This window comes from Cervus canadensis, chromosome 5, assembly GCF_019320065.1.
Source record: "Cervus canadensis isolate Bull #8, Minnesota chromosome 5, ASM1932006v1, whole genome shotgun sequence".
NCBI lineage: Eukaryota > Metazoa > Chordata > Mammalia > Artiodactyla > Cervidae > Cervus > Cervus canadensis.
The window spans coordinates 21,509,514-21,581,602 of record NC_057390.1 but is presented as its reverse complement, the minus strand read 5'-3'; positions in this window follow the sequence as shown (position 1 = coordinate 21,581,602).

Here is a 72,089-nt window from a genome sequence, read left to right as displayed (position 1 = left end):
CACACATGTCTGGATCTGGGGTTCCACACATTGTGACCATGACTACCTCTATTCCTCTGTTTTCAGCTCTAAATTCTACTTTTTTGTGGGGGGCGGCTTCACTATTGGGCAGCATTCGTGTGCAGAACAGTCAGGACCTTGAGGATCAGGGTGATTATGGTAACTGCAATAAGAGGCGGAGGTTACAGCCAGTGAGCGGGGAGCAGGAGAGGGAGTGCAGAGTCAGGGAGCAACACCCCCATCTCACAGCCAGAAGAATATATGCTCCCTTAGTGAAGATTGTAAGGTAAACAGAGGCAGAAATCAAAGTTAGAGTCCTAGGGGGTCCCCTGGAAGGGAGCTAGGGAGAAAAATGTTGCTTTTGATTGGCACTTTTTTCCTCTGTGGCTCCACGTTTGTCTACTATAAAGCATGAACCACATCAAATGTTAAGCAGATAACATCTAACAGACACAAGACCATATTTCCTCTTCTCTTTACCACAATAACATTCCCCTGCACACCATTTGGATTTATCACTCTTGCCCAGAATTCTAACAGCTGAGTCATGAGAAACCACAAACTGAGAAACAATTTGATTTTTTAAAAAAAATTTTTTAAGTTAACATAAGCATCAAACTGTAAAACCTGAGCATATATGAAATTTAGTTTTGCAATTAAACAAAATTCCCAGCAAAGTCAATTTCATACCTCCTAAGACATACATAGGTAACATTCTTATGATGCCTAAGAGTGGTTTGAAGAAATGACTTGTTGCATTTTTCATAAAGTCAAAGCAAACTTTATGAAAAATGAGTCGGTTGTAGAGACAGGAAAGAAAACAAATGATCCCCTTAATCCTCTCCCATCAAGAAGTAATTCTGGGAGGAGCTAATCAGTGCCCAAAGGACCCCAACCCTTGCCAGGAATGTAAACTTCCCACCCTGCTCCTAGCAACCAGGGCCAAGACGGTGGTCAGCTGGTGGCTTGTAAAATAGCTGGAGCGTCACTTGCCCTGTGATGAATCCAAGAGATTCCAAAGCACCTTCCTGTTTCTTTTAAAGCACACACAGCTTTAGACAAAAGGATTTTGAAGGCAAGAAACTTCACATCCAAGATGTCTACTACAGCAATTTTGCCAAAATCAGGGGTTTCCTGTCTTTAATTTCTTTTGCTTTCTATAAAATTTTAGGCATACAAATGAACTCAAAAAAGAAAGGATGAAGGGTTGAACTGTGATCCTTCCAGAAAAACAAAAACAAATGAAGCAAGATAAATGAAGCTAATGTGTGTATGCGTGCTCCATTGTGTCGGACTCTTTGGGACCCCATGGACCGTAGCCCATCAGACTTCTCTGTCCATGGAACTTTTCAGGTAAGAATACTGGGGTGGGATGCCATTTGCTACTTCAGTGGATCTTCCAACCCAAGGATCAAACTTACATCGCTTGTGTATCCTGCATTGGCAGGTGGGCCCAAATGAACTAATACTAATAGTTATTTGGAAGGAAATATATAATAAAATAACTGATACTTTCCAGGAAAGCAGACAGTAAAAATCTAAAATTCAAATCCAAACATCTGATCCCCTTCCATACCTCTTACCACTCCACTACCATGTCCCTACCTGGAAAGGCGCTCTGATACCTGCTGCTGCCGCCAAGTCGCTTCAGTCATGTCGGACTCTTAGCGACCCCATGGACTGTAGCCTACCAGGCTCCTCCATCCATGGGATTCTCCAGGCAAGAGTACTGGAGTGGGGTGCCATTTCCTTCTCCCCTGATACCTGAGGGCAATAAAATGTTGAGCAGGAGAGGGCCCCTGCCTGTCTATAATCAGGGAAGCAGAGGGTATGAGAGAGTGATGAGAAGAGCCCCTAACCCAGGCTCTGGGGGTTAGAGAAGCTTCCTGCAGAGAATGGCATCTTTGCCAAAAACTAAAAGTCAAGTTTCCACAATGTGGAGAATAGTGTTCCAGGAAGAGGAATAACATACATTAAGCCTGGAGAGGATACTATCACTGAAAGATGTTCAGGTGATGGATGTAGGTAGAGAGCAGAGAATGAGGAAGAGATGAAAATGGGGGGAAAGAGACAGGAACAAAATCATGCAGGGTTTCAAGTCATATTTGGGTGTTTGCAATTTATCTTAAGAAAAACAAGACATTGAGGAGATTTAAATGAGGGAGGGACCTGCATGTAAGTATTCGAGAATCTTTGCAATCCCAGGGTCTAGTATGGTGCCCAATTCTTAACAAGTGTTTAATAAATGCAGGGGGGTGAGGAGGTATGGCAAGTATAGAAGAGAAGACTAGCCAATAAAAAGATGGGTTTTATAGACTGTTATAAAGTATTTATAAACACACTCATAATTTTAAGTGCATGCTATAAAACATTAGATCACAGTCACAAAACCCATCACAATGTTTAAGATGTTAATACTACATCCTAAATATTAAAAACAAAACCATAAGTTATGTCATGAATGTTTCCTCATTGCATAAATTCAACAATTAAATGCTAACACTAAGGGAATCGGTGGCAAGTGTTCTGGAACCTGAGGCAGGGAAAGATGATTGCATAACCGTAACGAGTATGGGCTCTGGTTTATTCTACCTGCATTCAAAGCCTGGGTCCTAACAAGATCCCCAGATATGGAACACTGGCCAAGGTACATTTCTGTACCTCAGTTCCCTTGTTTGAGAAATGAAGTCAATTACCTCCATAGTTTATTGTAGGAATCAGGTTACATAGTACCTATAAAGCAACCACACCATGTCTGACAGGGTGACAACTTAGTCACCATTCACTCCCCTCATAGGTGAGAAAGGAAGGCTTTAAAGCACAACATTATGAAGACTTTAGAGACAGTATGGAATTCTCAAGGGTTGGAGGATGCTGAATAAAGTTTAGAAAGGAGAGTGCCAGAGAATCCTAACCTACTCTGAAATTTTATCTAGAATTAGGCCCACCACCTTTCTTTAGAATTTAGAATTGAGATGGAGTTCTCATTCATTTTAGGTACTTCATTCATTCATTCCACAAGCATTTCTTCAATACCTACATGCCAGGCACTGCACTAAGGAGTTCTAGAGCTGACAATGAAATAAGAGATCAGAAACAAAAGCAAAAAAGAAAAAAGGGAACCAGTATGTGAAGTACTGTCACAAAGAAAATTTATGCCTACAGGGAAGAAATGGAGAGATTTAGGCTGGGGTTCATCAGACATTTTGTGAAAGGTGGCCTTCTTTTGCTTTCCTAAGCCTAGAGATGAAGTGCTAACAATAAAGGCTCTGAGCAGATTAATCACACTGCCAAGCAGAGGAAACGGTGTGGTCTAGATACATAGCAGATACATATAAGTATAACCAGCATGTCCTGATGGACTGATTAAACTCTCAGGGTTAGCAGAGCTTGTGTGGACTTCCTGAAGAATCTTCAAAAATTAAGAATTAAGGAAAGTAGAGATAACACATAGGAAGTTTTACATATTTTTTTATGTTAAGGCCAACAATAAAGGCCAAGGAAAATAGGGGTGGTCACAGTACCTGCTCATGAGACGAAGGTACAGACGAGAAAGGAGCAGCAGCAGCAGCTTCTTCAAAGGTACTAGAGAACTTAAAACCGAGTGTGAAGGATTTAGGAGTAGTGAATGGGAGGAGACTAGACACAAAAAGGAACAACAACAACAACAAATACATCTTTTGGGATGTCACTAAAAAGAAAAGGGAAAGAGAAAAGTCATTAAGAATTGTAATTCACATATGTTGTTCAATAAGGGTTTAGATGAACAAAGCAAAACAGTAAAGCCTATCTTGAATTAAAAAGGAAGGATGAAAACTACAAAGTAATTTATCAGTGTAAACAGCATGGTCCGTCTCTCTCATGTATCCCCATTCCCCAAATGACATTATCTGAGATCCTTATTCCATATGACTGGATAAATCATCCCCAAGTATTCCAGACTCTCTGGGAAATGCTTCACACTCTTCAAATCCACCTCAATTGTCCCCTGGCTCCAGGCTTCTACTGTGGACCATCACTTGTATAATCTCCTGCCACCTCATCGGATGCTCCCAACAGGCCACTCGTCTCCTTTAGACTGCTTTGTCTAAAGCCTGGGTACAGGTGCTTCCTCAAGTCTCAGTTAAAAGAAGTCAAACAAACAAGATTTTGTTGCTGTTTTGAGGATAATAGAGGGGTTGAAAAATAGAAAGCAGTACAATTGAAACCACTTTTATTAGATATGGTGCCCACCAAACCTATAAGGGGCTTCCTGGTGGCTCAGATGGTAAAGAATCTGCCTGCAATGTGGAAGACCAAGAGCTGAACACAGGATAAAGTTTTCTTCCTGGACTTCAAAAGGATTGTGGCTTCTTGGCCCCCTCAGAATAAGATATTTGATTTTATAATTTGTGGTGTGTGTCTTTACAACAGACAGAATTGCATCTTGGGATTCTTTTTCCTAGAATATGCTTTTTCCTATGGTGAATTAGATGGTAAAATGTCTGCCCGCAATGCGGGAGACCCAGCTTCGATCCCTGGGTTGGGAAGATCTCCTGGAGAAGGGAATGGCAATCCACTTCAGTATTCTTGCCTGAAGAATCCCATGGACAGAGGAGCCTGGCAGGCTACAGCCCATGGGATCACAAAGAGTTGGACACGACTGAGGGACTACACTTTTCAAACCTATAAACTAAGACCTCTCCCATCTAGACCATCTTTTAGGAACCTGCTTATGAACCACACATATACCCTAGTGGAATGTCTTTAACATATCCTGGTTTCCAATATAACAGGTTCCTAATCCCAAGGCCCAGAAAGACAAAGGAGTTTATTCCTCACTTCCTAGTGCTTATTCAAGACCTTGGGCCAGCCTCTCCTTTTCAAGGGAAAAACTCCAAGGTAAGGCCTTGCTCTATGGCTTTCCTTTGAGTGAGTTCATAAATATTCAAGGGCTTGTGCAGATTCCCAAGTCTGGATATCCACTTTTTAAAAAAGTTCCCTGTGTTGTACAATATATCCTTGTTGTTCATCTAGTTTGTACGTACTAGCGCGTGTCTCTTAATCCCATCCGCCATCTTGTTCCTCCCCAGTAGTAAGCACGAGTTTGTTTTCAGTGTTTGTGAGTCACTTTCTGTTCTGTTGTATATATTAATTTTATTTCTATATTTCTGGATATTGACTCTTTAACTTAAGATTCAGGACCTTGGTCTGGTTTGTGTTGAACTGCATCAGACTCAGGACACATGAGGTAAAGATCATATCTGCACATGTTTCCAGCCATGACAGGTCTCAGCTTCTTCTCTGCTATCAGCAACTGCTTAAATACACACAAAGGCTAGACTACACTGATATACAGAAATCTGAATGTATGCATAGTGAGTCAAGTTGCTCAGTTGTGTCTGACTCTTTGCGACCCCATGGACTGTAGCCCACCAGGCTTCTCCATCCATGGGATTTTCTAGGCAAGAATACTGAAGTAGGTTGCCATTTCCTTCTCCAGGGGATCTTCCTGACCCAGGGATCGAAGCTGGGTCTCCCGCATTGCGGGCAGACATTTTACCATCTAATTCACCATAGGAAAAAGCATATTCTAGGAAAAAGAATCCCAAGATGCAATTCTGTCTGTTGTAAAGACACACACCACAAATTATAAAATCAAATATCTTATTCTGAGGGGGCCAAGAAGCCACAATCCTTTTGAAGTCCAGGAAGAAAACTTTATCCTGTGTTCAGCTCAAGGCCCACATGATGGGGACTAATGGTGTTCAGAATAAAGAATGATTACAAACCTCTGATTAAGTAGCTGCTCTTCTTTATGTTCTTAAAATGAGCAATTTTTTCAGCCTCTACCCACCGCATTGTTAGGACAGCCACCTAAGACACTAATATATAAACAATTTGATATTTGTGAAGTTTTTTTTTAATACTGGTACATTAACAGTATATCTGTATATTAAATTTTATTTTTCATAATTTTAAAAAACCGTGAAAGCCAAATACATGCAAAGGGCTTAGATCAGTATAATGTATCACTTTAGCAACTATAAAAGAGGTCAGTCTTTGCAAAGCTTGTGACAAAATAATTTAGAGCTAACAATGAAGATCTTGAATACCACAAAGAGAGGGGCATGTCCTCAAATTTTCATATCCTAAATTATATCCTTAGTTCATTTTGAAAACTCATTGCCATATATCCCTGGCCAGAGATCTTAGAAACCACTCATCTCTTGGAACCCTTAACTACTTTTGTTCTTTGGTTGTCTGAGAGTCACTAATTGATCAGTTGCTTCTCAAACTGCATGTCCTTATAGCTAAAGTCCTCCTATAGAAATTGTATATGTAAATCTCCCATAAATGTGAATATCAACCTTAGGCTTCCAATTAAACATAACATAAACATACATTTATTTTCACTTCTCCCAACTCCACTAAGATTGCAGTGAATTCAGTTCAAAAGCAGGGCAAATTTCTTAAGCTTAGGAATTCCTTGGAGGTACCAAGTGCCTCTGAGGTCATGGGAACTCAGTGAAAACCCACATGTTGAATATGAAATCTCTAGTTCTTTTCCCAATATAACTCCTAAAAGGCAAAGTCGTCAGGTATATGCCCCTCAGCCAGAAGGCTGGAGAATTATCCCTAGGAAAAACTAAAACTAGACACCTAAATATACTGACATCTTGCACCCACAATGAAATGTCTTAGTTACACTTTGAGTCACAAAAGTGGGCAAACCCCACAATCATATGAGACTTCCCAAAGAGCATTTAAAAGCCCCACTTCAAAATGTACAGCCAAGGACCACCACATATTTAAGAAATACCTCTAAAATGAAGAAAGAATACAAAACAACAGGAAAAAAAAAAAGAGAGATCTAAGTAAGAGTCAGAGATAATGCAGAGAAGAATATATGAAAAGGACTATTAACTGTCATGCTCCAAGAGAAGATTTTTGGAAACACTACAAGAATGAGGTACTTTAAGGTGATATCAGCACCACAGAGGCACAAAACCGCCTTCATTTTTGTCCCCTTCCAACTCCCACCCCTGATTTCAGCATTTATCCATGGACAAAAGTGTCTGAGTCCAGCACCATACACCAGGGGACCTAGGAAGTCTCACCTCCCCATAAATCAGGTAACAGGTAGACAGACCTCAGTCTCAGCTGTGGACTTTGCAGTAGCCCATGACCTGATTCCAGACCCTCTCAGCCACAGTCCATGAGCCCCTGGCAAACATTGTCTCAAACACTCACCCAGGGACTTCCCTGGAGGTCCAGTGGTTAAGACTCCACACTCCCAATGCAAGGGGCCTGGGTTCAATCCCTGGTGAGGGAACTAGATCCCACTTGCTGCAACTGAGAATCCTGAAGCCCCAACAAGGGCCCGCATGCCGCAACTAAGACCAGGTGCAGTTAAATAAATACATACATAAATAAGTACTTTGTAAAAAATCAAAATCAAAAACAAAAACCACTCACTCATGGATGAGAGGTTCTTTGTGGAAATCCAAGTTTCCAGAGAAGTTACAGCATGCTAGTGAAGAAAAAAAAAAAAATCAATTTGGATGCATTGAAGTGGGTCAGAAGAACAATTTGACTTTACTTTCATCACCTCTCCTCCAAGATGGCACAGGTAAGGGCCAAGAGATCTTCTCTTGCTTGTGATTTCCCCTGCACAAGAAAGAGAATGTGTGAATGAGCAACAGGTTTCTCCAGCTATGCAGGTTGCTGCCAAAGAGGTTAATTTCTCTCATACATCCAGAGTAATGATTGTGAGCTACGTGACTGGGATAGAAGTCAGATAGTGACTTAAGTGGAGGAGATAGAAGAGACTGGGAGAGTGGCAGATATATCTCTAGGGGAGAATTGAAAGGAATTAACTCCAACAGAAACTCTATCCTGTCCATGAGGTGTTGGGAATGTCTCACCCACAGATATCCCCAGGTGGCCCACAGTCACCCTACAGAACTCTGCATGCCTTATCCATACACCCTGTCATCCTGTGACTGGCTACTTGTGCATGCTCCCAACAGTGACAGCAAGAACTATATTTGGCAGGCATCCAGTGAGCATGCACAAAAATCCAGTCCAAATATACTAGACACAGAGAGTCCATAGACTTGAACTTCATCTTTGGGAAAACACAAGAGGTTGTCACCCACTCAAACTAGTGTGTTGCAGAATCTGGAAAAGTCATACAAGTTTAAGAATTCTGCAAGAAGCAGCAGAAAGCATGGACCAGGTTACCCACAGAAGGACTGAGATTCAGAATCTCTAGCAAAACTAATGGAAGTCATCTCCCTCCAGAAAGCAGCTATTAAAAAGATAGAGGAGGTGACTGCTACTTCAAACATAAACAGCAATGCAAAACTTAAAGGAACATGAAAAAATCAAAGTAACATGAAACCAAAGGATCACAGTTTTTCAGTGATCAAACCCAGAGACATGGAGACCAGTGACTTAGCCATTAAGAATTAAAAATAGCTGTTTTTAAGAAACTCAATGAACTATAAGAAAATAGAGGCAATTTAACAAAATCAAGAAAGCAATATATGAACAGAATAAGTAAAATCATTTAAAAGTGCCAAACTGAAATTCTAGAGCTGAAGAATAAATAAATTCAACAGAAGCCATCAAGCAGGAAAAAAGTCTGTGTTATGGAAGATAAGAACTTTAAAATTATCCAGTCAGAAGAGAATAAAGAAAAACATGATAAGGAGTGAAGAAACCTATGTTACCTATGGATTACCATCAAAACTCACAATGTTTTTAATTATTGTAGTTCCCAAAAGAGAAGAGTGAGATGAGAGCAGAAAGTTTATTTAAAGAAATGATGGCAGAGAAAATCTGGAGAAAAATTTGGACTTCCAAGTTAACCTGATAGATCATCAAATAAAAAATCAACATAAAGAAACACTCTCCAAGAAACATTACAATAAAAATGTCAAAGATCAAAAGCAAAAAGAGTCTTAAAGTAGCAAGAGAAATAAAGCATGTAACTTAGGAAACCCCCAATAAGGCTATAAGCAGATTTCTCAGCAGAAACCTTAGAGGTCAAAGGAGAATGGGATGGTATATATATTCAAAGTGCTGAAAGAAAAAAGAAACTGCCAAATAAGAATATTTTACCTAGCAAAGCTTTGTTTCATAAATGAGGAACATTTGCTCTAGGACAAACAAAAGCTAAGAGTGTTCACCACCACTTCCAAGCTAAAAGATCTGAAGGGAGAAATAGACAACAATACAAGAGTAGCAGGGAATTGAATCTTCCACTTGCAACAATGAATAGATCAATCTTACATTAAAAAAAAAAAAAAAATTTTGGACTTGAACCATAGTTTAGACCAAAAGGACATAACCAACATATATGAAATATTCCATTCAACAGCAGCAGAATATACTTTACTTAAGCACACACAGAACATTCTCCAGGATAGTTCATATGATAGGTCACAAAGTAAGTCTTAGTAAAATTAAGAAGATTAAAATCATACCAAGTATCTTTTCCCACCACAATGACATAAAACTGAATATCAACAAACAAGAAAACTGGAAAACTCACAAACAAAGTTATTCGTACTCCTGAACAACTAATGGGTCAAGATATCAACAATATCTTGAAACAATTGAAAATGGAAATACAACATACAAACACCTATAAGACATCACAAAGGCAGTTCTAAGAGATAAGTTTATAGTGATAAGTGCCTATACTAGGGGAAAAGATCTCAAACAACCTAACCTTACATCTCAAAGAAATATAAAACCAAGAACAAACTAAGTCTAATGTTAGCAAAAGGAAGGAAACGAACATTAGAGCAGAGATAAATGAAATAGACACCAGGAAAAATTAGTAGAAGAGATCCATAAAACTAAGAACTCTTTTCTTGAAAAAATACACAAAGATGACAAATCTTTAGCTGGAATAACTAGGAAAGATCAAATAAATAAAATCAGAAGAGACCTTGCCACTGATATCATACAAATAGAAAGGATCATAAAGAAACATTATAAACAATTGTATGTCACCAAATTGGAAAGCCTAGAAGAAATGGATACATTTCTAGAAACGTACAACCTACCAACACTAAATCATAAATACAAAACTTGAACAGACCAATAATGAGCAAGGAGACTAAATCAGTAATTTAAAACTTTCCAGCAAAGAAAGTACAGGATCAGATGGTTTCATTGGTGAATTCTACCAAATATTTAAAGAATTATCACCAATCCTTGAGGCATCAGTTCACACTTATTAAGATGGCTGTCATCTGAAGGACAAGAAATAAACATTGGTGAAGGTGTGGAGAAAAGGTTGTAAGAATATACATCAGTATAGCCATTACAGAAAACAGTGTAAAGTTTCCCCAAGAAATTAAAAATCATCATATGATCCAGCAATCCCACTCCTGGGCATATAGCCAAAGGAAATAAAAGCAGGATCTTGAAGAGATATCTGCACTCCATACTCACTGCACCACTATTCACAAGAGCCAGGGTATGGAAACCTCCTAAGTGTCCATCAACAGATCAACAGAGTATTATCCAGCCTTGAGAAAAAAGGAAATCTTTCCTTTTGCAACAACATGGATTGACCTTGAGTACATACACTAGTAAATCAATCAGAACAAATACTATATGATCTTGTTTATATGTGGAATTCGTAAACGCCAAACTCATAAAAACAGAGTGGTTGTCACCAGGTGCTAGGGATGGCAAGAAAAAAAAAGAGATTGTCAAAGGATACAATGTCCAGTTGTAAGATGATTCATTTCTGGGAGTCTAATGTACAGCATGGTGATTATAGTTTATAATATGGTATTATATACTTGAAATGTTCTTACCACGAAAAAGGAAGGCTAATTATGTGATGTGATGGAGATGTTAGCCAATACTAGTCATTTTGCAATATATAAGTATCAACTCAATATGGTAAATTTCTTAAACTTTTACAATGCTATATATCAAATGTATCTCAAATAAAACTGGTAAAAATCACAATGGCAAAAGTTATTATCAGTAAAAGCTGATATGCATTTAAAAATGTAGTAGATCTAATTGTGAAATATTCCAAGGAAATATTTTAGAAAAGTAAAAATAAAGCATTTTGAGGTTCTTTAAACACTAAAGCAGAACAGTATGGAACAGTTTGTGAGAAGTAAAAATGCTATATATATAGATATAGATATACAAGCACACACACACACACACACATATATATATATATGCAAATATATTGTGATATATATGTCTCAGAAGATAGCAGTTGAACAAATCTCCCAGGGAAGCAAGTAGCAGCAGTAGTGTGGGGTATAAGCCACTTGGAATGCAGCTGCACTAGCTGCTCCTCCTGGAGCTATGCCACATCTGGCCCTACTCTGGAACTGAGCTTCCAGGGCACCATATAAATCTGCTGCTGCAGCTAAGTCGCTTCAGTCGTGTCTGACTCTGTGCGACCCCATAGACGGCAGCCCACCAGGCTCCCCCGTCCCTGGGATTCTCCAGGCAAGAACGCTGGAGTGGGCTGTCATTTCCTTCTCCAATGCATGAAAGTGAAAAGTGAAAGTGAAGTCGCTCAGTCGTGTCCGACTCTTCGCGACCCCATGGACTGCAGCCTACCAGGCTCCTCCATCCATGGGATTTTCCAGGCAAGAGTACTGGAGTGGGGTGCCATTGCCTTCTCCGCCATATAAATCTAGTCCCTCCTAAATGGTCTGAAGCCGACAGAGGCTTGCAAGCTTTTGTTCCTTCCTCCTTTCACACAATGCCAAAGCATTCTTATCAATCAGACCATTTACTTCATTAGATAGATAGTCGGAATACAGGATGCCAAATATCTCCATATTCAATTCAAACCATATAGACATTGCCCTGAAGCAGGGAGGTGGGAAAACCCTCAGAAATGTCTTACTTACTGTGTAACATGTACCACAAAGGAAGCGGGTATTTCCCCCCTGCATTTCCTGCTTCCGCAGTCAGTTCCAAAGAAATGATTAAAACGTAGGAAAATATGAGCCTTTGTCACCCATCACTGCTGAGTAATAATCACTTCAGTCATGAAGGAGTCTGCTCCGATAAGGAAGCACACACTGCCTGGAAAATGTAATGTTTCATATTCATGCATCTGTGCTCTTGCAAATGCTTTCTTGGCACCATCGTATTTTGTATGATTAATTTTCCACTAGATTTACAAAGGAATAAAAGTCCTTCTTTATAGAAGTTTGACTTGTATTTTCTAAGTAACTCCTGACACCAAATGCTGAAATTATGCCTTAGCTTTCTGCAGGGGAAAAAAAAAAAATGTTATTTTCTCCAGCTAGACATTTTTAGTTGGACATTATCTTTTCTAACATAACTCTAAGTTTTATCATTTTTTTTTTTTAGCAAAAGCACATACTAGATAGGCCTTATAATATACTGAGTCTTCAGGTCTATTATAGCCCTCCTAAACTTCCATGTAGAAAAAAACAGTAAAACTCAGGGTCCCAGTTCTCCAGTCCAGGCCATACAGAGCAAGCTACTGCACAACCCTCAGGGTGCAAGAGTGTACACGGGAGAGCTCAGTAAGATAAGAGCATGACGCTGCCCTAGGCTTGACACCCGTTCTCAGAATGCAGAGTCATCCCTCTCTTCTGAATTTAAGTTAGGAAAAGTGATAGAAGGGCTTTCCTGGTGGCTCAGACAATAAAAGAATCTGCCTGCATTGCAGGAGACCTGAGTTCGATCCTTGGGTTGGGGAGAGCCCCTGGAAGAGGGCATGGCTACCCACTCCAGTATTCTTGCCTGGGAAATCCCGTGGACAGAGGAGTCTGGCGAGCTACAGTCCATGGGGTCACAATGCGTTGGACATGACTGAGCAACTAGACACACAAAGTGTGTGTGTCTATCACACACAAAGTGATAGAAATTTCAAGGTCCTATATCAAATGAAGCACCAGAAAGCAAGGTATTCATCAGGGGCCATGCTGTACCTCATAGGTGTACATCATGCATATATATCAGGAGGCACTATATTTGGAGACAGCTTTTATAGACAGGAAACAATATAGAACAACAATAACAGCAACAACAGACAGCTTCCTCTCACATCCCTCTAATCCTTCCTTCCCTCATCAAACACACATGCTCCCACAAAATTTGATTCATTACATTTATGACAGGCCCAAGAACTTATATCTCTAAAAGCCTCCAGTGATGATCAGAGTGGGCAGGGATCTAAGAGATTTGGTTTGACTTGAGAAGGCTTTATGAAATGAGGCTAGATTCGAGTTGGGTCTTGAAAGATCCCAGGGTGTCTGGGATCTAAGGCCTGATGACCTGAGGTAGAGCTGATGAAAAATAATAGAAATAAAGTGTACAACAAATATAATGCAATGGAATCATCCTGAGACCATTCCGTACTCCAGTCTGAGGAAAAATTACCTTCCACCAAACCAGTCCCTGGTGCCAAGAAAGGTTGCGGCCCACTGAGCGAAGGAACCACCTTTCTAAGTCGACCTTTAAGTCTCTTCCAGAGCTTTGGTAGATAGAAAATATGGTCTGTGCTCTCCAGGAGCTCGAAATATAGTTAGACAGTTAGAACAGAGCAATACAGGTGTTAGATGAGCTATATCAGTGTAATAAATGTTCTAGGAATACAAAGATTTCAGAAGCTCCTCTCTGGAGGAGGAGGACCCCAAGATAAGTGCCAAAAAATGTGTAGGATGTGCAAAGGCAAGAGAGATGGAAGAGGCCACTCATAGAGAGGCACAAAAAGAGCACTGGCGTGAGCCGCAGCATGCCCAGTGACACCTGCAGGTGGGCACTGGCCGTGAGCAGCGCCAGTCTGGTCTTGAGACAACAGCTCTCCCCTCTGGAGAGCCTTCACCCAGGCTGGTTTACCTTATGAGCCCTGAAGCGGAAAGAAGAGGAGCCCTCAGCCTACTATATCGATGTAGGCAGCCTGGGGTATCTTTCAAGACCCAACTCGAATCTAGCCTCATTTCATAAAGCCTTCTCAAGTCAACCCAAATCTCTTATCTTTTTCTCCTCTGAGCCCAGCTAGACATGAATTAAGAGCACTTAATCCAGTTCCCTGGATTCCATCCACACAACACATCCTGAAAGGCTCTGCTGCTTGCCCCGTGCCACAGGGAGAAGGCCAAGTGAAGGAGGCCTCTGGTCTCTTGCTGAGAACCCAGTGTTCCCTGCGGCGGTTGCCTAGGGAAGTTGGAGGGCTACGGGCTGATGGGGCATGGAATTCTCTTCTGGAGTGAGAAAGATGTTCCAAAATTGATTCTGGAGACCACTGTGCAATTCTGTCCAAGAGCCACTGAATTGTACACTTGAAATGGGTGAATTATATGTCATATGAGTCATCTTAAGAAAGCTGTTAATAAAAATTAGGGTCTTCCCTATTTTTAAGATTTCCACTTCCATAAAGATGGAGTAGACATATTTTACCCTATTCCTCCTGCTAAGTATAACTAAAATCCATGGCCATGGCATATATAAACACAATGAAAATCTGATAAGTAGAGAGAAGACATTTAAGAACACTATAGATAATTCAATATTCTGAAAAGTTATTCAAGTAGCCCACAGTAAGGGAGAAAAAAAGGAATATAAAAAAAGAAAACAAAAATTAAGATGGTACATTTAAACCCTAAAATATGTAAGAAGTTACAGTAAACATAATGCTAAGAAGGAAATTTATAGCACTAACTGATGTTAGAAAGAGAAATCTTAAATCAACAGTCTAAGCTCTTGTCAAGAACCTAAAAAAGAACAAGATAAAGCAAGCAGAAGGAAGGAAGGAAATAAGAAAAATCAATTTAAAGTAAGAAAACAAAAAAGTTAATGGGAGAAAAAAAACTAGTTCTATGAAAAGATCAATATTATTGTCAAACCTCAAGCAAGACTGACAAAATGGAAAACACGAATTATCAATAACAGTAATAAAACATATGATATCACTATAGTCCCCACAGACTTCAAAAGGATAATAAGGGAATGCTAGGAATATCTCTGCAAAGCATAAATGCACCAACCTAAGTGAAATGGACCAACTCCTCAAAAACAAAGTATCACAATTTATCCAACACAAAATACAAAACTTGAATCAGCCCATAACTATTTTGGAACTCCCAAAAGAGAAGTTGCCAGACCAAGATGGTGTCACTGGACAATTCTATCAAACATTTAAATAGTTAATATCAATTCTATGTAATCCCGTCCAGAAAATAGAATAGGAAAGAGTAAATCCCAGTTCACTTTATGAAGAGTTTTGCCCTGATACAAAAACCAAACAATATTTTAAAAACCATAAATATTCTTAAATATAGATACAAGAAGTCCTTAACAAAATAGCACATATAATCCAGCAACACGTGAGAATTATATATCAATTACACCCTAATTTTTAAATTTTTATTTAAAAAAAGAATTATACACATGACAGGCCAGAGTTTATTTAGAGATGCAAGATGGGTCCAATATTTGATAGTCAAACACTGTAACTCACTATATTTTTAATAGTCTAAAAAGAAAAATCGCTGATCCTACCAATTAATATGAAATTCACATTCAATAAAATTTGACACCTATTCATGATTTTAAAAAAATAAAGTAAAACTTCTCAGTGAGGAGAGAAAAATTCTTCAACTTCATCAACGGACTCTACCAAAACCCACAGCTAACAGACTTACTGATGAATGAATGACTGCTTTCTAAGTTCAGGAGCAAGCCAAGGATGTTTGTCCCCACTGCTTTTTATCTGTAACTGTACTGGAAGTTCTAGCCAGTGTAATAAAGTAAAATAAACAAATAAAAGGCACACAGGTTGGAAAGGAAGAAATAAATCAACTCTAGTTGCAGATAATATGACTGTCTCTGTGAAAAAAATCTCCAAACAACTACAAAACAAAAACTTTCTCAAACTATTTGAATCTGGAAAGTCACAGAATACAAGATAAACATACAAAATTGCATTCCTATATACTAGCAATGAACACTTGGGACAATGAAAGTTAAAAAGCAAGAGCATTTAGTGTTGTTCAAGAGCATAAATCAAACAAAAATAGAAGGTGCTATTCTAATAGACTGAACTGGAAATAACTTAGATGTCCTTCAACAACTGAATTGTTGAACTGTGGTATACCTATACTATGGCATACTGCTCAGTAATAAAAAGGAATAAACTATTCAAACAACTAGATAAATATCCAGAGGAATCTGAGTACAAAGAGCCGATTGCAAAAGGTTAATGTGCGTGTGTGTGTGTGCGTGCGTGCGTGTGTGTGTGTGTGTGTTCGCACGCTTAGCTGTGTCCAACTCTTTGCAACCCCATGGACTGTAGCCCACCAGGCTCCTCTGTTTATGGAATTTTCCAGGCAAGAATTCTAGAGCAGGTTGCCATTTCCAAATGCAGGGGTTCTTTCTGACCCAAGAACTGAACCTGCAATTCTTGTGTCTCCTGCACTGGAAGGCGGATTTTTTACCACTATGATACCTGGGAAGCTAAGAGCAAACTCTAGAGAGCAGAGATGTTTCTGCCTACTTAGGGACCAGGATGCTTTCATGTGTGAGGTGAATGTGATAACCACTACACTGCAAAGTTTACATACTAATTCTATTTAGATACCATTGTTGAAATGGCACAATCACAGAAAAGTTGAAGAGGTGGCCTGGAATTAGGTACAAGGCAGAAAAAGGAAGGAAATGGGTATAGCTATAAAAGGGCAACATGAAACATCCTTGTGGTGATGGAACAGTTCTGTATCTTGACTGTATCAGTGTCAGTATCTCAGTTGCGATGTGTTGTAGTTTGGCAAGATACTCCCAAAAGGGTAACCTAGGTGAAGCATAAATGGGATCTCTGCATTATTCCTTACAATTGCATGAAAAGCTACAATCTGAAGAATAAAACTTTCATTTAAAAAGAAGGTGGCAAGCTTCATGAAATAACATGAATAAAATTTTGAACAACAAACATTTTCTAAATCTAAGTATCTTGTTCTAGATACTCATCCACGCCTCCACCTGATTGTTCTGTAGGCCTACTAGGAGCAGTGTGGTGGGTAAAGGGTAAGGAAGGCCACACACCTGGAAATCATCACTGAGCCTTGGAAGTCACTTGATCAACTTTAAGTTAGACAAAATGCACTCCCCCACCCCCCAACCCAGCTTCTGCTCCACAGCCAAATAGGAAGGAGATTTGAAATCTCAAAGACTTTATCCTATCTAGGAAAAAAAGCATGAGGACAGCAGTCCCCACAGACTTCTAACCAAGATTAGCAAGATGACATCTGTGACAAGAACTAAAGTTCTCAAGAGACTTATTAAGTGAGGAATTGAGGTCTGTAGTGGCCATGATTGCAGTTTGAAGCAAAGGGAAGGTAATTCACACTAGAGATTTCCCTCATGCCTACAGTTTGCAAATGGAAAAGTAAAATAGGAATTGAGATACAAAGGTGAGAAGGACAGATTTTAGTCCCAAATTGCCTGGCTGTCTTGGGGCTTGAGGCAACCACCCTCCCCATCCCCACCACCCACAGGCACATGACCTCCAGAATTCCTTTCCGGATGTATGTTGCCAGTAACACAGCAGAATCCAATTTCGATCATGTGGTATCTCCTGTCATATCAAATTGTCTCATCAAATCATTTTCTATATAGTAAATTTAGCAATACTCTGCATTTCACACACAGCTTTCTCAAGTTGAAGAATTTGTCATTCCAATGCTAACACTGCCCTCTAGTGGCTGGAACAGGCAGCTAGCCGGGCAGAGCTGAACTTAACCTGTTTGCTCAGTTTTCTTTGTCCTATTGATAGCACTCGCCTCAACCAAAGCAGCTTCACAAGCTAACGATTTCTTTTCGCTAAAAACCAGTTCATCCTATGATATCATGCACAAGCACATTAGAACAGTATTTGCAACTAGTTAGCTAATATGACTATGTTTAAGCCTCACTGGTGATTTAGTCGCTAAGTCGTGTCTGACTCCTGCAGCCCCAAAGACTGTAGCCCGCCAGGCTCCTCTGTCCATGGGATTCTCCAGGCAAGAATACTGGACTGGGTTGCAATTTCCTTCTCCAGGGGATCTTCCAAACCCAGGAATAAAACCCAGGTCTCCCCTTCATTGCAGGCAGATTCTTAGTAGTATGTAAATTTATCCCACATTTTAAAGATTTGATAGGATTCTCCTTAAATATTCTTCATAAAAGTATAATATCAATGTTACAATATTAAAACATTTGCCCACAACTCTAATAATACTTATGGTATAAGATTAATATTTGGTTTCCTTTGCCATTTAAGGAAGAAAGCATGACTCTGCCTCTTTAGAAGACAAGATGTTGGGGAGTTGTATATAGGACACATGGTTTGAAGGATCCAAGATATAAGTTTAGATCCAACCTTGCTACTGGTTAAGTATCTCGGTCAAATCACTTGATTTTATGATGCCTTGGTTGCCCCTGCTATAAAAATGGAAATAAAAATAATGCCTGGCTCACAAACAAAGTGGGAGAAACTTAGAATTCCTGGCATAGAATAGCTTCTTCAGAAATCATGTCTATTATGAGGTATAAATTTGTGTCAGTTACACAAATGTAACTGACAAATGAAAATGTCAAAGAAACTCAAGTTATACAGGAAAAGTCATTAGGAAGAATTATGCAAAATAATTTCCTTTCCAATCTAACAACCAAGATAGGAACATAAGCTCCTATCTCCAAATACTGTATTTTTTTAGTAATTCCTTGAAATAATAGCATTTACTGTATGATATCCAGTGTTTTCAATACTTTACATTAGACATTTAATCCTACAAATATCCTACCAGAAAATCAGCAACAGAGAGATCAAGGTCCCACAGCTTATCTGAGGCTCCATGGGCTTTTGAACCAAGACACTTAACTGCACCCTTCTACCACTGTGTGGGATCACCTCCCCTAGGCAAGCCCAAGCATGTATAAGGGATTGTCAACCTGAGATTTGTGGTATCACTGATGGCTTACTCTCAACAAGACTGAAGATCACGCTGACTGATTTTAGAGAATAGAGAAGTGAGCCGCCACCCAAGAAGCAAAATATACATTTCTAATAAGAAATCCTCCCTACCCACTCATTTTATTTGCTTGCCATGCCTAAACCAGAAAAATGAATAAGCAAAATGTTTTCACTTGTTCAGCATTTTATGATATATGGTTTCTTCCAACTCCTGAAGACTATTTTCATCCTCACAACAATGCTGACATAGGAAAGTGTTATCCCCCATGTTAGACATCCAAGGCCAAGATGGGTCAGTAGTAAATCATCCAAGATCGCAGAACCAGTAAATGTCAGAGCTGTGAGCCATAAACCACATTCTTCACTGCCAATCACATTTTTCCCCTACAAGGTCTCTGTAAATAAGGTCTCTAGAAAATCCTGTTCCCAAGTAGATCTCAAAGTCTATTTTCAACAACACCAGCAGTGGAAAACCCAGTCTTTATTAGGGGGAAAATGGAAGAAGCAGGAGGTTGATCAGGCCAGGTAATTCTGAAGGAGCCATTGTTGCCTTTTCCTGTTTCCCAGGTCAGCTGTGCTTCCTCCAAGCCATGAAGATTAGGGCAGGGATGGCAGGCGGAAATGAATCCTCACACCTATCTTTAAATCCATCAACAGAGAGAAACAGGTCATCTGCCAGCTCTCAGGATGCATCGCTGCATCAGGAGGACACACATCCTATTTTGCCTTACAATCAGGGGGCAATGAAATTGGTTTTGTATATTGCTATTTCAGAACTTCCAGTGAAAGCTGAAATGATAAAGAGGCACTTCTGAAAATTATCACATCAGACCTTTAGTGGTTCATCCTACCCAAGTGTTCCTTTAGGCCCCCATCTATATATTCAAGCTCCATCTATCACATCCTAATATCTTATCTTCAAAAGATATTTTAGCTGTTAAATTGGAAGGATGCAGTCCCTTGAAATGGCTATTCTCCATCCTGAGAAATCTATCAACTATTCATGTTTACAGTCTTTACTCAAAATGAAGCCATACGCATTGCCTATTTTATTGAAGGGGGAAAAACCCCTCTAAAGAAAGAATTGGCTGTCTGTGTCCCAGCTACCATGATGTCTTATGGTGGAGGCGTGAAGCTTCAGTGGCCTTTCAATGCAAGAGGCAAAGTCACCCTCAAGCATACAGCGACAACGAAGACTACACTTTCCAAAGTTGCCTGGCAAATTATCTTGTCCCCCACTAAAAGGAAAACAAATCCCTACAGATACATGCAGCTGCAAGCAATTACTCATCTCCATTAAACACTCACTAAAAAGACTAATTCAAAGGACCTGATGTCTACACCTGTGTGAGCAAAGTAAACAAGTTATAAGGGGAAAGGGCAACAGCTACATTAAAAAAACAAAACAGAACACCTGTCTATAAAAACCTGTAAATGGTCATTTTCAGAACACCACTATTAACTAATCAAGGCACCCAATTACTCTTCTCGTTAGTAAGTGGCCTGCGTTACTCCAAGAATTAACAACCTATGGCTTCTGTTGCTAAATATTGTCAGTCTCCTGCTACATAAAATACAAATCTCATGCTACTCTTTAAAAAATGGCATAAAATTAACAATTTGAGAAAGAGTATAAGGTCCAGGAATACCCGCCATCTTCCACCCAGGGACTGAAAAATATGTACTTAAAGGTTTCACAAAGCAACACAAAATGTCAAGGACGTGAATGTGGAATATTGAGTTGGCCAAAAAGTTCATTTAGGTTTTTCCATAACATCTTATGGGGCTTTCCTGGTGGCTCAGATGGTAAAGAATCTGCATGCAATGCAGGAGACCCAGGTTCGATCCTTGGGTTAGGAAGATCTCCTGAAGAAGGGAACAGCAACCCACTCCAGTATTCTTGCCTAGAGAATTCCAAGGACAGAGGAGCCTGATGGGCTATAGTCCATGGGGTCACAAAGAATCAGACATGACTGAGTGACTAAGAACAGCATGTGACATCTTATGGAAAAATTCAAATGAGTATCTTGGCTAACCCAATACAAAATACTACCCATTCTGGACATGACCTAGGGTCCAGCATTGTGCTGGGAACATTTCATTGGTTATTTTATTTTCACCACAAATACACAGTGTTGCTAGTATCATTTTCAAAGTTCAGAGAAAAGAAGTAACCTGTCCTTGTTTCCACAGTTTGTGAATAATCAAACAGCAATTGGAATCCTCTTACTCCAAAGCCCAAAGTCTTAATCACTCAGCTGGTCTACATAAGGGGCTGAGTGTTTAATAGATGGAATCTCAGATTTAGCTAACATATTGAAATCAACTGAAGAGTTGTTTTTCAACACTAATATGTGGATTCAACCCCCAGGGAATGAGTAAATAGATTTCAAGTCTGTTCTGGACTTTGGGATTTTTTCTAAAATTTCCCAGGTTAACTCTCTTGTGTTCTCGAAATTACTGGAATGATACAACTAGTGGGGCTTCTGCATTCCTTTTCTCTTTATATCATGTTCTGGAAATGGGAGCAGTTTAGGAAGGGCTTAAGAGAGTTGGTTTGGGATCATTTGAATCTGGGTCTGAAACTCAGCTCCATCACTTCCTGCCTTTGTAATTAGGGCAAAGTTAATCTTGCTAAACCTTGGTTGTCTTGCCTATAAAATGGAAACTCAGTTGATTGTGATTACTTAAGGGCTTGGCATGGTGCTGACAAGCAGTAAAAATCCCAAAAACGTCACTACTGTTATTACTACCATCGCCATTTTTTAAATACTGCTTATTAGTTCGGTGAGTTTGTTAAATCAAGGTGGAAATCATGCATAAAATAACACTATTAATGTTGATAACCATCCTGGTGATTACCCACTGGTGTTTGTGAGATATAGTCACTTATCACCTCATTTAATACTCATCACATCTCTGGCATTATTATTCTATATTATATGTGAAAATAAAGTCCAGGAATACTCTTTCCTAATTAACCAGAAATTCAAGTTGACTGTCAAGGTGGTTCAGGTTCAATTAACAGTGAATACAATTGAAAGCGGTATTTTTGCAGAAACGTATCAAAAAGCATGTAAGAGTTTTTCTTCAACGTAGAATCAACAATTTGAGGTTATCTTTTGAACTGCCTGTAGAGTTAGCTTTTAAACACAAGATAAAAATCACTCTTTGTTGTTATTTTATATGCTATGAAGTGTGACCCAGCTTGATCACTCAATCCACGGTGCTTACTTTTAAATATTTCTTTGAGTATGGATTTGTTTTCAAACAATGGACAAGAGAGTTTTCCATCAATGAGCATGTTCAAAGAGATTTGCCTCAGACTCTGCAGGTAGTTTCAGAAAAGGAATTTCAAATTGATGAAGCTATAATAGCATTTTACCAAAATGACCGGAAAAGTTTGAACCTCTTTGGATGGACAAGGTCTGGTTTGTTTTTCATTCAAGTTTCCTCATTTTATTGCATCAGCTTATATATGTCTAGACTTATTTCTGAGGCACAAATGAGACATCAGGAAATCTCCAATGACTAAGATTGTTACAGGGGAAAAAATCAAATTTTATTTTCACTTTGGATTCCAGTTGGTCCTTTTTCTTCAGCTGGGAGTCATTTTTCCCCTGATGCACATAGATGAAATCACCTGACCTCATTTTTCTTTGATTTCATAGAAAGGGCCTCTATAAAGTTATCCTGGAGGTTTATTAATTTCTCATAGTAATTCCTTTACATTTTAATAGCTCCTCCTAAAGTTATATATTTCTATCAAACCCATAATCTTTATGCAATTGTGGATATTCTTAAAAATGCCTGAAAACTCATTTCAGAATCTTAGCCCTGCTTGGTAACAACCTAGAGAGGTGGGATGGGGAGGGGGGTGTGAGGGATGTTCAAGTGGGAGGGGACATGGAAAACCTATGACTGATTCATGTGAATGCTCGGTAGAAACCAATGGAATACTATAAAATTATCCTTCAATTAAAAATAAATTTTAAAAGGAAAAGAAAAGAATCTTATCCATAAGTAAATATGTATAAAATACAGATAAGGGAAAATTAAGGACCAATATAGGCAGCAAATGGACATTAGATCCAAAGACTATGATAACTAGAAGGGGTACTAGAGATCATTCAGTCCAACTCACCCACCCCTATCCATGAGTTAAACTGAGGCTAAGAAATGTCAAAGGACTGTCTACAGCCTCTCAACTAGCAGAGTGGGGACTATATCTTCTGAAATGTTTCTTCTGACTCTTAGGGTAGGGTCCCACATCAATGTCTGCATTGCTTCAAGCAATAATAAGATAGCTCCTTCAGGTAGAACAGGTTTAAAAAACATGATCACTGTGGACACAGCATGGGGAGGAGTGTGTGGGTCAAACTGGGAGAGCAGACTGACTTATATACACTACCATGTATAAAACAGATAGGTAGTTGGAACTCGTTATAAAGCACAGGAAGCTCATCTCGATACTCTGTGATGACTTCGAGGGGTGGTATGGAGGTGGGAGAGTGAGGTTTAAGAGAGAGTGGATATATGTATACACACATAGCTGATTCACTTCATTTTACAGCAGAAAGTAACACAACATTGTAAATCAATTACACTCTAAAAAAAATTATTTAAAAAAATAAAAAATAAAAACATGGTCATAATGAGATATGAGAAGGATGAAGGAAAAAACACTAATGTTAAGTCCAGAACTGTTAAACTCCACGAACTAGAGAATCAAGTTTCCTCCGGCTTACAAAGGCACTTGGAGATCATCTGATCCTCACTTACTTTACAAATAAGTAATCTTCGTGCAGCAGAGTCGACATAACTAACAAGTAACAGCAATAGTTAACACATATTGACTTTTGCTCTAAATCGATCACTTTCCTAAGCCACTGATATGCACATTCTCAAATGCCTCTGCAGGTAGGTCCTATTAGCAGTTCTGTTTGTAAAAGGGGAAATGGAGCAAAGGAATGTCATTACCAAGTTCACACGGCTGTTGTGGTAGGTGGCCTTCTGAAATGGCCCCCAGGGACCCCTGCCTTCTGGTACTCATATTTATTAGTGACTGACTGACAGAACACAACTAAAGTGATGGAGTGTCATTTCTGAGATTTGGCTACAAAAGACTGACTGGACTTGATCTTCTCCCTTCAGCTCTAGCTTGCTCGCTCCAACGAGGCCAGATGAACAACACAAGAGGAGAGGCCCACAGGGCATGGGGCTGAGGGTAACTTCTGGCCCAGAGCCAGCAGTAAACTGGGCCCCTCCATCCAACAGCCCACAAAGGACTGAATCCTACCAGTAACCAGGGCACTGAGCTTAGAATTAGCAGCTAATGTACCCTCAGCGATATCTGGAGATGGCCACAACCCACGCCAACACCTTGATTGTAGCTGGTGAAGATCCAACTAAGCTGCACCAGGATTCCTGATACACAGAAACCAAGGAATAATACTGTTTTAAGACATTAAGATTTGGGATAATTTGTCATGCAGCAATTTGATCAATGATACATTTACAAAATTGGAATCTCAGGATTTAAGCTCAAAGGCAACTGACATATCCTGTTTCTTAGCTTATAGAATAACATCACATGGATAGTCTATGGAAGATCATAATCAATCTCAAGTATCACGGCTAATTCATGTCTTCATTCATTCATTAATTTTAAAAAGATTACTGAACCTCTACTAGAGATAAGCAACTCCCTAGATTCTGTGATATGAACATTTATGATACAAGGTTTCTGATCTTATAATATGTACTTTCTATTAGCGAGGAAAAACATGCAAACAAGTAAACATTTTTAAAGTTACCACTGAAATCCAAATTATACATATTTATTTTTCTGGTGATATATGCAGTTTTGTATTTTAATGTAGATATGCACTGAGCATCTAATTCATACTCTTAAAATAAGGTTTTTTTTTTTTTTTTCTAGTAGCACAGGGATTAACCCTATTTCACACATAAACAATGTTATTTAGTATAAAAACCATTACCCACTCCTGTCTCTTCATTCAACCTAAGCACACTAGTATTTTAAATAATGCTTCCTGAAATTAATATAGGAAGCAGACATACAGCAGATAGGGTTTTATAAAAAGAACCTATAGGGAAAGAACATGAGATATTTAGAAGTAAAACACAAATTAGAAAATAAGGACATTTTTAGGGAAATAAAAGGCAGGGGTGACATTAAACTTGACAGAAAAGAGCAGATAGAATTATCGGTTGCTGGCTGTACTAACCCATGTTCTGACTTTTCCCCCTGCTTTCCTCTTAGGTACAAATGAGGAGAGTTTGCTCTAAAATGATAATCCATGGCTTATTTGAAAATGTATCTGACTTAATTAGCAGAGGATGACAGAGAGGATAATGGCCCTAAATGGTGACTTTCGGTTCCTAATGGTTTTCAAGAGAATTTGTCTCAGTTTGGTTGATGAGACTGACAGGCTATGACGTTAAAGTAGTGACAGAATAAAAAAATGATGTGTTTTTCCCTCGAGCTATTGGATAAAGAGCTGGAGATATAAATTTTTCATGGATTTATGTTTTAGTGTCCATAAATATTTCTTTCTGCCTCAGACAGCTTAAGGAGTCTTTCCTTTTCTCATCTTTTCCAAAAATATTAGCTTTGGCTCACTCTTTGGTTTTACGTTTTTATTTTCTTTAGCCGCACTAATGCTTTGTCCAGCCTAATGACTCTTTTGTGAGAAATAAAACGGTAATTTTTCTTTTTTTTTGTAATTCTCTAAAGTGAAAGAACTTCCTACACACTAAATTAGCCACACCCTCATCATTCTTGCCAGACTGTAACAGGTAAGTATTTTCAAGGGAATTGTCCACCAAAACACAAAGACTCCATTGGAGTTTGAGTTACTCAGCTTAGGCTGCCAGAATGAAACATCATAGTCATTTCGTTGGCACTGTAACATTAGTTGGCACAAGTAAAAGATATTTCCTATGGTTCTGGAGGCTAGAAGTTCAAGATAGTGGTGCCAGCAGGGTCAGCCTCTGGTAAGGGCTCCCTTGCTGTCTTGCAGATGGCTGCCTGCCCCCCAAGTCCTCACACGGCAGAGAGAGAGAGCAGGTGGAGTCTCCTCCTCCTCCTCCTCAAAAAACCAATCCATCCATTCACGAAACCCTACCCTCCCCCAAACTTAGTTGCCGCCAAATACCATTACATTGGGGGCTGGAGCTTCAATATACGAACTTGGGAAGAAACACAAGCATTCCCTTTATAATACTGCCTAATATCGTTGATTTAGGGCACTAGGGCTGATGAGCTCATAGTAGACCGAGGTGCTCTGCTCAGCCTATGGGGCTGTAGTCATGAGCAGCTAAAGAGAGACAGTCATGCCAAGCTGAACTATCTATGATGCACACACACAACTAACAGAACCAGCCGTGTAATGGAACAGGAATTTTAAGCAGGTATAATGAATACAAAGAATTTAACGCAACATAAGCCAAATTAATGTTGAACACAAAGCAGGGCTAAACTCAACGATGTTAAAAGTTTTAAAAGCTGGATATGGAAATTATTACATTGAAATGAAAACTCAGTAGAATGAATTAACAGCAGAATGGACTAAATTAAATCACAGATTAGAGAGCTGAAAGATTCCTGGGAGAGTTCCTCAACCCAAACATCAGGAAGGACATAGGTAGGGAAAACATAAAGATGAAAGATACGAAGAACATAAGAAGGCGTGTCCACAAAAGAAAAATTATGTGAAAAAAATGACTGATGAATTCCAAAACTAAAGACAGACCTGAGCACTCAGGAAGATTTCAGACTACAGGGAATTTTGAGAAGATAGAAATATAACTGAGGCTCTTTACTAACTAAAAACAAAAACAAAAAAAATTCAAAACAAAGGCTTCTGTAGGGGCTGAGGGAAGCCAATCTCCTTCCCCAAATCCTGAAATTAAAGTCTGATTTCTCAGCTGCATTGGATCCATGAATACCAAGTGCTAATATCTTCAAACTGCTGAAAAGATCATTGTGGTGATGACGATTTAGTCAATAAGTCATGTCTGACTTTTGTGACCCCATGGACTGTAGCCCACCAGACTCCTCTTTCCAAGGGATTTTCCAGGCAAGAATATTGGAGTGGATTGCCATTTCCTTCCCTGAGGGATCTTCCCGACCCAGAAATCTAACCCAGGTCTCCAGCACTGCAGGCAGATTCTTTACTAACTGAGCTATGAGAGAAGCCCATTAACCCTAGAATAGGGTTAATGAAAAGATCATTAACCCTAGAATATTATATCCTATTATGCTAGTATTCAAAAACAAAGATGCAATCCTATTTCAGACTTGTGAGATGTCACCAAAAAAGGAAAAAATACCAACACCGAAGCCATTTGAAAGATATCCTACAGAAAGACGAGAAATGAGTGCAGAAGGAAACAAAGAGATGGGAAGTAAGCAAAAATAAACAAATTCAGAAATTTTTTAGTTTAAATAAAGAGGAACAGGATGAGGAGGAAGGAAGATGGAAGGCAAAGAGGCAGAAATGGGGATACAGGTGAGGACAATCAAAAGGGACAACAGGAAAAAATATACTCAATCTTAGAGGGGGAAAAGAAACTTAAAATGCTAACAAAAGAATTAGGGAATGGAGGTGGAGATGAACAGACATAGGCAGATGAGCGCGTGCTCTAGTACTCCCCTTATGTTGTTTGGGGGCCGCAAGTACCAACACATTTTGTAACCTGATAGGGGAATAGCTATAAATATGGCTTTCAATAATTTAGGAGTAACCAGCAGAATAAAAATTAAAGCCCAGCTTTCAAGCCTATCCAGTAAAAGAATTGTTTTTAAAGAAAAAGCATAGCAAATAGGAAACACTGAGCTAATTCTCAGATATTTTTGTCTTTGAGACTGTACAGTAAACCACATTAATAAATTTTCTGACTGTTGAATCACTCTTCTCTTGAGAAACTATATTTAATCACAATGCATTAAAAAGTTATTAGATTATCTGTGACCTATATTAAGATTCTTATATCTAGACTCATCAATGAAATGACCCTATAATTTTATTTTTGTGTGTTCTTGTCTGATCTGCATATCAGAGATAATCTACCCCTGTATGATGATTCAAGCTGCTTTCCTTCCCCACCCCCCTTTTTGTATACTGTGTTCTGGAAGCATAGCAAAGTCAACTTGTGCTTTGAATAACCTATAAAACCCTTTGTGCCTAGCACATGATGTGAAGGGGGTGGGTTCTTGCTATTTTAACATCTTTAATGGCTAACAAGGCCTCAAGGCTCTTTTCAGTCTGGCCCATTTACATCTCCAGATAGATCATCTTTTTCTTACAATCTGTGGTCCAGGCAAGCAAGCCTACTTGCAGTCATCTCAGTGTTACTTCTTCCCCTCTCTCTTCCTTTGCATGTGTTCTTTCTTCTGCCTGGAATCACCCATGACACTACTTGCCAATCCCCACTTGTTCTTTAAAACCTCTGCCTGGGCATTTCCCCTCCTGAGCACTTCCTCAATACTCCCTCTAAGGCAGGTTCACCCTCCTAAACACACCTTCAGCCTTTTTGGCACCAGGGACCAGCTTCATGGAAGACCATTTTCCACAGATAGGTACAGGTGGGTAACAGTTTCAGGATAATTTGAGCACATTACATTTGTTGTGTACTTTATTTCTATTTTTATTATATCAGCTCCACCTCAGGTCATCAGGCAGTAGATCCTGGAGGTTGGGGACCCCTGTTCTAAGGGACTTAACACCAGGGTCTTGTTCACTGGATGGAGTCAACTTTCACAAACACCCATGTTCCATTTACATATGTCCTGGCTTTATAACTGACACATTTTCATGGTCCTCTTAGGTCAAGATCGCAGTGTGGGACACATGTTCCTGCCACAGCACTCTGGGTCTCTCCTTTTATTGGAGCCACACTGACCTCAAGACAGAGGAGAATTTACCAGGCCTCAGCAACCTGAGGACTCTAAAAGGGGAATTTTAAAATAAATAACCTAAGAAACAGGTAGTATTTTTCAACTTGCCAGAATCCTTTTACAAGGCCATCAACTTACCAGGATATACAATCGACCTGAGAGAAAGCCTCAAGGCATGCTTGGGTCACCCATCCTTCATTAGTTCAAGCCCTTTGTTTGACCCCACCACAACCCCACACCCTTGTGATCACAATTCTTCTCACATTGCACTGAGTGTGCCTCCAGCTCAGAAGTGGGTTAGAGAAAACCAAGAGGCCCCTGACAGACTGAACACTATTCTAAGGAACCATTTACATTATTGAATCAGATTATGTCTAAAGTGGATTAAGAAGAAGTTAGGGACTTTAAAAAAATGATGACATTAATCACAGACTAATTCTTTGTCTACCTTGCATGTCTGAGTTGTACGAGTTACATTATTTGACCTAGTTATATGCAGAGGCAGATGGAAAGAATCTGGTCTTTCCTCAGAATTCAGCACAACTTTTAGCTAGGGGAATTAGATGAACATTTCAAGCCAGGAGACTGTCATTTAGAAAATTTAGAAAAGCCAGACCTGGAATCCGAGATGAGGTTAAGTCCCAGCCACACTCTACAAATTCGGTACCTTGGGCTAGTGATTTTAGTACTCTGCTTGCTATCTCTACATAAAATAAGCATTCCTATCTAGCTCACAGGGATCCCTACCATGAAAGGGGTAAAATGAGATATCTCTTATGAAAGTGACTTGTAAACAAAGAATTACACAGACCTATTATTCAGTAAGCAAAGAATTGTTGGCTGGCCTTAAAAAGGGCTGCAGTATTTCATGCCTGGCTTGTACCTTTTGTATATTAAGCACAAGAGATAATTTTCTAGATGACAGTCTCCTGGCTTGAAACATTCATCTAACTCCCCTAGCTAAAAAATTGTGCTGACTTCTTAGAGGAAGGACCAGAATTTTTCCATCTGCCTATACATAAAATAGGGTCAAAAAGTTTAACTCAAACAACTCACATGTGCAAGGTGGACAAATAATTAGTCTATGATTAATGTCATCTTTCTGCCAGGTTTCTAACTTAACTCACTTTAGACATAATCTGATTCAATAATGTAACTGGCTTCTTACAATCATGTTCAGTCTCTCTAGAGAAGGATGCTCAGGGTCCCAGCTTGCCTCTGCATGCCGCAGCCTCTCTCCCTAACTTGGCATCAAGGTGTATGGAAGAGTCAAGTGTTTGAGTCCCTAGGGACATTGTGGGGGCACCGATCTTATACTGGAGTTGTGGGTGCCCCCAGGCTCTGCTGGCCTTCCTTGTTGAAGCTGGTGTAACTGAGGCTCGTTCTTCTGATTCAGATGGTACTCCTGTGCTGACTCACCATAGTCCTGTTCTATCGGCTGCCGGTAAGGAGCTACTCACCACCACATCCGGGGTCAAGGGTCACCACTGCGCTATCAGCCCCCAAATGGGCCCACTGACGTGCAGTCCAGACACTTCCTGACAGAGGCATTAGGGCAACTCACTGTTGGCTTCTCCGTGCTGAGCCAAGGGGCGATTTCCCATGGCCGCACTCCAGAGAAAGAGCGGGGAGCCTTTCTGTCTGGCATTAGCCTCGCTTACCCTACACATGTTTCTCTTCAAGCCTAAACCTGGTGAAGGAAAAATGGGCAGCACACATCTTACCATCTTCCCTTCTCCCTTTTTGTCTGTATTCCCCATACACTTTTTATAAGACAGTGGATAGAGGAGGCAGCCTCTTCATTTTCCTGCATCCAGTCCTTCCCCCACCCAGACCAGAGGAGCTGGCTGCCATGAACAAAGAGCTTCCTCGCCCTGGGCAGGACTGCTTATTTGTTGATCCATCCAGTCTTAGGTATTGATATAAAGGGGAAATGAGGGAATCAAAACATTTCTCAAGACCCTATTTTAAATATCAAAATCTGAGGATGTCCTTGCTCTTTCCCTTAGCAACCCTTTTGTAATATGTCTGTTCTTCAGCCCTTCAGGGCAACATGTCTACCTGTGGGAGGCTGAGCCTGTATCCAGAAAGGGAGAAAAGGAAAGCAAACTAATACTTTTTAAAGATATTACCCCTGTGACAGACAGGGGGATACACTGCGGTGACATACAATGTTTCCATGGAAGGATGAGGAATGGAATTCAGATATAGACCTCCATCTGGAAGACCCATGCCCAGAGGCCTCTTGAGATCTTAGAACAAGGGATTCCCTGGTATTCAGGGAGCCTGGAAGATGCAGCCTAGAGAGGGTCCAAGTTTTCCAAGTGGTCAATCCTAGTATCAGTCTATGGCCAATATCCCAAAATACTCTTGCTGGTGATGGAGAGGAAGCAGTTGACTATGGCTAGCCTGACCCGTTATCTGCTGGGAGCAGGGCCACAAACCCAGATGTTCACAGGCAGTAGACCGAGAACACACATGTCTGAAGCAGTGGGCTATAAGGACTTTAGAGAGTGAGTGGGGCCTCCAGGGCACCACAGAGTAGAGACTTTTTAAAAAACGTTTTAAACATGGTTTCTTCCCTCACTCCTTTCCCCCCCTGCTAAAGCATTTAAGCCCAAATATATCCTGTAACCCAAATTTTGCATCTTTAGAATTTATATACAATTAAAATAATCCTAAATGATTGGTGTCCTCAGAGTAGAGAGGGGGTTGGCAGCACTGAGAAAGTAAGTAAAGCATCTCAAAAACATAAGTGAGGAGTTAGAAACTCACTAGCCACACTTCATGTAAAGAATCTGCCTGCCAGCGCAGGAGACACAGGGAACACAGGTTCAATCCCTGGTTTGGGAAGGTCCCCTGGAGTAGGAAGGGAACCCACTTGAGTATTTCCACCTGGAAAATTCCATGGACAGAGGAACCTGATGGGCTACAGTCCATGAGGGCTTGCAAAGAGTCGGCACGCACACTTCACATTCAACTTGAATGACACTTTAAAGTAAACTTTATTTCATCTACATTGATGGTGAAGAGGGTGTAGGTTGTATTAGTGGGGGATTTATTGCCTTGGCCAAAAAGTTCATTCAGGTTTCCATACAATGTTACAAAAAAAAAACCTGAATGAACTTTTTGGGCAACCCAATATTTCTATCATAATTGATCTTTAAAAAGTATACTAAGTCAGAAGTCACAAATCCAAATGGCCACAGGGCTCATGCAGGAAGGATCACTGTGTGCAGCAGGAGGTAAGCTATAGGATTGGGGGGCTGTGAAAACCTGGGGAGGCCTTCTGCCTGCACACACGCAAATGCAATGTTTTAATATAGTCTTGAGGGACAAAAAACATCTGCTGTGTCTCTGAGGTCAGCAGGACCCTTCTTGGGACCTCTGGTGTATGTGAACAACTCATGTATCTCCTGAAGAGATGGAACTGGTTTCTATTTCATAGAACAAGATTATGTTGGAATTAAATATCCCCTCGGTAAGAGCACACGTGTGTCTGTGGTCCCAACACAAAACCCAGGTCTATGACCCTTGAAGGGATTCTCTGTGAAAAAGATCAGTGAGAAGACCATGAAGATACAAATGTCACAGGTTTCAAAGTTTTCTCCTTAAAAAGAGGCCTGAGACACTCATTCCTTCTGCTTCTTCTCATTACTTTAGTAAAGGGTAACCTGAGTCAGAGAAAGCCATGGGTTAGCGGGAGGGAGTATGTGGAGAAAAGATAAATATTAGGAGAAAGCCCAGGCTTCTTGTATTAGTCCTGCCAGCTCTCCCTCACTTTACAACATTCAGTCTTTTTATAATAACTGAAATCAGTCAAGTTTGCCTGCAGATGTATTTCCCTGTGCTTGTCTAGTGCTTTTAAATCATTGGATTATTTTTCATCCTTCAGGAGTTAGAAGATCTCAGAGATCCCAGAGGCATTTGAGCCAACTTTCTGCCTGGGCTGAACAGAGGGGCCCTTCCCAGACCTCACTGTGCTCCCTGTTCACCACACCCCCATCACTCCCTTCTGTTCCCCCATCAGGGAGCTTGACTTTTAACATTATCTTGTGCTCTGCTGTGATTTTAGATTCCCGATTACTCATGCTTGCTGCCTGGCACCATGGAGAGCAGAGTCCATAATCTCTCTAGCGTTTCCTTCCCACCTCCCCTCACCTACTGCCCCTCAACCCCGGGTTGTAGTCAGGATCAACGCCACCCACTCATGCTCAACATTTTGCTGCTGGACTCAAGGGTATGACAAAGAGAACAAGATGCAGAGCGAGCATCCACAGAAATGTCTGCCTAGTAGGGAGTAGCTGCTTCAGAGGAATAATCATAACTCGGGTAATCCTGACTCTACGACGTGGCCTGAGACAGGCCAGGCTCTGGACAGCTGCTGGCCCAATTCAGGAGAAGATTTAGAATTCCTAAATTGACTTGTTCCAATAGTTACCACACATGAATTTCCTCTTTGTGAAAAAGAGCACACAGATCTTACTGACACGTAATAGTCGTGTTTTCTCCCTTTTATCCTTATCTCAGAAGAGAAAACAGGGGCTTCCCTGGTGGTCCAGTGGTTAAGAATCCACCTTTCAGTGCAGCAGACGTGGGTCCAATCCCTGGTCGGGGAACAAGATCTCACGTGCTGAAAGCACCTGAACCCGAGTGCCACAACTCCTGAGCCTGTGCACCATGACTAGAGAGTCCACGGGCGGCAATGAAAATACCCTCATGACGCAACAAAGATTCTGCATGCTGCAACCAAGATCCAGCACTGTCAAATAACTGATTAAAAAAAGAAAGCAAATACCAATAAACCTGATGATTATTAGAAGGCTGTGCTTGAGATAAAAATGAAATTTCCCTGCTCTTCTACGTTGATCACTTTGTTTTCTGTCTCTGTGTGTGAAGTTATAGACCCTACCAAAATCTTGTCAAATAAGATCTCCTCAAAAACCTACACTTCTAGCTTCACCACTTGCAGTGATTCATCCTTCTTTGGAAAACATCTGTGTACTCAGCAAGCATATGACTGCCCTGGATGTTTAGCCTGGGATTCAAGGTGTATCTACGCCATGGACCATCTGAAGATCTCATAGACTGATGGCTTCTCTTCTTCCTCCCAAGCAAAGACCAATCCTAAGAAGGTAAAAAAGGTCACTTTTGAAAAACAGGCACCATGTGTTCTGCGAAAACAAGCATGGGGTTGGAGGTGGCAGGCAGGGAAAAGGGACAGAATTATGACCAAATGCCATTCAGAATATTTTTTAAATACTTCCTAGCATAGTTGTCCTTCTTGATAATTGTTCTTTCCCTGCAGCCCTTCCATCTTTGCCCTAGAGAAGAGGAGGCCAAGTACTACCTGGGGCAGAAGGACATGTAGGGGCATTTCCTGTCGGTCGAGAAGGAGAAACAGGAAGTCCTTACTGTGAGGGGAAAGTAGTTGCAAGGCAGCCTGTGAGCAGTCAGATTAAGTTTCAGCTGGAGGAACAGGGAGTAACTTTCAAAACCCAGTTGTCTGCCAGGTGCCAGGATAAGGCATGTCCAGGCACCAATTTTGTCAGTAATATAATAAAACATTTTATCCTTATCTTTTTAAACTCCTGTATCATTTTTAATATGTTATAAATAGAAAACAGCTAAGATGGGTGCTGTTTATTAATTCCTTCTAAAACCCCCAGTAAGTATCAGGAGACCTTATGCAGAATATTAGCAATTCTCCCAAAGGGCAGCTTTGATTAAATTCTAACATCTTAAACAATCATAGGGATAAAATGGACTGTTGAACCTGGTTAAGGATCATGGTCAGCCTTCTATGGGAGATGGAAAGGAGTGAAATGAAACCACACTGTTACACAAAGGTAAGATTGAAAAGGACTCTGAGGGATGAAGCAATGGAAAAAAAAAAATTCTTGGCTCAATAACTAAGATGTTCTTGAAGGAATTCAATGTCATTAAAGCAAATTCAGGCTTCTGTTCTTCCTCCCAAGCCTAAGGGTATGAAAGATAACATTTATGAGAAAGAATAGGCATGCATAAACATCAGAATATTATATAGCACAAGAGTCAAAAATAACAAGGCAAGCCTTGGACATTCATGATGTTAACATTGGAACAGAAGGAATTAACAGGTTTTTAATTATTTTTTAAATAATTTTAAAATAATTTTAATAAATTATTATTTCTATAAAGAGGTGGCAGAACAGATGCTGGTGTTCTGGAACAACTACTCCATTTCCTGTGCCAGAAACCCTACATGTAACAGGACAAACTATGAAAGAGCCAAGGTGAAGGGCATCATTAAGATCAAAAGGAGACATGAACAAACCTGAAGCCATGAACGAACCTGAAGCTGTACACTTCCTGTCCCTTCTGCTCCCAGAGTGAGATCCATAGACAAAGCCTTGACCACCTCTTGCCAGTGAACCATGCATTCAGTGACCTTTTCTTCAAACCAACTTTTAGGTCAAAAGAGATTTTTTTTCCTTCACCAACTCCTTGGGCCTCTATCAGCATCCCATTGAATTGGAGGATATAGACAAGATAATGGATTCTTGAAGCCCTGTATGCTTCAAGATTTGAATCTTATTTCTTTTTTCATTAAGTGCAAGCCGTCTCTCCTACACCTTCCAAGTAAACCTACTCTTCTGTATTTGTTCATGTCATTCTTGCCTCTGGGATTCTGCATCACAGCCCACCCTGGAATCATATTCTCAATCTGGCCTATATCCCAGTCACTCATCCCTTGGTCCCACTCCCACCCCCAATTCACTAGGCTTTATACTATGTTTTTCAAAAAGCTATCACTATCCATAATTTTTCACCATAAACTATTGGAAAAGAAGTTGCTCTTTTAGAATTCACTCTGCCTAAATATGCAAATTCTAGGAGTTTGTTTATTTGCAAGATTTTTTATATATATGCAAGCAAGAGGGTAAATGCAGTTTGTGCACGTGAGGATGTTTGGATCATTCTTTTACTAGATTAGAGGCTCGTAGAGGGTAAGAAGAGATCTTGTCTGTGACATGTTACTTATCTCCTGAAACAGGTTATTAATGCTTTTAATAATGAAGATGAAATTCCCCACTGGTTTCATCCTCAAGACAGGAAAAAGGGGCAGGGTATGGGGAGAGACTGCTTGGTGCTTATTAGGCTTGCTATTATCAGAAAAAAAAACAGAAAATAACAAATGTTGGTGAAGATGTGGAGAAAAGTGAGCCCTACTATTAGAGGAAATGTAAAATGGTGCAACACCTAGGGAAAACAGCATGGAAATTCCTCAAGAAATTTAAAATACATCTACCATATAATCCAGCAATCCCATTTCTCAGCATACGCCCAAAAGAATTGAAAGCAGGATCTCAAAGAGACACATGCACACCCATGTTTGTTATAGCGTTATTAATAGACAAGAGGTGGAAGCAGATCAAATGTCCATCAACAGGTCAACAGATTAACAAACAAGATGTGACATATATGTAGAATGGAATATTATTTACCCTTAAAGAAGAAGGAAATTCTGTCCCATGCTGCAGTATGCATGAACCTTGAGGCCATTATGCTAAGTGAAAGAAGCCAGTCACAAAAAGACTATATGATTCTGCTTATAAGGGATCTAAAGTTGAACCCCATCTTTACCATTTTCTCACTATACAATTCTAAGAAAATTAAGCTCTCTATACCTTCATCTTCTTATCAATGAAATGGGTGTAATACTACTATCTACACATCATGGTATTGTTGTGGGGATTAAATGAGTCGATACACATAAATGCCTAGACCCACACTTGTTATCTAAGTGTTCTGTCAGTGTTAATTTAGGAAACCCTCATTTCCTAATAATCACCAGAATGGTTAAAACTGGTTTGGTTTGCATCTTACCGCAGCATGACTTGAGACTTCCCTGACAGCTCAGAATTTAAAGAATCTGCCTGCAATGCAGGAGACCCCGGTTCAGTCCCTGGGTCAGGAAAAATCTGCTGGAGAAGGGAAAGGCTACCCACTCCAGTATTCTGGCTGAGGGAATCCTATGGACTGTATAGTCCACAGGGTCACAAAGAGTCAGACACGACTGAGTGACTTTTACACCATGACCTGACCTCTATACGATGAAATTTACTTATTCAAAAATGTCAAAACCACGTATCCCCTTCAGAGTTTGTGCTTAGTTGCTTAGTCATGTCCAACTCTTTGGGACCCCATGGACTGCAGCCCACCAGGCTCCTCTGTCCTTGGGATTCTCTGGCAAGAATACTAGACTGGGCCACCATTATCCTCCTCCAGGGAATCTTCCCAACCCAGGGATTGAACCCAGGTCTCCCACATTGCAGGTGGATTCTTTACCACCTGAGCCACCAGAGAAACCCAAGAATACTGGAGTGTAGCCCATCCCCTCTCCAGGGGATCTTCCCAAGCCAGGAAACAAACCAGGGTCTCCTGCATTACAGGCAGATTCTTTACCAGCTTAGCTACCAGGGAAGCCCCCTTCAGAGTTTGCTAAGGATTAAATAAGGTGATCCATGTGAAACATTGTGTGGGGGGCCTGGTCCATGGTAACCAATCAGCTTTTGTTTGAGTTTTCATACAATCAATCAACAACTTTTAAAGGCATTCTTCTTAAGTCACATGAGAAAAAGAGTGCAAGACTCCATCTCTTGTTCTCATATTTATTCCTTTTTACTGAATAAAGATACACTTATGACCATGATATAGGAGAAAGGCCAGTAGAGTGGACATAGCGTGGGCAGAGTGCCAAGGAGGGGAAGAAACTCATGAAAAGACCTCGTGGAGTGGTGGCATCTAAACTGAACTTTCAAGAATGGGCAAGAGTTGATTCCTCCAGTTCCGTTCTTCTTTCTCAAGATTACTTTGGCTATTCGAGGTTTTTTGTATTTCCATACAAATTGTGAAATTATTTGTTCTAGTTCTGTGAAAAATACCGTTGGTAGCTTGATAGGGATTGCATTGAATCTATAGATTGCTTTGGGTAGAATAGCCATTTTGACAATATTGATTCTTCCAATCCATGAACACGGTATGTTTCTCCATCTGTTTGTGTCCTCTTTGATTTCTTTCATCAGTGTTTTATAGTTTTCTATGTATAGGTCTTTTGTTTCTTTAGGTAGATATACTCCTAAGTATTTTATTCTTTTTGTTGCAATGGTGAATGGTATTGTTTCCTTAATTTCTCTTTCTGTTTTTTCATTGTTAGTATATAGGAATGCAAGGGACTTCTGTGTGTTAATTTTATATCCTGCAACTTTACTATATTCATTGATTAGCTCTAGTAATTTTCTGGTAGAGTCTTTAGGGTTTTCTATGTAGAGGATCATGTCATCTGCAAACAGTGAGAGTTTCACTTCTTCTTTTCCTATCTGGATTCCTTTTACTTCTTTTTCTGCTCTGATTGCTGTGGCCAAAACTTCCAACACTATGTTGAATAGTAGTGGTGAGAGTGGGCACCCTTGTCTTGTTCCTGATTTCAGGGGAAATGCTTTCAATTTTTCACCATTGAGGGTAATGCTTGCTGTGGGTTTGTCATATATAGCTTTTGTTATGTTGAGGTATGTTCCTTCTATTCCTGCTTTCTGGAGAGTTTTAATCATAAATGGGTGTTGAATTTTGTCAAAGGCTTTCTCTGCATCTATTGAGATAATCATATGGTTTCTATCTTTCAATTTGTTAATGTGGTGTATTACATTGATTGATTTGCGGATATTAAAGAATCCTTGCATTCCTGGGATAAAGCCCACTTGGTCATGGTGTATGATTTTTTTAATATGTTATTGGATTCTGTTTGCTAGAATTTTGTAAAGGATTTTTGCATCTATGTTCAGTGATATTGGCCTATAGTTTTCTTTTTTTGTGGCATCTTTGTCTGGTTTTGGAATTAGGGTGATGGTGGCCTCATAGAATGAGTTTGGAAGTTTACCTTCTTCTGCAATTTTCTGGAAGAGTTTGAGTAAGATAGGTGTTAGCTCTTCTCTAAATTTTTGGTAGAATTCAGCTGTGAAGCCATCTGGTCCTGGGCTTTTGTTTGCAGGAAGATTTCTGATTACAGTTTCGATTTCCTTGCTTGTGATGGGTATAAGCAAGGTGAAAAGACAGCCCTCAGATTGGGAGAAAATAATAGCAAATGAAGAAACAGACAAAGGATTAATCTCAAAAATATACAAGCAACTCCTGCAGCTCAATTCCAGAAAAATAAATGACCCAATCGAAAAATGGTCCAAAGAACTAAACAGACATTTCTCCAAAGAAGACATGCAGATGGCTAACAAACACATGAAAAGATGCTAAACATCACTCATTATCAGAGAAATACAAATCAAAACCACAATGGGGTACCATTACTCGCCAGTCAGGATGGCTGCTATCCAAAAGTCTACAAGCAATAAATGCTGGAGAGGGTGTGGAGAAAAGGGAACCCTCTTACACTGTTGGTGGGAATGCAAACTACTACAGCCACTCTGGAGAACAGTATGGAGATTTCTTAAAAAACTGGAAATAGAACTGCCATATGACCCAGCCATCCCACTTCTGGGCATACACACTGAGGAAACCAGATCTGAAAGAGACACGTGCACCCCAATGTTCATCGCAGCACAGGACATGGAAGCAACCTAGATGCCCATCAGCATATGCATGGATAAGGAAGCTATGGTACATATACACAATGGAATATTTCTCAGCCATTAAAAAGAATTCATTTGAATCAGTTCTAATGAGATGGATGAAACTGGAGCCCATTATACAGAGTGAAGTAAGCCAGAAAGATTAAGACCATTACAGTATACTAACACATATATATGGAATTTAGAAAGATGGTAATGATAACCCTATATGCAAAACAGAAAAAGAGACACAGAAGTACAGAACAGACTTTTGGACTCTGTGGGAGAAGGCGAGGGTGGGATGTTTCAAGAGAACAGCATCAAAACATGTATATTATCTATGGTGAAACAGATCACCAGCCCAGGTTGGATGCATGAGACAAATGCTTGGGCCTGGTGCACTGGGAAGACCCAGAGGGATCGGGTAGAGAGGGAAGTGGGAGGGGGGATTGGGATGGGGAATACATGTAAATCCATGGCTGATTCATGTCAACGTATGACAAAAACCACTACAATATTGTAAAGTAATTAGCCTCCAACTAATAAAAATAAATGAAAAAAAAGGAAAAAAATTGTACTATTAAAATGTCTTTATATATTTGGATTAAAGAAATTATATCCAAAAAAAAAAAAAAAAGAATGGGCAAGAGTGTCTTTTGGAATTACTATTTTCTCTGGGTATATGGGTGTATAGTAGTGGGATTACTGGATCATATGGTAGTTCTGCTTTTAGTTTAAGGAAACTATAATGTAAAAAGACACATACACCCCAATGTTCATTGCAGCATTATTTACAGTAGCCAGGACATGAAGCAACCTATTTGTTCATTGACAGAGGAATGAATAAAGAAGATGTGGTACATATACACAATGGATTATTAGTCATAAAAAGGAATGAAATTGGGTCATTTGTAGAGATGTGCATGGACCTAGAGTCTGTCATACAGAGTGAAGTCAGAAAGAAGGAAATACTGTATATTAGCACACATATGTGGAATCTAAAAATATAGTACAGATGAACATATTTGCAGGGCAGAAATAGAGATGCAGATATAGGGAATGGATGTGTGGACTTGGAGGAGGCAGGGAGGTGGGATAAATTGGGAGGCTGGGATTGACATATGTGCACAGCCACGTATAGAACAGATAGCTAGTGGGAAGCTGCCATATAACACAGGGAACTCAGCTCAGTGCTGTGATGACCTAGGGGGGTGGGACTCTTGTTGCTATTCAGTCACTAAGTCATGTCCGACTCTTTGTAATCCCATGGACGGCAGCATATCAGGCTTCCCTATCTTTCACTATCTCCCCAAGTATTCTCAAACTCATGTACATTGAGTCTGTGAGGCCATCCAACCATCTCATCCTCTGTCACCCCATTTTCCTCTTGCCCTCAAGTCTTTCCCAGCATCAGGGTCTTTCCCAATGAGTCAGCTCTTCACATCAGGATGGGTGGGATGGGGAGTAGGATACGGGGAGAAGTCTGAGATGGAAGGGACAAATGTATACATTTAGCTAATTCACTTTGTTGCACAGCAGAAACTAACAACAGCACTGTAAAGCAGCTATACCCCAATTAAAAAAAAAAAGATGGACAAGACTTTAACAGGGAGGAATAGTGGGACTGGAGGTATAGCTTCATTTCCCGAGTGAGGAAATTGCACCTGAGTGTAGAATTCACTTGCTCCAGGGGCCCCAGTGAGCAGGTTGGCAGGATCCAGACCTGAACCCAGTCTGGGTGGCTCACAACCCACACTCTCACCCACTGATTTCTCCAAGAGTCTTTACACCTTCCTCTTTCAGGCTAAGATTTAGGGAATAAAATTTTTCAATATTAGAAAATTCAAATTAATCTAGAAAAAACTTTCTGGCCCAGTTAATGTCCTCCCTCCCATAGCTATGAGCCCTCTAGCTGGCCTGTCTTTACCTGACATACATGAGTGTCCATCACACCTGAACCCTGGGAGGCCCCAAAGAGTTAAATTTAAAATCACATTGCATTCTGGGGAACAAGAGGCCTGAGGCTTTGATCTTGTCCCTGTCTCCACATTGCAGATGTGGATAGAGCTGCTCCTTATGGAAAGGGTCAAGCCTCTCAGTAGGGCTGCAAGGGTGACAGGATGGCACTAACTTTGATGCTGGGAGATTTATTTCATCTTGAGTTTTTCCTCCCCAAGTAGAGATGGTGATATTTACTATATATTCCTCACACAATGACCACAGCCCAGGCTAATGAATGTTTCTATTTATCTCAGGGAGGCACCGAAACCTTTAAGGAAAAACAATTTGGAGCTCTATGATATTTATTGGATGCTCATGATCCAGTGGGGACCCACTGGTCACCAATGGCAGCAACGTTTCAGAAACAAGCTCGCTATAAACCAAATAAACTATCCAGGGTAATGGTCTGTCCTCTTTTGCCCACCAGGAGTCACAGTCATCTATCTTCCATTGATTCCAGTTTTCTTCTCAGAGTCTTTTTCAAGTTATAGGTCATAGAAGACCTTGACTGACACCAGATGCAATTAGATTTGCCAGAAAGTAAGAATTCAGAGATGGTGCAATAGATTATGCCAGAGCTACATCTTACAGAGAAGATGGAAAACCAAGACGAAGAAAGCTAGTGGGGACATATCTGCAAGGATTACTCCCTCCACACCATCTGTTAGTATCAGCAACTCCCACTGATGGACATTTCTGAGGGGTCAGTCACCGTGGCCACCTGCTTTAAATGCCTGTTACTCCACACAAAAACCCTGGAAAATCTGTAGTACTGCTTATACTTTACAGTTAAAGAAATGGAAGCTGAGAGGAGTTAGGAAATTTGTTCAAGGTCACACAGCTAGCAAATGGCAGAACTGACATTTGAAAACAGTTCTATCTAATCTCAGATCTCCTGCCAACCTTCTCCCACACGCCCCAATCCTGTAACTGGTGTCCTGGACACCCGACCACTCTGGAAGCAGGAAAGGAAGGGGATAGAAGTCGGTGATTATAGTTGAGTAGGCATCTCCTAGGCCTCGACTGTTATAACAAAGTTGATCATCAGGACACATATGGCTCAAGTTCATGACTCAACCATTACTGGAACAAGAAGAGGTTTTAGCAGAAGACAGACCCAAGGTCCATCTAGCCACAAATTATGGAGCTTCTCAGAGCTTTTCTGAATTCTCTTCCAGAAAAGTGGAGCTCACACCACCCGGTTCATAAGGTCGTTATGAAACTGAGTTACTTAACATACATTAAATCATCTAGAAAGTAGTAAATGCCTGAGCAATGCTAATCCCCCCAACCCCTCCTCATAGCCCCATGATTCCATTCTTCTGTCTCCCAGTTTTACGAGATGAGCACACAGCCCAACAGAATAAGCTGAGTCAACCAAATGTGTAACCTTGCCACAGCCTGGGTTTCTCTTTCACAGTTTCTTTTTCTGAAACTTTATAACTGACTGAAAAAAAAAAAATGTTTTGAATAAAAACCTACCCTTTGCCAATCTATTCCCTTTATGTCACTCCCTTTTCTATATAAACCTCACATGTGGGAAACAAAATGTACTTGATAATATGCTTTCAAATATAATTTCCTTCCTTCCATCTTCCCTGTGGGCATAGCTCCCAGAAAAAGTCTTCATACCTCATTAAAAAAAAAAAAAAAAAATCACTGACTTTATGAAGAGTTTAGTTCTGGCTAGTCTTTCTCAGTCCCGAAAGATCTGGCTGTTGTAGATTTTCCCTCATAAATACCCTAAAGGAGAATGACAATAGAAAAAACAAACCTCCACAGGAAGGCTATAAATCTTATTACTGTTTAAGGCATTATGTTTATGACTTGCCACCCTTGATAAACAAAGATGCAACTTTAATACACGTGACAAAGAAATGCTAATTATGTGATGTGAATCAGATATTAGCTAATGGTAGGAAGGTCACTGTTTTGTAATATATATAAATATATCAAATCAACATGCTGTACACCTTAAGCTTAAAAAGTCATATGTGAATTATATTTCAATAAAGCTGGGGGAAAAAATAATACATGTGACCCAATAGTTACATCCAAATGCTTTGAATTATACTGTCCAACACAACAAAATCCATTTTGATTTGTATAAGACTGTGGTTTATTTTGGTATCTTTGTTACTTTGAAATCCCTCTCACACACTCATGCTTCTAGCCTGTCCTGTCCTACCATCCTTTTAACAATACAATTTTATAGTATCCCACGGATGCCTGGAAAGAATTTTAGTACCTGGAAGGCAGATGCCATGTAATTCATTCTGGTTCTTGGTTCAGGGCCTTGCACATAATGGATGCTCAGTAAGTATTTAAAGTCAGTTGAACTGCATCTTATTCATCTTTCAGATGTCAAATAGAGCCTAAACAATTACCAGGTATCTAGGCCAGACTTTATATCCTTTGTTATTTTATTGAGCTGGTGGATTGTTAACTTTAAGGCAAGCATGGTACTTTACATGGGAGAGCACATTGTACAGTAAAACATTCCCAGGATATTCAATTAACTGGGAATTAATTTGAACATCCCATGTAATGAACAGTTAGTGAGCTGGAGAAAGCAGCTTGGGTCCTACTTCACAACTCTTGTGGAAAACAAATAATTGATGTTAATTCTTGCAGCAGAAAGATCAAGGAAGGATTCACTTAAAGTGTGAAAGTATCATTTCTCATGTTGATAAGGACCTAAGGTTTTTCCAGTTTGTAAAAAGGCTCCGATTTTGTGACTATTGTACTACTTGACACTAAGCAATGTAGGACACTTCAGTAGCGTAAAAAATGACCTAGATTTAAAGTGAGAAATTTGTGAGGTTGAGACACCCTGATCTAGATTAAGCTCTGCCACTTGCTACTTGTGTGACCTTGACTAAGTGACTTTCCTTAACTGTGATAGGGAACATGGAATTCCTTCCCTATGTAGCTTGTAAGTTCTGTGAAGATCCAGTATGGTAATAAAGAAGTATTTGATAAACTAAGTATATAAATATGCTGTAAGTATTAAAGCATATTTAAGAAAACAAATAAGAATCCTGGGAGAAATAACAATAACCTCAGATATGCACATGACACCACCCTTATGGCGGAAAGTGAAGAGGAGCTAAAAAGCCTCTTGATGAAAGTGAAAGAGGAGAGTGAAAAAGTTGGCTTAAAGCTCAACATTCAGAAAACTAGGATCATGGCATCTGGTCCCATCACCTCATGGGAAATAGATGGGGAGACAGTGGGAAAAGTGTCAGACTTCATTTTTTTTGGCTCCAAAATAACTGCAGATGGTGACTGCAGCCATGAAATTAAAAGACGCTTACTCCTTGGAAGGAAAGTTATGACCAACCTATATAGCATATTAAAAAGCAGAGTCATTACTTTGCCAACAAAGGTCCATCTGGTCAAGGCTATGGTTTTTCCAGTGGTCATGTATGGATGTGAGAGTTGGACTGTGAAGAAAGCTGAGCACCGAAAAATTGATGCTTTTGAACTGTGGTGTTGGAGAAGACTCCTGAGAGTCCCTTGGACTGCAAGGAGATCCAACCAGTCCATCCTAAAGGAGATTAGTCCTGGGTGTTCATTGGAGGGACTGATGTTGAAGCTGAAACTCTAGTACTTTGGCCACCTCACGAGAAGGGTTGACTCATTGGAAAAGATCCTGATGCTGGGAGGGATTGGGGGCAGGAGGAGGAGGGAAAGACCAAGGATGAGATGGCTGGATGGCATCACCAACTCGATGGGCATGGGTTTGGGTAGACTCCGGGAGTTGGTGATGGACAGGGAGGCCTGCGTGCTGTGATTCATGGGGTCGCAAAGAGTTGGGCAAGACTGAGTGACTGAACTCAACTGAAGAAAATAAAAAGTTCCTGAGTCATGAGTGCACAAGCCTCAGCCAGCCAGTGCACCTCAAAACAAGCAGCCCCAAGGGGTCAGGTCAAGGACATAGCTTCAAACACAGCCCTCTAGCAAGAAGGCCAGTTTTCCCTAGGAGCCCAGGTTTACCTCATAGCAGGTCTTAATCCCCAAGGCTATTCTAGACCAAATGGAATCCCTCAGAAAGCATTTGGGAGATGCCTGGGGGAGCTTCTAGGGAAGGGTACCTGGTTCTCACCACTGTTGGCCTCCATCAGACCCCAAGGTGGTGACCAGCTAGCCTACCCTGAGGTAGACTTCCAACTAGAGACAACCCGGAAAACCAAATTGGTTTCCACTCCAGTGGCAGTTCCTTGAATACAGAAACATTTATAGACTGAAAATAATTTGTCAAAGACATTCTACTAAAAGGTGGTGATCTCAAACCCTGGAGTTTAGGGATTAGTCATGAGTCCAGGCACAGCCCAAATGCTTATGGAAACAGCAGCAAAGCAGTGCAGAAAAGCAGTTAGTATCAAAACATAAGGTGGCCAATTCTTTTTAGCTGATGAAAACTCTGGCAGAAAAGTAGTTTTAAATGTTTTTCTTTCTAGGCAATCCTTGGAGATGAAATTATCTAGAACTGTCTTCACAAATCATATGCTTACTTGATTGGAAGAGGTAGAAGGGAGAATGTAGGTACACCTCAAAGTCCAAATGTTTAATTTATTGTAAATCCTAGAAATTTAGGATATTTAGTGACATGCCCCCAAAGCTAAGGAACTGTACATGAAATTCTTAGATTTTTCTTTGAGGTTTGGCATTAGTATTACTTCAGCCAACATGCATCAGTCTCCTCTAATTTAATAATACAGAGTAAACCTCTACAGTTATACTCAAAATAGACGTTAAGATAAGAATTAAGATGTGCGGATACAAATCTTAAAGAACTTAACATGGAAAAGAACAAAGCATAAATCATAGATATCTGTCACTTTTTTGGTCACTTTAAGTAAGTTGTCTTCAGTGGGAAGTTCAGAGTTAAGGAAAGATTTCTAAATATATATGGCCATGAATTATAAAACATGAGGATGGGAGTATTTCTTCAAATCCTTGAAAACAAAATGTTAGTGATTGTGGTACAGTACTATTGGCCCTAGTTTGAAAAAAAAAAAAAATTCCTATCAGAAAACTTACTAAAAAAAACCTGAGAATGAAAAATCCCTGATTCTTCCTACACTCTGCCTATAAAAACACTCTAAATCCTAACTTAATTGAAATGTGCTTATTTCTTTCTCCTTAAGTGATCCCTGGATTTGGAACCATAATAAAAGATCAATGACTTATGGGCTCCTCTCAACCACCCAATTGCAAAGCACTTTGTTAAGGGTACTCAAAGACAGATCAGATCTCATGAGGTTCCTGCCATCACTTTACTGGAATGCTTAAATTTTCAGTTTTATTGAGGAAAATATGAGGGAAAATGGAAAATATGATCATAAGAGATTAATGTGTTTAATACACCATAAGATATTTTATAAAGCAGAATATGATTACTTATTCTGTACACAGGGTCAACTAAGGGTTATTAAAGGAATTAAGAGCAAATGGAAAAGAGCCAGGGAGACATCACTGAGAGAGGGATCAGAATTTTTTCAAAGATGAATAGGATTGTGATAGAATAAATAGGGAAGGAACTTCATTATGCCAAACAAAATGCAAAAGTGAGGGGAAAAAAATGGAGGACTAAGGGCTGAACAGTTTGATTGGACCAGAGGGTGAAGTTAAGCCACCATAAGGAAGACTGGGGGAAAAAAAAAAATGTTGTGAAGGACCTGAAAGCTAAATTTTAATTTGCTATTTAAAAAATGAAGGGAGAGAGAAGGAAAACCCTCTTGATGACCCATCCCTGACTCCAATGGCATAATTAAAACATATTTTAATGAGATTAATTTAATAGTTCAACATGTAGAAAAGGAAAGGGCCAATAGCCACATGGATCAAAGCCAAAAACAAGGTATCCAGCAGTTCTTCCAAAGTTCAGCTTCTTTAGCTATCCAAAGCTATGTTTACTAAGAATGACATAATACCAACTTTGATTTATTTACTAAAAGACTGTTCATATAAAAATAGCTGTCAATTATTTAAGTATGTTTTCTGCATGCCAATTGATATTATTAAAAATGAATCCTCCTCTTGTGGATTCTACCACTCCAGTTGAAAGATGGTTCAATGAAAACCATGGATGATAGACTATCATGAAGTCTTGATTCAATTATCTTATAATGGCTAAATGATAGAAATATTGTTCAAATCATGAAGCCCAAAAGTTCTATTGGTTCCTACACATCAGAAGCATTGTGCTAATTTCTGGGAACCAAATTTTTAGAATGACATTAGTTAATGTACCAGAATTGTCCAGAGTAGGCAACCAAGTTAGTAAAGAATCTGAATATAAAGCCAAACAATGGAAGGAGCAATTCAGATCCCTTACAAATCTACTTACTGCCAAATTTAGACTTAAATTGAAGAAAGTGGGGAAAACTACTAGACCATTCAGGTATGGCCTAAATCAAATCCCTTATGATTATACAGTGGAAGTGAGAAATAGATTTAAGGGACTAGATCTGATAGAGTGCCCGATGAACTATTAACAGAAGTTTGTGACATTGTACAAGAGACAGGGATCAAGACCATCCCCAAGAAAAAGAAATGCAAAAAAGCAAAATGGCTGTCTGAGGAGGCCAAATAGTTGTTAAAAGAAGAGAAGCCAAAAGCAAAGGAGAAAAGGAAAAATACACCCATTTGGATGCAGAGTTCCAAAGAATAGCAAGGAGAGATAGGAAAGCTTTTCTCAGTGATCAATGCAAAGAAATAGAGGAAAACAATAGAATGGGAAAGACTAGATATCTCTTCAAGAAAATTAGAGATACCAAGGGAACATTTCATGCAAAGATGGGCTCAATAAAGGACAGAAATGGTACGGACCTAAGAGAAGCAGAAGATTTTAAGAAGAGGTGGCAAGAATACACAGAAGAAGTAAACAAAAAAGACCTTCACAACCCAGATAATCACATTGGTGTGATCACTCACCTAGAGCCAGACATCCTGGAATGTGAAGTCAAGTGGGCCTTAGGAAGCATCACTATGAACAAAGCTAGGGGAGGTGATGGAATTCCAGTTGAACTATTTCAAATCCTAAAAGATGATGCTGTGAAAATGCTGCACTCAATATGCCAGCAAATTTGGAAAACTCAGCAGTGGCCACAGGACTGGAAAAGGTCAGTTTTCATTCCAACCCCAAAGAAAAGCAATGTCAAAGAATGCTCAAACTACCACACAATTGTACTCATCTCACACGCTGGTAAAGTAATGCTCAAAATTCTCCAAACCAGGCTTCAGCTATACATGAACAATGAACTTCCAGATAGATGTTCAAGCTGGTTTTAGAAAAGGCAGAGGAACTAGAGATCAAATTGCCAAAATCCGCTGGATCGTTGAAAATGCAAGAGAGTTCCAGAAAAAAAACATCTATTTCTGCCAAAGCCTTTGACTGTGTGGATCACAGTAAACTGTGGAAAATTCTGAAAGAGATGAGAATACCAGACCATCTGACCTGCCTCTTGAGAAATCTGTAATGCAGGTCAGGAAGCAACAGTTAGAACTGGACATGAAACAACAGACTGGTTCCAAATAGGAAAAGGAGTACATCAAGGCTATATATTGTCACCCTGCTTATTTAACTTATATGCAGAGTACATCATGAGAAATGCTGGGCTGGAAGAAGCACAAGCTGGAATCAATATTGCTGGGAGAAATATCAATAACCTCAGAAAGGCAGATGACACCACCCTTATGGCAGAAAGTGAAGAAGAACTAAAGAGCCTCTTGATGAAAGTGAAAGAGGAGAGTGAAAAGCTTGGCTTAAAGCCCAACATTCAGAAAACTAAGATCATGGCATCCAGTCCCATCACTTCATGACAAATAGATGGGGAAACAGTGGAAGACTTTATTTTTAGGGGTTCCAAAATCACTGCAGATGGTGATTGCAGCCATGAAATTAAAAGAAGCTTATGGAAGGAAAGGAAGGAAGGAAAGTTATGACCAACCTAGACAGCATATTAAACAGCAGAGACGTTACTTTGTCAACAAAGGTCTGTCTAGACAAGGCTATGGTTTTTCCAGTAGTCATGTATGGATGTGAGAGTTGGACTATACAGAAAGCTAAGCACTGAAGTATTGATGCTTTTGAACTGTGGTGTTGGAGAAGACTCTTGAGTGTCCCTTGGACTGCAAGGAGATCCAACCAGTCCATCCTAAAGGAGATTAGTCCTGGGTGTTCATTGGAAGGACTGATGCTGGAGCTGAAACTCCAGTACTTTGGCCACCTGATGCAAAGAACGGACTCATTGGAAAAGACCCTGATGCTGGCAAAGATTGAGGGCAGGTGGAGAAGGGGACAACAGAGGATGAGATGGTTGGATGGCATCACTGACTCAGTGGACATGGGTTTGTGTAAACTCCAGGAGTTGGTGACGGACAGGGAGGCCTGGCGTGCTGCGACACATGGGGTCGCAAAGAGTCGGACACAACTGAGCGACTGAACTGAACAAATCTACATGCCCCATCTATTATATAATATGTAAAATACAAGAAAATACAAATATGAGAACAATGAGAAGCACAGAAACTTTCACCAAGTGTTAAAGAACCATTCTGAATAAAAAGCACTAGTCTGTACTACTCTGGATATAGATCATAAGCAGTAGGTTGAAAATATAGTGGAGTAACTTTGGATGTATATAAGTTCAGACAACCAAATATAATCGTTTGACAATAGAACAGAACTCCTCAGCATATACTGACCTTTCTAACACCAGAAGTTTAAATCAGAAGCCAAACCACCATATGTCAAGGAGGCTATGGGAGTCAGTCTTTAATTTAATGCAAAATCTAGGATTTAATTCAACCCTTACATCTCCATCCTAGAATATTCTCCTCTCCTGAGAATCACTTTGTTTGTCTACCAGGAACTGAAGCCTACTCCAGCTAGCTTAAGCCAAAGGAAAGTTTTACTAGAAGGAACTAGGGGTGTCTCAAGAATCCAAAAGGCAAGAAAAGTAGTTAGGCCATAGAAGGGACTGGAAGAAAGGACAGAAGATGGTCAGGATCCAAGAAGTAATCTGTTTCTCAGTCTCTCCCTCTCTTCCTCTCCTTCTTCCCTTCCCCTTTCTCCATTTTTTATACCTTTTGATTTATATACATATGTAAGTGTGCATACATAAACATATGTGTGTGTGTGTGTGTGTGTGTATATATATATCAACATTCTGACAGCAGCAATAACTCCCATCTATGTGAAAGCCTCATTTGGATCCTCAGAACAACTGTAGAGGTCAGGTCAGTGTATTACTATCTTCACTTAATTTTGAGTCAGCTTTAACAATCTGTGAAATGAAATCTACCAGTCTTACACTAATGGTCTAGCTGGGCCTACATCCAGGATTTCCCAGGTCTTTTCAACTGCTCCTGTCACACAATGTGCTGCCTCCTGCAATCAAATTTATTTTTTAATAAGTTAGTAAACTCAGATAAGAATTACTTCACAACCTGATGAGTAACAACCGCCTGTTATGTATCTTTTCACAACATGTTGCTTTCAATTACTACATTAACTTGAACTTGGCCTTGAAAATATTCAAAGAATGTTATAGACAAGGACAGATACATAACTGCAGTTCCTTCTGCCTGGGACACTCCTTGCCCCTCTCCCCAGTATACATCTCTTCGCCATTTCCCCCAGTAGGATATAAGCTCCATGAAGAAGTGCCTAGAATAGCACTTGATGCAGTGTAGATGCATGATAAACATTTGTTGAATGAATAAATAAATCCATCTCTCTGTTGCAGAATCTATGGCCCTCCAGGAAGTCTGGATCCCCTTACAATGAAAGGAATAACTTTCTTGGAGTCCTTGCTTGATTTTGCTTTGGAGAAACTGTATTGAAAGCTTAATACAACTTAGAACAAGAGAAGTAGGTGGGATAATTTTCTAAGAACAGTAAGGTCTCCTTTGAAACCTGCCTAATCCAATAGAAAAAATGAAGGAGAGAACTGAAATAACAGACCCACATTAAAAATGGTAGACATAGATTTATTAATGCTTTGGTTGAGATACTGAAAGGGGACAAAATAGTGACGAGTGGAGCTACTTGGAGAAGACTGAGAATGTGGGTTCCCAGCATCCAGAGCAAAAGGAGAATTGCCATGGGACAGAAAAGGGTAGCTCATCTTCCCTCTAATAATATTGAGAACCCAACTTCTTGCAAGTGAAGAAAAGTCAAATTCAAGGCCACTACAGAGTCCAGAGTACTGGTTTCAAGTACAGCTTTGAGCGTAGTTCAAGTAATGTGATCAGGACCAAATTTCTTTCCTTACACCTCTCTGCCTTTTTCTATCTTGGTTCTATCTTCAGTTGCCTTTCACTCTGGGGCTGTAAGAGATTGCAGTATCTCTAGCCTACATCCTTCCAGCTTCAAGTTTAACAGGAAAGAGTTAATCTGCTTTGGTGACATCAATTACCCATGTCCCAGAATTGAGTCTCATTAACTGATTGGCCAGATACCCATCTCCAACTCCATCTCCAGAGATACCCATCTCCAACCCAACTACTGTGGCTAGCAGAATGGCATGTGTAGATTGACCCATGCCTAGGTCTCATGCTCCATTGTTAAAATCAAGTATGGAGTCAACTTCTTTTGAAACACATAGACTAAGAGTGGAGAGAAAGATGGCTCCCCTCAATGGACTATTAGAGTGTATGTTTCCTAAAAAGGCAAAGTAGATATTAGACTGAAAAACAACTAGTGCTTCCTCCATTTTCCAACTAAGACCAAGTGTGTCTTATCCTAGTTGGCCAAGAGTATGCTTTAGGATTCTGCTTTTCGGAATTCCTCAAAACAATCAGAGGTGGTAAAAATTTGGGAGACAAATGTAAATTAACATCTGGCTCCAGCTTATATTTGCTATGTGAACTAAAGCAAGATATTTAACCTCACTGGTCAATTTCTTATTTATAATATAGTGATAAGTTTTCCCCATAGAATTATTAGGACTTGAGTAAAATATGTATCTTTATTTCTTAGCTCAATGACTGTCTAGTAAATCCCAAAAAGGATAGCTACAATGATGATATTAACCACAATGGTATCTGGAACTACATCACTGCTAGTAGAACTTAGTTACTAACCTATTTCTCTATTCCACTACATTCAGCATACTCAAGATGGCATAGTTCGCCCAAAGAAGGTGCTGTGGCCACCCTAGCCCACGTGTTCCACCTTTCTTTGATCTACCATCTCAGGTCTAAAAAACTAAGATTTCATTAGTCTTATTTTTTTTTACACCTTAATGTATGTTAGGGCTTTCCTGGTGGTTCAGCTGGTAAAGAATCTGCCTGCAATGCAGGACACCTGGATTTGATTCCTGGATTGGGAGGATCCCCTGGAGAAGGGAATGGCTACCAATTCCAGTATTCTGGCCTGGAGAATTCCATGGACTCTATAGTCCATGGGGTCGTAAAGAGTTGGACACCACTGAGCGACTTTCACTTTACTTCACTGTATGTTAAAGCAAAAATAGGGCCTCCCTAGTGACTCAGACAATAAAGAATCTGTCTGCAATGCAGAAGACCCAAATTCTATTCCTGGGTCAGGAAGATCCCCTGGAAAAGGGAATGGCTACCCACTCCAGGATTCTTGCCTGGAGAATTCATGAACAGCGGAGCCTGGTGGGCTAGAGTCCATGGGGTTGCAAAGAGTTGCACATGACTGAGCGACTAGGCACACACACAATGCAAAAATACTTTATCTTTTCCACAAAAGGTTAACTAGCTCTACCTTTGAAAAAGGCAAAACTCTATCACTGAAAAAGAAAAATATCAAATCCCTTTGGAAAGCTGACCAAACACTGAAAGCCCTGTTTAAAACAAGCACATTTTCCTCCAGGTCACACTCTCTGCATCTGTAACTTTGGCATACTCTACAAAACCCCCTTTTCTTGGGCAACTGAAACATTCAGTTTATCACCCCCTGTTGCTAGGGCTTAATGAAGCTGGTTCATTGACAGAAATAGGCAAATTTTCTTAATATTTCTCAGCATCTTCCCTGCATCAAGCTAAATGGAGCTTTCATCTTAAATATTAAAACCTCGTATTTCTGCTTCTCTTTGAACATGCTGCCTAAACTACAGGCTCTCAATGACACTGGGAAGGACTTACTTGGACCACTAGATGGAAGGCAATATTTCTCTGTACATTTTAGCAGTCTGTGTTTCTAATGCTTTCTCTATGTCCTTTCTTTGCCTTTCGCTATGACTAGCAAATCCTCAGAAGGCCTCTTGGCACTATCCGTAATTCAGCTTGTCCTCATTCAATTTGATTCTACTTTAGAATAAATAATAGCTCATTATGGTCACTTTTGTCACACTGTGAGTATCCCTGACATCAGAGGAGAAATTCAGTTTTATCGTTTGGGTCACAATCTGAAGTATTCCTAGTACATATTTTTTGTGTTTCTTTTGGTATTAAAAATTTCATAAGAGTTTAACATCTTTTTTCATGGGACATTTTTTAAAGTCTAGTTTTCTAACATCTCTATAAGGAGGTAGATTGGGGACCATTAGGCCACTCAAATGATGTTACAGCCTTCAGATTTACTTTAGGAAATGTTAGAGGGCAAGAAGAATTTTGTGTTAGAGAGTATGTAGTCTCAGGAGATGGAGAAGGAAATGGCAACCCACTCCAGTGTTCTTGCCTGGAGAATCTCAGAGACGGGGGAGCCTGGTGGGCTGACATCTATGGGGTCACACAGAGTTGGACACGACTGAAGTGACTTAGCAGCAGCAGTCTCAGGAGAAAACTTTAAACTGTATGACTCCTTGATAACATTCAAAATACTTTTTCTTCATCATGCAGCTATGAGAGCCCAACAGGCAAAAGTTTAAAAATAAAACAGAACACCAATGAAACTAATCGCAGCTCATCACATGTTGTCATGAGGTGGCTAAAACCAGCACATATTCTCTGCTAGTTAAACAAAAAAAAAAAGAATCCTTGCATGAGATATTCACTTTGTTAAACCTATCTGCATAACGACTGCAAAAACAATGATTCTGATATTTTTTTCTCTTTAAAATAAATAAAACTTCTAGAAGAAAACACTTCCAGGCTACATTCTCCTGGACTAATGAAGCCAGAACAGAGCATTTTTTTCCCATGATTGTCATGAAAATGAAATTTCTCAACTTAAGTCTTTCTAACCAGGCGATTTGACAACACTAACACCCTTGTTCTTCAACAACAGCTTGTTTCCCTAGAAGACATCTGCTTTTAAGATATTAAGAAGTGTTCTTTTTAAAAAATCAAATCCTATTTATTAACCTTGATTTTCTCCCACTCAAATTTTACCTTTGCTTTCAAAAGACAAAGATACATTTTGATTCTTCGGGATTTTTATATCATCTTCCTTTCAGACTTACAGTCACTATTCTTCTATGAGCTTCTTAAGATTACAGTGCTTGCTGGAATTTGAAGGAAACCAAAGTCTTGGGATATTATACAAGGCTTTATGTCAGAGAACATGCTCCCAACCCATCTGAGAGAGTTCCAGGTAAGCAGAGAGGATTGTGGTAAAGTCAATAACTACACAAGACTTCCCTGCTCCCTCTGATAATTCATGCTAGCTTTCTTATGAGCTCATCCTTGCTTGCTCCATCCTTATGGAGCTTACAGACAGAAAAGAAGGTCCTTCATTCATGTTTCTCTGGGCCCTGGCAGTCACTCAGCTAGTCTTGGCTATGCATGTCATTCAAGATCAGACACTGGGTTCTCCTCCTTCTTGGGCTCAGCCTGGCATCTAGAGCTCTTCTTCTGAAAGAGGTTCCAATGACTCAGCCTGATTCCCTCTCCTCTTGAGTCATCACTGCATTTTTTATTCCTTGGGTTTGCTGCTACCCCCACCATCAAGTTGGCTGAATGATGCTGAATGTATCAACTCTCTGCTTCTTAGCAGATACCAATGATATCATTTTTCATTTAATGGTCTTAAAGAAAATCACTAAGGAGAAAACAAAGTCATCAACATGGAGATGTTATTGAGTTACTAACAAAGCAAGTGGCAGGCCATTTATACTCCAGCCCACGTGTTTTACTACTGGGGTGGAATGAAAACTCCATCCCCATGGGCCTGAAGAGTGAACGTAACCAGCCTTTCAGGGGCTCACCAGACCAGATGACTCCCAGTTCTCCTGGCCCCTAACACCCAAGGACAGGAACCCTTGGAGCATCTACTCAGAGGGCAAGACTCCACCAAGATCCAGAAGCAAGAAAGTCAGATGGGGTCAGAAGACAGGGACTCTGCTCTATGAGATCTGGGTCACCCCTGTAGGATACATCCTCTGATGAGGCCCATTTTGAAGAGAACACTGGTGCTTCAAGAAGTGAACTTTGCCAAGGTCACACAGCTAATAAATGAACTACCCCCCCCCCGCCCCCCACCGCCCTGCAATCTGCCTGACTCTGAAACTCTTGACCCCTCTGCTCACAAGGGGTAAGTTTCCATGTGAAACTTTCCACGACCCTCCAGGGCAATTCTTTTTTGCCTCCCCTCTATCCTAAAGAATTTTTAGTGGTTGTGTCAATGCATGCATGCCAAATTGCTATCGTTGTATCTGATTCTTAGCAACCCTATGGACTATAGCCCGCCAGGCTCTTATGTCCATGGACTTCTCCAGGAGAGAATACTGCAGTGGGTTGCCATTTCTTTTAGAAATGGATCGTCCCAACCCAGGGATCAAACCCAAGTCTTATGTCTCCTGCATTCAGAGGTGGGTCCTTTACCACTAGCACCACCTGGTGCAAATAGAAACAAGAGGCTGTGTTCCCTCTGCCCTTCTCACTAGCAGCTTCGGGTCCCAGATGTAAATATGCATCTTGTGGGAGGCGGATCCAGTTCTAACTGCCTGGGGAACTAGCCTGGGTTCAGGGTTGGAGACAGGCCTGCGCCATGGGATGGGGGACAGATCAAGGCACACCCCATCCACTTTCCAGGGAGAGGGTCCTGAAAGCAAAGAGAGGCTTTAGAGGAGAGGACATTGATGGGGGCTCACAGCACAGGAGAAGCTGGGAGGAAGGACTGGGGACACCACCACAGAGAAAAGTTGTCACACAGAGAGGGGAGCAATTTTCTGTCACTGCTGCGAACTGGAAACCATAAAGAAAGAAAGACTGCTAAAGCTTTAGGAAGCCTTGTGGGTGGAAGCCTCTGTAAGATATCTAAGCGTACTAAGTCATTTCAGTCGTGTCCAACTCTGCGTGATCCTATGGAATGTAGCCTGCCAGGCTCCTCTACCCGTGGCTTCTCCAGGCAAGAATAACTGGAGTGGGTTGCCATTTCCTCCTCCAGGGGATCTTCCCTGAAATATCTATACCACCCTTCTCAAAAACATGTGGTTTTAACAACAACAAAAATATTCAAGTCTTCTTAAATTAGTTTGTTCTTTTGTTCCTGGGCCACATTAGACTCGGGGATTTATTTAAGTTACACAGAAAACAAACCTGACCACCATTGCTACTTCTTTGAAAATAACTAGAAACCTCTCTGATATGATTCATCCTACCCATGAATGCTGCTGCTAACTGTAACTCCAGTAGACACTGGCTCCTTTTTAAGTCAAAAGAAATTTTTAAAAACACAAAACCTGATAAGTTGGGCATTAGAGGCTTGTTTGTTTGTTTTTTAAGCAATCCAGGAGGAAAGGAAAATCCTAGCAAAACATAATCAGCTCCCTGGAGAGCAGAAAATAAACCATAAATACAATGACTAGATGGCTTGCATCCAAAGTGATAAAAATATAGTTTGATTATGGGGACTCAGCAGGGATGTGGGTTTCCCTAATAAATATCTTGTTTCTAGGTGAGCATTTGAGACCCTAGAAGACTCTGGGAGCATGTACATATATTCAGAGGTCATTAGTCATCGTTTAGTGGACCATTATGCCAATTTCTCACCTTACTGAAGTCTCTAGTTGAGAGTCCATTAAATTATATTTGCTCTTCAGAGACTGACTTCCTGATCTACAAGGCAGAGTAATGAAATAGCGATACTCATATCAGGAGATGAAACTAAGGAGTCAGCTAAGCAGGAAATAATTCACCTGGTAAATACTCAGAAAAAAAAATGCTAAAATGTTGGAAGCAACAATCTTAATACCAAGTTAACTCCCAAGCTGCTGAAAATATGACTCACTTTGTTAACAAAAGTGGGGACTCTTCAGGCAGCCATTACCTGAAATAAAGGCTGGTTCTGGGAATACAAGGCTCAGGGAATATTTTCTTCCTTGAACTAGAATACAAGCTGCTCCAATAAAAGTGGGTCCTCCAGCAGACAAGGAACTCCTATAACTTCTTACCCAGATCTACCATCACTAAGAGCAACAGTAAGTTATATACTGTCATGAGATATTCAGGATCCTAAAGAACAAGGAATCCCAGTGCCTTCATTTTTTCCATTCTTTTTAATTAAGGTAAATTTCAAATAAAATACAATGACTCTATTTTTAAATATACAATTCAGTGGTGTTTAGAACACTCACAGTGTTTTGCGACCATCACATCTAGTTCCAAGACACTTTCATCACTCACTCCAGAAGAAAACCTTGTACCCACTTAACAGTCACTTCCCATTTCCCCTCCCCCCAATCCCTGGCAACCAGTAGTCTGCTTTCTCTGCAGACTTAACTATTCTGGGTATATCATGCGAGTTAAATCATATAAATATGCAATATTTGGTCCCTGACTGCTTCTACATAGCATAAGATTTTTGAGATGCACCCATGTGGTAGCACTTATTAGTACTTCATTATTTTTCACAGCTGAGTAATATTCCATTGTATGGACAGATCACATTTTGTTTATCCGTTCATCAGTTGATGGACATTTGAGTTGTTTTTACCTTTTGGCTCTCATGATTGCTGCTGCTATGGCTGGGGCCCTTACTAATATAAATAGTTTATTCCTATAAAGCACCTTAAAACCCTCAACAAGTTGCATACAATACTTCATTGGATCCTATAATAAGATCCTCCCGATTCATTTCTCAGATACAAAAATACTTGTTCCAAAAGGTATATTCTAAGCAACCCACTCAACCATTATTAAGTGGCAGGATCCAGGTCCTTTGACTGTTAGTAGAGAGCTCTGTACTCCACACTGGTAGACCTCTGGTCCTTAACTCGATCTTATTTTCATCTGGAACCAATTTTCCTTGGGAAGGTAAGGCCATGTAAATTCATACTCCAAACTCTATTCAAAACTGTGGCTAGATGCAGTTCTTAGAAAGTTGGTATTGGATTTTTCTCTTTATAGTCTGGGATCTGATACAGTGTCTCTCTAGCACAGAGCTGGCACCAAAAGGTCTGGAGGGAGCAGAAGGAAAAGGATGGGGATAAAAAGGAAGAAGGAAGAACGATACGCACCAGGCAGATGCACAGTATCACGGTTGGGAGGACATTTGTTCCTGTGTTTTCCTGAGATTTTGCCCCTTTTACACACAGTGGGGACACCAGTCAGGGGAGGTTTGGAGCAAGTCCAGACTATAAGCAAAATCAGTGCTAGAAAGTGCTGGGGTCAAACCCCCAGTCTGCAAATTTCCTGCCATGACATCAGGGCTTTTTCTCATTCCTGTTTTAAAACAATTTGACTATCTAAAATACAAGCCAATATGAAAACTAATAACAAGAGTCATAGCAAAAAAATACTTCCTAAAGGGCGTTAATTCCATCATCTCACTGCCAAGGTTGTATTACCCACAGCATGCTCTGTGTCCAGGAGAAATCATGGCTCTGGGTACACCATTCTTCTAGCCAAGTCAATCCTAGATCTATAATCCTACACACAAAATACAGAGTTTCTAGGATACTGGACAGGTCCCAGAAGATGGATTCTGATCCTTGAAGCACTCTAGAATCATAAAATCTCAGAAACCTGTCCAAGTAATATTTCCAATCTGTATGCCATTGCAATACATATTAAAAAATTATCCTCCTACACTGTGTTGGGTTAAGTGGCTAGCTGCTCACAGCTGGAAGTAATGAGTCTGGGCCTGCTAGCTGAGAGGAAAGGGAAACTTTTCTTTTTAAACAGAAGCAAACAAAACCCCAGTCAACCAAATCAGCAACTGATCTCAGAATATTACCTTACAGTAAGAATTTAGTGCTTAAAATTTTCTTCCCTTTTTCTTGTTGACCTTTCACATTAGCATTATATAATCCTTATAGTGTCTCTTAGAAGTAGGTGGTATTATTCCCATTACGTATATGGGGAGACGGAAGCTATGAGTAACTGATTTATCCAGCTGACAAGTATCAGATCCACTGCTCTAAACCAGGCCTGATTAAATTTGTTGTTCATGACACGATTTGTTCCCAAACTTGGATATACATCAGAATGAGGAAAGCTTGTTAAGAAACAGATTCCCAAAGATGGACCCATGGGATCTGTGTTTCTGATAAGCCCCCGGGTGCAGCCAGTCTTGGGCCCACATTCAGGAACCATTGCCAAACTGACATCCCACCACATTGGTCCAGAGAGCTTAAATCTGACCAAGTGTTCACCATTGCCCAGTAGTTACCCACTGACTTGGCCTGACCAAGCTTTCATCAGGCCTCTCTCCTCCTCACAAGCCTCTGAAATTTGACCCCAAGCCCGAGCAAGAACTTTCAATAAAATGCATGTCTGTCATGCTCCCTGGTCGTGCCCCAACCTGTGTCTGTCTGCCCTCTGGTCACTTACCTTATTTCCCCTCAAAATTCTCCTAGCCCTGCTTTCCCCTCCCTGTAAAAGAAAAGGCTTTTCCTGTTTGGTTTTGAGATGCTTGTAGATCCTGAGATCTGAGTGTGCACCCTCTTGCAACAGCCTTTTTGAATAAAGTCACTGCTTACTTAAATCTAGGTTTGTTTTTTATTGACAAAGCCCTCAGTTACTGACTAGGCCTCAAGCTTCACAGAGGTTTCTCCGCAAGGGGAAAAAATCGCACATTATTTCGGGTTCTTTTGTGTAGACAGCAAACTGGCTGGGAGTTTGACCCCCTGGCCCACTTTGGGGTACCATCTCAGGCTGACGTGTGTTAATACCCACTGTGGACCTTTCTGACCTGAGCTTCAGAACTCAATCTCTGGCATTTGAACATCAAGCCCTATGGGCACCCTAAGATAACAGACTTGGTATTTTCTCCAGTTTTTTTCCCTCGCAACTTGAAGATAAAGGTATCTGCCATGAAATACTTCTCTCTGGAGATGCACCGGCATGCTTGTGAGCATCCTCCAGAAACGCTTTGCAGAGTTGTCAAGGCTCCTCCTGTCAAAGGCATCTTGAAAACTGACTATTTTCCTCTAAGGAGCTGCCTCCCTAGGCTTTTCTCCACTCAAGATGGAGATGCACACTTTATATAAACTATGACTAAGCAGAATCTAAACAGTGTCAGGCTGCCCCCGCATGCCTGCCTCTCCCGGCTGAACACTTGGCCTTGGCTTTGCAGAACTCTTGCCAGTAAATCACCCAGATTCCCAAGACGCAGATGATGGGAAGATGAGAGCGCCAAATAATGAAATTAAAAGATCTTTTCTCTAAATGTAGAATCTCTTTCCACCTGAATTAGAAAGCATTAGGCCATTTCTAGTCTGATGCTTGGGATGATTTCAATTTGAGAGTTGTTTCTATAAATAATTACATAATTATGCTCTGTTACACAATTCTATGATGTGCCAACTTTGTCTTTCAAGCAACAGAAGTCAACACAATCAACATTTGTTTTTTTCTTAAAATTATGACAATCAGAAGCAATGCTGCGTATGCAGTGCTACCAAGACAGTTCTAAAGCTTTCCAAGAGGCAGTGCTTTGTCTTCTCTACTCCCCTAGAGACTCAAAATAAAAGGTGACCCATAGGTTAGCAGGGGCTTCCCTGAAGGCACAGATGGTAAAGAATCTGCCTGCAATGCAGAAGACCCAGGTTTGACCCCTGGATCGGGAAGATCCTCTGCAGAAGGGACTGGCTATCTGATCCAGTATTCTTGCCTGGAGAATTCCTTGAACAGAGAAACCTGGTAGGCTACAGTCCATGGGTTCGCAGAGAGTCAGATGCGAGTGAGCAACTAACAAACACAATAGGTCAACAAGCAGCAGCTCGTGTTGGAAGAGAAACCCTGGAGGGAAAACAGCCAGGTTACAATACCAGTTCCCCACCTGTCTAAGGCAAGTTCCGTTTTAGGCAAATCAACCACTTCGAGTCCAAAGTTTCTTAATCTGCAAAAGCAGGCATGAATAGCATACAATCCAGCCTACCTCAATTTGTTGAGAAAATGAAGCAATTTGTAAGCACTTTAAAAACAGTAAAGTGTTTTAGAAAAGCAAAGCAATAAACAAACACAAAGTACCACCATTAAAACCTTCAACCCATCCCAGCACGGCTGCTGGGTACCCTTTATTTTACACCTCCAGAGAAAAGAGAACAATTGTCACCCTTGTAATATATCTTGAAATCTTCATGAATGACTTTCCCTTGTAATAGATCCTGAAATCTTCATGAATGACTTTGTCCAAAACACTGACTGACTGTACAGGTAAATGGCGGTATGTTAACAAAGTGCAGAATGTATGCAAATCTGCCTAAGATAAATCTTAGGTAATATATACACTCGATTTAAGTACAACAGAACTCCACTAAGGCCTCATTTGAGTTCTTACAGGAATTAAGCAATCAATTTACATAACTCAGGAGAAATGGTTGTATACATAAAGGTGCAGATTTTTGTCTTTGAAATGGACAAGAAACTTGAAATATTTTTCCAAACAAATCTTTTCATAATCTCTCAAATACATTCTGTGTTCTCATGTTGGACCTGCCATGGAGAATTACTGTATTTCCATCACTTTGGAGAGAAGGAAACGGAAGCCCAAAATGAACATATCAGTCAAAAAGACCTTTTAAGTATCTGTAATGTTTCTCCAGCACTGAGCCTGGAGAAGATGTTAAAAGTTCAGTTTCTGCCTTGTGTGAGTTTACCTTGTTGGGGGCAGGAGTCTCCATGGCCTGGGGCGCCAACCGAAGAGCTTGCGGAAGACTGAGTTCAGAAATAAGGCTTCAGAAGTAACTGTCACCACAAACATTCCAAAACAGAGCTAAGACCCAGTGTGCCTGGGGCCCTCTTCCACCAAAACTCACTCATCTTCAGCGTTGCTCCAAGTGCAACCTTGGGGCCAGCAGCAGAGAGAGCAAAGCCTTGTTAGAACTGCACTGTTCTCCAGACCCACGCCAGACGGCTAAAAAGCTTTGAGGGTGGGGCCCAGCTATGGTTTACCAAGTCCTCCAGGTGATTCTGATGCACAATTAAGTGTGAGCATCTCCGCTCACTTCACAGTATAGCAGAAAAAGAATGACATCTCTGGTTTTAGGATGCTGCCCCAGCGCCTGAAGTGGTCCTGGGTTCAGTGCATACTCCCTTCATGTGCCACTTTTTATCATTTTTATCATTAGGAAAAATTTAAGTCATGTTGAAATCATGGATAACCCATTAGTCAAATCCACTTCACCTGCCTTCACTAATCAAGGTCGTTTTTAAGACTTGCAATTCCTCCAAGCTGCCCATAGCCTACACAATCATGTTTGCCTGAGTTGTTTTCCAGAAACTTAGAGTCAACTGTTGTCTAGTTGGAACTGAGCTGGTTAAGACTGGATGGGACCACCCACTCCTCCAACCAGGCATGCATATCTAAACTGTGACCTTTTGATGTCAGAGGGCAGAAAACACCCTCAGATGCTGCTAAGGTCCTCCATTTTTTAAAGTGCAGAGGCCTACAGCTTAGTTAGGTGTCGGCAGAAGGAAGATTATTGCACCTTTTTCCAGTCACCTTTCTCCACCTCCACATGCCCCAAATGGCCCTGCTTCTTTAATCTTGATCCCATAAATATCCCTGCCCCTTGCCTTTTTGGAGGATCTGAAACTGGTTCTCCTGTCTCCTCACTTGGCTCCCTTGAGAATAAGATTTGCTCTATTGCATTGCACAACTCCAGGGCTGTGTTTTACACAGTATAACCTGAGTTATACAACACTGCAGTTTTGACCACAGTTCACATTTTTATGAATATCTTCCAAATACATATATCCTCCAAATTGAATCAATGGAACATATCCTTTTAGAAAGTGTTTTTTCAATGAAAGATATAATCATGAATACTTTGTCTTTAATATTTCTAATCACCCATCTCATAATGACAGCACAGTAGCCCTCTTATGAGTAATTACGTTATGTGTTAGTCACTCAGTCGTGTCTGACTCTTTGCAACCCCATGAATCACAGCACACCAGGCCTCCCTGTCCATCACAAACTCCCGGAGTTTACTCAAACTCATGCCCATCAAGTCGGTGACGCTATCCAGCCATCTCATCCTCTGTCGTCCCCTTCTCCTCCTACCCCCAATCCCTCCCAGCATCAGGGTCTTTTCCAATAAGTCAACTCTTCACATCAGGAGGCCAAAGTACTGGAGTTTCAGCTTCAGCATCAGTCCTTCCAATGAACACCCAGGACTTAACTCCTTTAGGATGGACTGGTTGGATCTCTCTGCAGTCCAAGGAACTCTCAAGAGTCTTCTCCAACACCACAGTTCAGAAGCATCAATTTTTCGGTGCTCAGCTTTCTTCACAGTCCAACTCTCACATCCACACATGACCACTGGAAAAACCATAGCCTTGACTAGACGGACCTTTGTTGGCAAAGTAATAACTCTGCTTTTTAATATGCTATCTAGGTTGGTCATAACTTTCCTTCCAAGGAGTAAGTGTCTTTTAATTTCATGGCTGCAATCACCATCTGCAGTGATTTTGGAGCCCAGAAAAATAAAGTCTCACACTGTTTCCACTGTCTCCCCATCTATTTCCCATGAGGTGATGGGACCAGATGCCATGATCTTAATTTTCTGAATGTTGAGCTTTAAGCCAACTTTTTCACTTCCTCTTTCACTTTCATCAAGAGGCTTTTTAGTTCCTCTTAACCTGTTTAAGCCTGCGCAATTAAATATGTTAAGCTTTATCTTTATCATAGGAGCATCTAGCTCAACATCAAATCAATGAGAAAACACATGGATTGGTCTGCATGTTGCTGTGTTAAAGTGAACTGAGATCCTATGACAGTTCTAGTTTTAATATTTTTAAGAACCTCCATACTTGCTTTCCATACCAGTTACAGCATTTTATATTCCCACCAACAGTGCACAAGGGTTTAAATTTCTCCACCTCCTCACTAAAACTAATTATACAGCAATCCGACTCTGGTTATATATCCAAAAGAATTAAAAGCAAGATCTCAAAGAGATATTTTCACACCCATGTTTACAACAGCATCTTTCACAAGAGTCAAGAGGTAGAAGAAACTGAAATGTCCATTGACAGATAAATGGATTAATAAGATGTGGAATATACATGAAATGGAATATTATTCAGCCTTAAAAAGGAAGGAAATCCCATCACACACTACAATATGGATGAACATTGAGGACATTAGACTAAGTGAAATAATCCAGTCACAAAAAGACAACTACATTATTCCACTTATGAAGGATCTAAGGTAGTCAAATCGATAGAAACAGAAAGTAGAATGATGGTTATCAGGACTGCAGGGAAGAAAGAAAGAACAGTTTTTTAATGGGTAGAGAGCTTCAATTTGACAAGATGAGAAAGTTCTGGAGATGTCTTGCAACAATGTGAATACACTTAATACTACTGAACTGAACACTTAGCAATAGTTGGGATGATAAATTTTATGTTATGATTTTTTTACCACAGTGAAAAAGAGAAAGAAAAAAGTGCACTCAGCTTCATGTCTAAGTACTGCCTACTGGGTCTAATGTTCTGTGTGCTCACTCATAAAACCTGCATCTAAAAGAGTCAAGGAGCTTCCCAGGTGGAACTAGTGGTAAAGAACCCACCTGCCAATTCAGGAGTCGTAAGAGACATGGGTTCGATCCCTGGAGGAGAGCATAGCAACTCACTCCAGTGTTCTTGCCTAGAGAATCCCATGAACAGAGGAGCCTGGTGGGCTATAGTCCATAGGGTCACAGAGTCAGACACGACTGAAACAACTTAGCATGGAACAGCATAAAAGAGTCAAACTCAGAGAAGCAGAGAGTCTGGTGGTTACCAAGAGCCAGGAGGGATAGAGACATGGAGAGCTGCTGTTTGATGGGGGTCATGCTTCAGTCAGGCGAGATGAATAAATTCTAGAGACCTGCTGTTCCACACCATGCAACACTGTGTGTTCAGTTGTGTCCTGCTCTTTGCGATCCCACAGACCGTCGTAGCCCACCAGGCTCCCCGGTCCATGGAATTCTCTAGGCAAGAATACTGGAGTGGGTTGCCGTTTCCTTCTCCAACCCTGTATTGGAACTTAAAATTTTGCTGAAGCACATGGAGAATTTTCCCCCATGTTCCTGATGCTCTTTGCTTAGTGAAGTTCAGCTCCTTTCCAGCATCTGGAATCCTTCAGTGGCTTCCCTTCTCCCAGGACTGAACAGACCTCTGATCAATGTGCATCTTATGGAAGAAAAGCCACTCTGGAGGGAACCATGTTCCTGTGTGCTCAGCACTGCAGGAGATAGACCTCAGCCTTCCAAGAAGCCAGTTCATAACAGGAGGCCCGACAGGCATTTCGGAGCCTGGGAGCACTGGGATTATGAGCTCCGGGCCCGCCTGGGGCAGGGAGCGAAAACCCACAGGCGGTGGCAGCGCTGCAGCCATTGGGCTGAAAGCTGCAGAGCCTGCTGTGATGTACCATCTGGGGAGGAAATTAATCACACGACAGAGCTGAGTAGGGCTCACCTCTCTGGTTCCCGCACGTCTATGGGGTCGTTAGTCTGCTCACATGGGCTGGAGGGAATCCTGGTTTCTCCTTCCTCCAGGTTATCACCAGATCTACCATGTTTTCCTTTTCTCCAATTATGGCAGCTGCTGAAATATACATGGAGGGAAGCAGCACCAGTCTAGGGAAGACGGTGGCTGAGAAGTGTCTGGAGGTAAACATCACCTTGGCTTCTGCCTCTCCACTGATTCTCCAGTGTCCTCACCTGTACACAGGTGAGCTTAGCCGCTGTCCTCGTCTCTCACCTGTGGGCTCTTGGGCTGAGCCTGCAAGTCCTATCACTGATGAACTTGCCCCCACCACATTCCACTTCCACCCTCAGCCTTTTTAGGGACAAGTCCTGACATAACGGGGCATTAATTACGTCAGAATTTTAGAAAAGATATGTGGGCCTTGTTTTACCCCTTTAAACGGTCTCTTCCCACTATCCCCTCCTTTTCTACCTACGTGAGTACCATTTACCCTTCATCCTCCTTTCAAGTCATATCAAGCCCCCCTCAGCCAGTCACTTAGCTCTCTCTGACCATCCAGTCCACAGCCTACAGTGGGTTCTCCCTTCCCAAGTCCCCTGGAACCCTCATTGTCCCTCTTGATCCTTGGGTGCTTAAATTTACTTGTATTATCCTTCAATTTTCCGTGTGTATGTCTCATCTCTACCACTAAACTATAAACTCCTTAAAATCAGAGATTGTAAGACATATCCCCATGCATTCCCTGCGATGCCTCCCGTCACAGCATTTATCCTAAGAAAATTACCACAGGCACTTATGATCAGTGAGTGGCAACCAATATGTCAACACTAATAACCACTCCGAAAGTTTCTTTTCTCCCAACAGAGCCCAAAAGAGCAGTGATAGTCTGTCTCTTCCCTCACTTATCACCGTCCTCTGCTTCCTAGTTCTCTACATCCCAGGACCCAAAGCCCTGGCTGTTCTTTAGTTGTCCAGAAACTCTGGAGATTGCTGGACCAAGAAAGAAACTCCAGTTTCTTCAGAAACAAGCACACCGTCCTCCAAAGTTCTCAAAATCCAAACACTGTATTCTAAACTGAAATGAGTAAAGATGGTGGAATTTCAGAAGAATAGGGAATCACTGACCAGGAAAGAAGCCCCCTCAGTAACAGAGGAGACATCAGTGTGAATGGTGGGGCTCAGTGGCAGGCAGAGGAGACGATAGGGTTCCGGGCAGGAAGAGAGGGCTTCTCTGCTATTGTCTCAGTGACCCACACTTAGGGTGCCCTTAGGGGATCAGTCCCTGTCTCCTCACTGATGTCTGCCATTTATTTAAAAATAGACAAAGCCTTTTGTTCTTCAGTCAGAGATCGTATTCAAAATGCAAATATTCCCAGTGTTTAAACTGACATTAAGATGTAAATGGTTTGTGTCAGATCCTTTACTTAATATAGGCTGTGATGGCAAAACAGTAAAAGGAGACTCACTGAATGAAGAAAGAGAATAGAAAAAAAGCAAAAGTCTCCCTTTGGGGCCAACGATGAATTTTATCTCTCTTTTTTTGAGCCCTGATCACATCTGCTCTAGAATAATAATAAATCAACAGAATCAAAAATCGCAATCTACTCTTATAGAATGTAGTCTACAAAAACCTTCATTTCCATTGTCTAAATCGTTTTTCAGAACAACTCTGTGACTTAGACATAATTCCCACTTGACTGGTAAATAAAAGCAGCCTCTTGGAGGCAAAGTAAGTACCTTAAGATATCACAGGTTGAATCAGGTCTCTAAGCTTGGCCCCATGTCCATGTATTCAGCAAATAATGATGAAGGACCTACTCCAGATCAGACTGTGCCAGGGGCTGGGAATAAAATGATGGGAAAAACCCACACAGACTGTCCTTAGGGACCTTGGAGCTAATTAAGGGGATGAGTGTTTGACTAATAACAGAAGTAAATGTAGCATCACAGATGTGCTAAGAGGTATGGTGGTGATAATAGGAGAATTGACCTGCAGCCAGCCTATGCATTCCAGAAATTCTAAGAATGTCAGCCTGGCAGCAGCAGAGAGTGAGACTGTCGATAGTTTACAGAGGTAAGTGGGAGCTAGATTGTGCAGCATCTGATTTGCAGTTGTTTCAGGGCTTCCCTAGTGGCTAAGATGATAAAGAATCTGCCTGCAAGGAGGGAGACTGAGGTTTGATCTCTGGGTCGGGAAGATTCCCTGGAGAAGTAAATGGCAAGCCACTCTAGTTAGTATTCTTGCTTGGGAAATCCCATGGACAGAGGAGCCTGACGGGCTACCCACCCCCACCCTACCCCGAACCATGGAGTCATAAGAGTCAGCACGACTTAGTGACTAAACAATAACAACTCAACAATAACTGCTTAGTCCATGGTCTTTCTGCCAAGAATAATTGATGGCACTAACATGTTTCAAGCAAAAGGATGATTCTGAGAAGTCTTCATAACTGAAAAGATTTGTTGTGGGCAACGTTATCATGTGCCCACTTGGAAACATGTCCAACTGAACTGAACATGTCCAACTGCAGTGGGAAGCCACAGCCCTGCCCCTTGCCACAGCCAACCAGATCTGAGTGCTCTGCACTTAAGCCATTACACCTTCCTCTTTCCATCCAACCAAGCATTTCTAGAGAGTCCCTCCATGTAAGGTTCCACTCCAATGATGTCTCAGACTCAGCCTCTGCTCTAGGAGAAGAGCCATGCAGATAGAGAGCCTGAGAACAAGGTAGGGAGTGTGACCACCTCCTGATAAAAAGAAAGGAAATAATCACAGAATGACTGAGCTGCAGTCTTTACTCCAGATTGTGAACATTTGGTTTCCATTGTTTTCTGACATGTATTATTGCAGAGAAGTCAGAGGCCATGCTGATTCATTGTTTTATGCAATCTCTCTTTTGGCTTTTCAGACTTATGTAAACTTTATTCCTGTATTTTTTCAATTCAAAATTTGACTCTGAGTCAGGGTCACTTTTGATGATCGCTGAAACAGAGATTGCTTTCAATCAGCCTATATGAATCTTTTTTCAGCTTAGGAAAGTTTTCTTTAAGTTTAAATATATTGTCAGTTAGTGCTTCTATTTGGAATGTTTTGGTACATCTTTGGGATCATATAAAATGATTAAATTGGTTCTCTATTCTCTTATATATGTATGTATAAACATATATATATGTTTATACATATTATTTACATACACACGTATATATGGATATCCAAGTATATATCATCTGATATGCATGTGTATAGAATAACATCTTATCTTTCATCTTCATTATCTCTTCATACTTTTCCTCTTAATTCTGAGCTACTCTGCTTCCCACACCATTGATTTGATATCTGTAATGTCCATTCTTCATGTTACTGCCACTAATAAGAATTTAAATTCTGCTTCATTAAACATTTTTTTTTCATCTTATTACATCAGTTGCCCTGACGACATCTCTGGTTGTTCTCTCCTTAGTTTTCTGCTTTTGTTGTGCAGACGCCATATCTTCTACATTTTTATTGAGGCAGCTAAAGAATTATTAAATTTCTTCTGTGTCCTTCCAGTAAATAATTTTGATAAATCTACTCCTCCTATGAATTTTCAGGATGATATACCATCTCACTTATTTTGCAGAAGGTTCTATCTCATAAGAAACATATTCCTATGGTTTTTGTCTTATTTTTATTAAAACTCAAATGAGGAGCTATCTATCCAGGCCTGCATTTCCCAATAAATAAGGAGTTTGAAATGTCCTTGACCCAATTCTCTGTTCCATCTGGACCTTATTGAAAATCCTTTCTCAAGTCCATAGGTTGTTGTGTGCAGCTCAGACCAATTTCCAGTCGTGAATGGACTTTTCCTCACGAGCAGCTCTGCCAGGCCTCAGTGGCATTTTCCCTACTCTGACTGGCTGCTTCCCTGGAAAGCTGAACAGATGGAGTGAATAAAAACCTCTCTCAAAGCCTGCCTTCAGCCCATTATTCACGGAGTCAACCCCAAGGAGGGGATCATGAACCCCAAGAGTTTCTCGCCCCCATCACTCTCTACCCATGGAGGCTCCAATCTCTCAGTGGAAGGGTCACAATGAAAGCAAGAAAGGAGATTATATTGTGGTGACATTAAATTATTAACACATCAGCCACGTGCTAATGGAGATGGTTACCTAGTTTTCCAGTTGATACCAATCTTGCATTTTACATTCCTGTAGCCCCATGGAGTGGTCACAAAGGTGCTCAGCACCTACTCTTGGGAAGACAACCTTAACTGATTTCTAAGTACAAGTGGGCTGCTGATTACGTTTTTCAACCCAGTTCTTCAGCTGTGCAGTCTGTGGAAATTTCTCTCAAGTTTGAGCAGTGGGCTGTCAGTCATATTCCCCATATTTTTCAGTGTCTTCCAGGACATTTTATTCAGAAGACAAGAGAGATTATGTAGGGACCATTTGAACCCCACTCAACACATGTTTTTAACAGAGGTTTCTCTCTAATGTCAGGACTCAACTGCAGGAATTAACTCCAAAGCTGAGAAAGAGCAGGGTAGGAAAAATGCAGACTAGAAAAATGCAATCCACTTCCCCCTGGGTCTGCACATCTCATCCTCTATCGAATGGAGAAATTATAACGCAAGAAGATGGCCTCAGGAGCACCTGGCTATGATCTATGCCTGAAAACTGAAATAAAAGCAAATATAAATGCTCAGGTTCAAGTGTGAGCTAAGATCTCAAGACCCTGAGGTCTAGCTCTGTTTCTGTCTGGCTGTGGAATGATGGGAAAACTCCTTGGCTCTAAAGCCTTGGGGGCACTCATTTATTTTAAAAGCCTCTGCTCTCAGTGAGTGGTTCTCAAGTAGAAGCGATGTTGCTGATAAGACAGTACCATCCACATGATGAGCACAGACGCAGGTAAAGACAAGCCCAAGATCTCTGCCCAAGGTGCCATCCAGGTCTAAAATCCTGTGTTTTAATGAAAACTGCATTCGGCAAATGAGAAGTAAGCTCTGGGTGATATCTGGTCCTATCTCTGGAAGGCCCATGGCTTCCCTGAACTGCCAGGAAGTGCTCTTGCCAAGATCTCTGGAATGGCCTAGCCCAAGGTTGCTTTAGGGCTGGTGTATGCTTTCCAAAGTGGTAACGTTCCTTACATTGCCAAACCAGCTGTGCTGTATTCAAACAATGACAAGCGATAAATGTAAAACCCATTAAACCAAAGCAGGCATAAAGTAGTTTAGGCAAATGTGTATTGCACAAGCTGGAGTTACCTGATTTTTTTCCTTTCTTTCCAGCTGAGTGGGAAGGTGAGAGAAAATCTAGAGCTCTTGTATAGTATTTCCACCTGAAAGGGGAATGGTGCCCACTAATGGTGCCTTTACTGTGTCTCCTAGTTCTATAAGTCACACACAGGGCTACCTCACAGGGCTGTGCATTCATACAGACTATAAAATGAATGACGTTCTCCAGACTATATACTGCACATCCAAGACAACCATACACAACTCTTGTACATACACATGTGAATGTATTTGTATGTACATAGCCAATATATGGAGAAGGCAATGGCATCCCACTCCAGTACTCTTTCCTGGAAAATCCCAAGGATGGAGGAGCCTGGTAGGCTGCAGTCCATGGGGTTGCTGGGAGTCGGACACGACTGAGCGACTTCACTTTCACTTTTCACTTACATGCATTGGAGAAGGAAATGGCAACCCACTCCAGTGTTCTTGCCTGGAGAATCCCAAGGACGGGGGACCCTGGTGGGCTGCCGTCTATGGGGTAGCACAGAGTTGGACACGACTGAAGTGACTTAGCAGCAGCAGGAGCAGCC